The sequence below is a fragment of the Bos indicus x Bos taurus genome, chromosome 26 (assembly GCF_003369695.1).
Source record: "Bos indicus x Bos taurus breed Angus x Brahman F1 hybrid chromosome 26, Bos_hybrid_MaternalHap_v2.0, whole genome shotgun sequence".
NCBI lineage: Eukaryota > Metazoa > Chordata > Mammalia > Artiodactyla > Bovidae > Bos > Bos indicus x Bos taurus.
Window position 1 is genome coordinate 20820701 of NC_040101.1, and position 71295 is coordinate 20891995.

The following is a 71295-nucleotide window of genomic DNA, read 5'->3' on the forward strand; positions in this document are numbered from 1 at the left end:
CCTTCGCAGCCCATTGCACCCTGCACTGCTCTCTCCTCTCCCTAATCTCTGAGACCTGCTCACCCACCACTCCTTCCCTGCCTCCTCACCCTGTCTCTCCTGCACTGGAGAACCCTGCTGTTGTTTCCCTCCATAACCCCAGCTCATACAGCTGCACCTCTGCACATTTCCTTCCCTGCCCAACTCTCCGCCGCACCCCCTGGCTGGCTTCCTGAGGACACTCACAGAGAATTAAATAAATACATGTGGGCTTCTCTTCTCTGATCAACCTGTGGGCTCCTCAAAACAGAGGCTGAGATTTAATCTTAACAAAACTTGATTCACAAAAATAGACTGCAGGCCTATGGGCCATAGTTTAGCATGTGATTTTTTTAAAACATTGCATTAAAATATTATCTTTTTGGCACTCCACCCTTCCCTTAGGTTTTAGGACTCAAAGCTAGTACACAACCCTCCTCGCACTGTTCCCTGTCCTGTTTGTTTGCATCCTCAGAGCCCAGCACAGTACCTGGAGGTGCGTCGGCTCGGTTCTCACAGTTGAATGAATGAATGGATGAATGGATGAACGAAGTAGAAAGGACACTGCAGCAGGGATCGAAAGCTCTGAGGTCTAGGCTCTGCCACTCACTATGTGACCCAGGCATATTCCTTTATGCTGCAGACCTGTTTTCTCATCTGTAAAATGTATAGGCTGTGTTAGGATTCCTTCTGCAAACACTCAACAAACATTCATTGATAAAGCTCAGACCTAAAAAGCGGGATGTGACACAGTTCATTTCCCTGGAGTTACTTACAGGTGAATTAATTTATTAATATTAAATCTCTGAGCCTCAGGTTTTTCCTCTGGAAATGGGATGATGCTTGCCTGGGGCTGTCATGAGGCTCAAATGAGAGAAGGCAGGCACTCTGCATTGTATTACTCCAAGCCCTCTAAAATCTTGAGCCCTATGACTTGTTTCACACTTTTCTATAAACCAGTCAACAAAAACACTAACTTCACACCCTTATCCTGGCTTTGGGAAGCAGCTGAATGTCAAGATTTCAACCCTGCCTGGGTACTTACTAACTGCATGTCCTTGGGCAAGTTACTGAACCTCTTAGGACCTCCATTTCCTCATCTGATGAATGGAAGTGACTGTTAAATGTTCTCCCATCTCACAGCATGGTTGCGAAGGTGACCAGAAATTGCCCCATCTCGAGTGAATTAAAAACTGAAAACACACCACATTTGGCAAGTGATCTGAGGACTTCTGCCACGGTGAGATATTATGCCCTCCTACCCTCCCTCCATCATCTGCTCTCAGAAAGGGAATAGAAAGTACCACTTACTGACATGGGAAGTGATCCCTGCTAGGGGAAGCTTAACTTTTAATTGGCATCAAAGTCTGAAAGTAGAAGAAGTGGTGTGGCATTTCAGGTGCTGGGGAGGGAGTAGGAGGAGAGTTTGGGGGGCCTGAGAGCCTTTCTGAGTCACTGAAATCGCATGCAATAAACAATGTCACAGTGCTTCTGAAATCTCCCGCCACTCTCATTCAGCCATTTCTCATAGAAAATTCAAGTAGAGCAAGCACTTCACTTCTGCTTGGACCTCAGCTCCCAGCCACGGGGCAGGAGGAAGTTGGGAAAGGAGACCTCTGAGCCCCCTGCTACTTCTAGGTTCTAATGGTATTTCAGAAGGGCAGGAGTGTAGCTGGGAGGGGAAAGGACGATTTCATTTCCCTTTGCCCTCCTCAGTCACCCTTTTTGGTCACTTCACTCCCACACCGGTGGCCAGGGCAGAGCCAGGGTAGGTTGGGGCACATCCTCTGCCCGCCACCGCACCCTCGGAGCCCTCCCAGGTGGGGCGAGGGTGCCCATTTGCGCAATCACTGCCCAGGAATGCAGCTGGGGCAGTTCCCACGGGGCTCTCAGCTCTGGGTGGGACCCTCTCCTCAGCCGGACGATCAGAATCACACTCGGCAAAATATTAATTATTGTTGCTTCCAAAGCCCCACTACTGGCAGATGCCAGGCCCTGCCCAGGAAGTTCAAACAATCAGCGTCTCTGGCATTTTAGTCACCCCCCTCCCCCCCGTTGGAGAGCTGGGTCGGTCGTGTGATCCCCGTCCCCTCCTTAGATGAAAGCCACTTCCTGGAACCCAGCCTAGGACCCACAGGTGCCTGGAGGCTGGTGGGGGCTGGGTAGAGTTGGGGTGTGTGTGTAGGTGGGGAATGTAAGGTGAAGACGAGAAGAATAGGAAAGTCTCCAGGAAAAGAGAATAAACACGGTGTAAGTGAACTTATCTAGGATTCTCTTTTTTTCCAAAAGATGTAAGAAAATCGCCCTGAGTCCCAAGCTGCCAAAAGGCAGAGTGGAGGCACTTCCTACTGCACTAATGGCAGGTAATTTCACAGGCAGGATGAACCACCCCAGTCTAATCAGTGGTTGAGCATATTGGGAACGTGAGAAAGCAGTGGGCAGGCCAACCCCTTTCCAGGTGACTGTGGGGCTGTGGCGCTCATACTTTTAGTGGCAGTGAAAATGCCCTGTCAAAATTCAGTGAGGTGGTACAGGTCCTGTAGGGTCTTGTCCCCTGACCTGCATCAGATTTGTGGGAATTTTAGGAAATGGTCTCTTGAAAGTTTCTTGGGACAAATTGCTTAATTGATGTCAATTAAGTATCAGTTGATACTCCAAAGAAGCATTCCAGAATCAGAAACAGTTTCTGAAAAAAAACACTCATAATTTGTAAATGCATGTCCCCCTGACCCCTCTAAAAACTGGAAACAATACTTGGGGAATGAGCCTATCCACTCCACAGGATATTTCACAGCTCCTAAGAATGATGATTGCAAAGAGTCTTTAATAACATAAGGAAATGCAGAGGCTATAAAGTAGGATACACAACTATACCCACAGGGTGATCACAGCTGTTCGAAAGGAAAAAAGGGAAGAAAGAACCCAAACCAATACACAGAAAACAGGGTGGCAGGAAACACCAAATTGTTGACAGTGGTTTTCTGTGGGTGGTAGGTAATTTCATTTTCTTCTTTCAACTTTTCAGTATTTTTTAATCTTTCTATCTATGGCATATATTACTTTATAGTGAAAACTATCCATGTTTTACTTTAAAAGAGAGAAAGTGGATTATAATAGTAATAATAATAAGCAATAGCAACAACAATAATAGTAAACTAACATCTACTGAGCATTTATTGGGTATCTGTATTAAGCAAGCACTTCTCCTGTTTTTTTTTAAATCCTTATAACAATCCTGTGAGGTGGACATTATTAATGTGTCTATTTTACAAAAGCTCTGAGATGTTAGGGCATGTCCACAATGTTGAGTTTTGGGCAGTCCAGTCTCCAAGGCCCCCCTGGCCTGTGTGCAGGACTTGCCTTTATATGCTAATTTGGAGGAAGGAACCTCCTATCACTGAGGTCCAAGGGCAAATCCTCCTGCTTCCAGTTTTCTGGTAACGGGTGTGGGCACGTGACCTGAGGCTTGGGCCCTGGACCTGGAGCGCTAGAGAGTTAGAACTCTGCCGTGACAGCTGGCTGCAATGGCATCAGTGTCCTAACTAAGTACTTCCTGGCCAAGGGGTGATTTTGTACCTTCTGCTGCTCTGGGCCTTGAATGTAACCTTAATTTCTGCTCCTTTCCCAAGTCTGCCCCTTTTGAATCCCTGCCCATTCTATTGCATTGGATTCCTTTTTTCTTTTATTTTGTAAGATCATTGGGTCCATCTCTGCTGCTTTTTTTTTTTTTTTAACTCGAAGAAATTTAATGAATAACAACTTCACTCGGAAACTTAAATGTAGTAACTCACATCCTGAAAGAATGAATGAAAAAATAAACTCCATTATTTCTGAGCTCTTAATTATGGTAAACCAGTTCAGATTATAAAATCAAAATTCCCAGCACTTCATACTTAAGTTTGAAAATGTACTATAGTTTAAATATATAGTGCAGTGAAATTTAAGTGTAAATCCACCCCTCCAGACCTCCAGCCTTAGCTGGAGGGAAAATAGCATATTCTCATGTCCTGATTCATCAAAGGCCAGTTTTCTGGTGTTTTGATGGTTAAATCTGTCCAGTGAGTGTCCATCAATTTTATACAAAGATTTCTCTGTAGGCTGCCTTGCTTCTTCAAATGGGAGTTTGGGAACTTTATTTATTTATTTTTTTGTATTTTATTTTATTTTTAAACTTTACAATATTGTATTGGTTTTGCCATATATCAACATGAATCCGCCACAGGTATACACGTGTTCCCCATCCCTCCTTCCTCCCCGTACCATCCCTCTGGGTCGTCCCAGTGCACCAGCCCCAAGCATCCAGTATCGTGCATCGAACCTGGACTGGTGACTCGTTTCATATATGATATTATACATGTTTCAATGCCATTCTCCCAAATCATCCCATCCTCTCCCTCTCCCACAGAGTCCAAAAGACTGTGGCTTGTTACTAAGAGTTCTGACTGGTGTTGGTGACTTTTCCTGCAGTCTCAGAGCAAATAATGGAAGCAGGACCCTAATCCTGACCTCTCCACCCAGAGCTCAAGCCCTTAACCAAACTTTTTGTCACTAATAATCCGAGCTTCCCTAGAGTATGATAAACATTTCCTGAACTCCTAGAAACAAACCGGAAACACCAGCTTGAAGTTTTTCTCAGAAATTGGCAGCCCCCCCTCCCACTCTATTGCCGTGGGAGCCTGGCAAGCTGATCAACTAAAGGGCAGGAAGCCTGACACAAAAGCCAGGTCAGAGTGGAGCCAACTCCAGCTTCCAGTGACTGGGGTGCGTGGGCCTGGGGAGGAGAGGAAGCAGAGGCGTCTCAGGCCTCACTGGCACTTCCTGGCCAGTGCCGGAGGACTGACTCAGCACCCAGTGTCCTCAGCCTGGAGGCCTCCTTTGACCTGTGGAGGCTGGGAGAGGCGTTTGACTCTCATGGCACCTTACATCCTCCTCTCCCACGCCAGGTTGATAACTTGTTTACACGTCCACCCCCATGCAAGTGTGGCCTTCTAGAGGGCAGGGACAGTCTTTCCCACCCGGAATTCCTCTTGCCCGGTGCATCACTGCTGTTGGAGTGAATTAGAGAATAAGTGCATGAACAGCTTTCCCCATCCCTGTGCTAAGTGGTGGGAAATCTTAAACCCTGGACTTTTCCAAGGCATCTTGGTGAGACAGAACAGCCATGCACTTTGGAGGTGATAAATTTTGTTTCAAAACACGACTCTTGGGATTTCCCTGGCAAGCCAGTAGTTAAGACTCTGTCCTTCCAATGCAGAGGATACAGGTTCGATCCCTGGTCGGGGAACTAGGATCCTACATGCCATTCAGTGTGGCCAAAAAAACAAAACATCAAAACCTGGTTCTCCTACCTATAAAAAGATTCTTTTGTAACTTCTCTGAACCTCAGTTTCCTCATCTGCAGGATGTGTGCTGTCCTTTGTCACTCAGTCATGTTCGACTCTTTGGGACCCCGTGGACTGGGGCCCACCAGGCTCCTCTGTCCATGAGGATTCTCTAGGCAGGAATACCGGAGTGGGTTGCCATGCTGTCCTCCAGGGATCTTCTCAACCCAAGAATTGAACCCAGGTCTCCTGCACTGCAGGCACATTCTTTGCCATTTGAACTACCAGAGGTGTCCAAGAATATTGGAGTGGGTAGCCTATCCCTTCTCCAGGGGATCTTCCCAACCCAGGAATCTAACCGAAGTCTCCTGCACTGCAGGCGAATTCTTTACCGAGCTACCAGGGAAGCCCCTCATCTGCAGGACGGAAACAGTGCTTTAAACTCTCACACTGAGTGATTGGGCAGGTAGGAAAAGTGGGTGACACACAGTAGGCCCTCAGACTCTCCAAATTTGCTTCCGTTTCCCAATATTTCATTCTGGCTCATTTCCTTCTCCCGCTGTCCCTCACCTGAGTACATGCCCAATGATAGGGAAAAGATTAAATAAACTATGGAACACCAGAAAGATAAATGTCAGGCAATCAATAAAAAAGTCATTTAACCAATAATTTTTAACAGAATAGAAAACACTCATATGTTCATGTGAAGTGCAGATAAGGCTAAATTATTCACACTATATCACCTCAGCCATGTAAAATGAGTGTCCAGATGCATGCCGGGACGTGCAATAGCAATTTCTGGAATGATACACAAGAAACTCTTAACAGTGTTTTCCCCTTGGGTAGGAAGAGAAAGTTGGAGAGGACTTTTCACTTTATAACATTCTGTCCTATTTTATATGTATAAAGTAATATATATGCAGCATATAATATTAGATCATGTATTAATTTTTAAATACCCACCCCCGCCAAATGTAGAAAAAACAGAAAGCAAACATACGATTTCAACTGCGGTTATTTGGGAAGCTGTGGAATTATGGGATGACTAAAATAATTCTCCCTGTTATATTTTTCTATGTTTTCCAGGTGTTCTGTGATGAGCATATGGTTCCTCTAGAATCAGAGGGAAGGCAAACACCACTTGGAGTAGCTCCCCTGGGGTAGGGAGAGCAGGAAGGATGAGCAGGTGATGGTTCCAAAGGGCCAAGGGAGCATGAGGCGTATCTGGGCAGAGGTGGTTGTATTTTTGGAGCCATGTGGTTCCTGCTGAGTCAACTAACTAGTTGTTTGGCCCCAGCCTGCCAGTGGAGGCAGGAAATGCTCCCACTCCTGCCCTGGTTTATGCTTAGTCATCCTCTGGGAAAGCAGGGTAGGGGTGGGGGCAGGAGGTGAGTTGGGAGTCTCCTTCTGCCCCTGGAGCCTTCTAGGCAGAGAAATGCCCCGAAGGGGTCTAAGACCTGGGCATCCTATCCACCTGGCACTGTCACCTTGGGGCAGGCAGCAGCTGGGAGCAAGCCGGGAGGGTTGGGGAGGGGTACGAAAATAATGGCCCTCTGGCGTTTAGCAGACAGACCACATCCTCCCCTGGAAGCTGCTGTGACTATTAATTACCATTTATCCAGGGCTTTGAGATTCCCCAGATGAAAGATGTACCAGAAGGAGTGTCATGATGAATCTGTGTTTATGGTATTGACTTTTCATCCCAAACATCCGTCATGACAATCATGTGTCTCTCTCCTAACCTTCCATTGCCCTGACGTCACAGCCTCAAAGCAGAGAAGTTGAGCATCAGTATCAAATGATGCTGAAGGGGAGGTAGGAAGGGCAGGGGCAGTTCATCCCCCATGATCCTACATTTCAGATGGGTAAACTGACTGCTCCATTCCCCACGCCTCCCCCCCGGCTTAAAAGGAGGAAATTATGATGAAGCCAAAGAAACTGAGGAAGGAAGCCTTGGTTGCTGTTGTTCAGTGGATCAGTGGTATCTAACTCTTGGCGACCCCATGGACTGCAGCATGCCAAGCTTCCCTGTCCTTCACCATCTCCCGGGACTTGCTCAAATGCATGTCCATTGAGTTAGTGATGCCATCCAACTGTCTCGTGCTCTGTCACTCCCTTCTCCTCCTGCCTTCAATCCTTCCCAGCATCAGAGGCTTTTCTAATGAGTCGGCTCTTCACATCAGGTGACCAAAGTATTGGAGCTTCAGCTACAGCATCAGTCCTTCCAATGACTATTCAGGATTGGTTTCCTTGGAGAGAGGGGCTATGGATTCCTCTGGACCTGAGTCCAGATTCTGCCCCTTGTGTGGACTGCCTCTCAGGGGACAGGAGAAATCCCAGAGCTCTCTGGCTCAGAGTATGCAACGCCGAGCAGGTCCATCCCTATATACACAATTCCAACTTCTGATTCCTCTAGCAAACTGAATCACTTCTTTGTTGATTGCTTCTGAACCCTTGACCATGGCCAAATTCTGTCATCTCCTGGCTCTATGAATTTGGGTGGGAAACTCTGGTTTTCTGGACTCTTCTAATTCTGTCTTTTCTTATTTTATACAAGAAGATAATTGATCTGTAAAGCTGCTTAATGTGTTTCTGAGCAGATGTACACAGCAAATCCAATGGAGAGAGAGTCATGAAGGGGCCAGCCCCTCTCTTAAGGAGACTGCATTCTTACAGGAGAGTAGGGTCTTCGTTTATGAGATATTTAACAATCTCAGAGAGAAGGATGGCAGAGAAAATCCTAGATCCCCAAGAAGAGGAGAATAGTTGTGGCCTAGAGAACTTGGGAGACTGCCAGGATCCAAGTATGGAGCTACAAAGGGACCCAGCCTAAGTGGAGATAGTGAAGAGCCCATCGAGGCCAAATGCAACGTTTACGAGAGGATGTGGGCAGGCAGGCAGGCAGGCTGGGGGAGATTGTGAAGGCCCTTGAATGTCAAGCTAAAGAATTAGAATTTTATCCAGAGGACAGTCGGAACCTACTGAGTTTCTGAGCCAGAGGATAATACAATGCAAAGTTGAATAAGAGGTAAAACATTTTCACCAGGAGGTGAATCTTGGCTTCTCTGAGTCAGCAGCCCCACCATGGAATTCACCATCTCCCTCCTCAGTCCAGACCCCAAAATCTATTTCGGCTGATGACACACAAGAAAAATGTCACCTCCCCTGGTTGCCCTCTGATACACTACCGAGTGTTATTTTCTTCATAACACTTATCACCTTTGGAAATGATCTTGTTTATGTACTTGTTTTCTTCCTCCTTCTCTGCTGTTCATGGAATATAAGCAGAATGGGGTGGTTGGGGGATTGTTATGTTTTGTTTGCTGTTTCATTTCCAGCAGCTATGACAGTACCAGGCTGCTGTCAGATGCTCAGTGTGTATTTGTGGAATGAATGAGTAGATGGATTGATAAATACATTAATGGCACACTATTTTCTCAGTCACACCATCCCCAAGCCCCATGGTGATTCTTGACTCATGCTTCTTCCTGCTCTGCAGAATCCAGTCATTCATTGCCACGTCTATGGACATGATCTCTGCATCCCTACTTGCCCTCCTTCCCCTTTGCATTTACACCTGGACTCTCTCAGACAACTCTAAGCTCCTTGAGGACAGACACTCCCCTTCATTTCCCCTGTGGGGGTCAGCACAGGGCCTAAGTGATAACAGTTCCCACTGGTCCAGTCTTTACAGTTGTCCAAATGCTTTTCACATGATCCTGGTATACCTTGGGCAGGGTCAGACTCAGACTCCAGCCCTCAATTCTAAACCACATGCTTATTCTTTTTTCTGATTCATGCATGATTTATGATGAGTGAATGAATGAATGAGTGAGTGAGCAAATTAGTGCTGGAAGTGCTCAAGAGCAATTGTAGAGGGAGAAACTAAAATGGAAGACCTGTTGAGGACCATGTCAGTCCCCAACATATTGACACAAAAGGAGAGAGAGTGACTGGGTGCTGGGGATGAGTGGGGAGAGCCAAAATCTGGGGCTGGAAATGGCTAATTCCCCAGATGTTAGATGACTTGCTCTCATGTGTCATGTACCCGCCTCCTCTGTTTTCTTCTAAAACAGAAAGACATATAGCAAACTTGGGAGAAAACATCAGAGACAAAGTTAAAGGAGCAAGGGATTCTGAGTCCAAAAGAGATATAACTTATTGGTTTGTGAACTACTGTGTTTGTAAGCAGTAAGAATTAAAAATATAAGCAATTCCATTGGACAAAAATTGAAAAAGGACAAAAATATATCAAGAAAAAAGAATATGAAAATCACTGGTTATTTCACCATCCAGAAAAAGTCATTCTAACATTTTGATGCACATCTGTTCAGACTACATAAATGTTACTTATAAATATAAGCACATATAATATTTATATAAATCATACTTATATACTTTATTATATACCATAGATATTATATATACAAGTATGAACATACTTTAAAAAGTAAATGATATACATACAGTTGTGTAATCTAATTTTTGTTCACTTAATAATATGTAGTGAACACAAAGGAGATTTTATAAGCCCAAAGGGCAGTATGAAAAGATAACCTTTGGGGTAAACAGGAAGCCACAGAAGAGATATGAGTATAAAGTGAGCGGTTAAGCTCTGGGTTTTGATAAATATTATTAAAGTAAATAAATCTTAGATGTCCTGCCAGTTTAGGTAATTATTAGCTCTCTATCAGCAAGGCCACAAAGTCATAGACTCACAGGATGTTGATACTTGAAGGAGCCTTCGAGCTGATCTAATTCAACCCCCTTCCCTTAGGTATTGAGAAACTCCAAGCCCTGGGACATGAACTAAGTTGTCTAAAGAGACATGACTGGTGAGCCACAGAGCTGGAGTGAGTATGGAGTGCCCTGATTCCCAGTCCAGTGGTCTTGCCACTAAACCACACACATATGCTCTCCAACCACGGGCACTGACACGCAGAATGGAACAGAGAAGATGAGGCCCCAGGCTCAGTGGTTCTCCAGGTGTATAATACCAATGGAGGTGCATGTGTGTGTAAGAGGCCACCAAGTGTCCCCAGGCAGGTGACTAGGGAGACATAGAGCACAGCAGCTGAGAATGGTTGGCTGTGATATCAGACCACTGAGAACCAAACTGTGGTTCCCTTATTGATCTTGTTGTATGACTTTGGGCAATTTACTTAAACCTTCTTGCTTCAATTTCTCCAGCTGTAAAAAGGGTAGCAGGACCTAATTCAACACATTGCAGTGAGAATTAAGAGATCATGAACACAAGGGGCGGACCAAGGTGTTTGACATATAGAAAGAGCTCAATAAATGTAAGCCGTCATGATTATTGATGCTCTGGCATGAAGCTCAATGTTCTTGTAAACTTTAAAAAAGAGCTTAAGGGCACATCACAGCCCATCCTTGGCTGAAGGCATCTGTGGGGACAGAGGACTTAGAAAGAAGCCCAGTTCTGGAGCTCTGTGAGTCCCCCACTGTGAGGGCTGTAGCTAAGAGAGGCCATTATACAAAGGAGGACATGTGGCTTGGAGTGGAGCTGTAGGCAGCTGGGGACTCAGGGACTGACTAGTGTTCTTATTGGAAATCACCCCAAGATGTAGCTGTGAGTCCATCTTCACACTCCCTGAGCTAGTCAATTATTGGGCAAATCAAGGGTCCAAAAAAATTTATTCTGCATTTTTCAATCTATTTAAAAAATAATCAACTGTTTAAAGCTAAAAGAATAGCAAGTTATTATGAGGTTTATAACAAATGTAGAACTAAATTCATTACAACACAAAGTAGCACAAAGGCTGGAAAGAGGGACAAGTCAATATATAATTAGAAGTTCTTCCAGTTACACATAATAGTACTATTTGAAGGTAGTGATAAGTTAAAGATGGATATTTTAAACCTCAGTTAAACCGTTAACTACAACAACATAAGTATAACCAATAAGCCAACAGTGGGCAAAACACTGAACTATAGAAAATACTCAATTTGTCCAAAAAAGGCAGGAAAAGAGAAAAAAAGATTCAAAAGCAAAGGAGACAAATAGAACACGAACAGAAAAATACTGAATTTAACCTTAATCATATTAATGATTGCAACCCACTCCAGTACTCTTGCCTGGGAAATCCCATGGGCGGAGGAGCCTGGTAGGCTACAGTCCATGGGGTTGCTAAAAGTCAGACACAACTGAGCGATTTCACTTTCACTTTTTACTTTCATGCACTGCAGAAGGAAATGGCAATCCACTCCAATATTCTTGCCTGTAGAATCCCAGGGACGGGAGCCTGGTGGGCTGCCATCTATGGGGTCGCACAGAGTTGGACATGACTGACGTGACTTAGCAGCAGCAGCATATTCGTAATTACATTAAAGGTAATGTAAAAGACAGGGATGGTCAGATTGAATAAGGAAAGTAAGACTCTACTATATGCTGTGTATAAAAAAAACAGCTCTCAATATAAATACACAGATAGATTAAAAGTAAAATAAAAGGATATAACATGCAAACAATCAAAAGATAGAAAGAGTAACAAGGAGATCAAACCAGTCAATCTTAAAGGAAATCAACCCTGAATATTCATTGGAAGGACTAATGCCAAAGCTGAAGCTCCAATACTCTGGCCACCTCACTCAAAGAGCTGACTCATTGGAAAAGACCCTGATGCTGGGAGAGATTGAGGGCAGGAGGAGAAGAGGGCGAGAGAAGATGAGACGATTGAATGGTATCCCAGATGCAATGTACATGAACTTGGGCAAACTCTGGGAGATGGTGAGGGACAGGGAGGCCTGGCGTGCTGCAGTCCATGGGGTCACAAAGAGTTGAACACACCTTGGCGACTGAACAACAGGGTAGCAGTATGAGGCAATCTAGACAACAGAACAAGGACCGGAACAACAGACAAAGGGGGACATTTCATAACAATAAAGGCGTCAATTGATCAAGAGGATGTTCTGTGCTGCGATAAGTCGCTTCAGTTGTGTCCGACTCTGTGCGACCCTATGGACCATAGCTTGCCAGGCTCCTCTGTCCACGGGATTCTCCAGGCAAGAATACTGGAGTGGGTTGCCATACCCTTCTCCAGGGGATCTTCCCAAGCCAGGGATCGAACCAGGATCTCTTATGTCTCCTGCATTGGCAGGCAGGTTCTTTACCACTAGCGCCACCTGGTAAGCCCACAATCAAGAGGATACACTGATCTAAACATTACTGCACTGAACAGAATTTCAGAATACATGAAGCAGAAACTGGTGGAACTCAAAGGAGAGAGAGGCAAATAACTGATAGAAGAGTAGACCGGAAGTCACTAAGGATATAGAACAACATTAGCAATCAACGTGACCTATTTAACAGTTCATAACACTCCACCCCAAAACGGAGAAATACATATTTGTTTTTCCAAGTGCCATGAAACATTCACCCAGACAGACTGTATTTGGGGACCACAAAATCAAAGTGTCAATAAACTTAAGGAATTGAAATCACACGAAGTATGTTTCCTGACTACCATAGAATTAAACTAGAAATCAATAACTGCATGATATCTAGAAAATCTCCCAAGTTTTGAAAATAAATAGGTCAAAGTGGAAATTACAAGATAAATTAAAACATATTTTGAACTGAATGAAAATGAAAACACAACATATCAAAATGTATGGGATGCTTAGAGGGAAATTCATATCTTTAAAGGTTTATTTTTAAAAAAAGAAGAAAGTATAAAATCAATGATTGATTTTCACCTTAAGAAACTAGAAAGAGTAACTTGAACACAAAATAAACAGGAAGAGGGAAAAATAAAGATAAGAGTAGAAATCAATGAAGTAGAAAATGGACAAATAGTACAGAAAAATCAATGAAACTGAAAGCCTAGTTCTTTGAAAATATAAATAAAATTGTAAATTTCTAACCAGGCTGATCAGGAAAAAGCAAGAAAAGACAAAAATTACTAATATCAGGAATGAGGGAGGGAAGACTATTATAAATTGTAAGATCTTAACGTGATAATAAGGAAATATTATTAGCAACTTTATGCTACCTAGTTCAGCACTTTTGATGAAAATAAATTATTTGAAAGACACAAACCACCAAAATTCATTCAAGAAGAAACAAATAAATGGAATAGCTTTATGTCTACTAAAGAAATGGAATTTATAGCTGAAAAGCTTGAGAGAAAACCTCAGGCCCCAGTGACTTCACTGATAAGTTCTACCAAACATTTAAGGAATGTCAATTCTATATAATCTCTTTCAGAAATTAGAAGAGCAAAAAACTCTTTCCCATTCTTTTTATGAGGGCAGAATTATTCTGATATCAAAATCAGACAAATACATGACAAGAAGAGACTAGAGACAATATCCCCCATAAACATTAACACAAATACTTAAAATACTAGGAAATTAAACCCAGCAATATATAAGAAAGATAATATATCATGATAAAGTGAGGCTTATCCCAGGAATGCAAGGTTTGATTAACACCCAAATTAATCCATGTAGTGAAATTAAGAAAGCAACTTGATCTACAATGGTTTGAAAAAGTCTTAGGAATACATTTAACAACAGAAGTGCAAGACTTGTACACTGAAAACTACAAAACATTGTTGAAATAAATTAAATAAAACCTAAAGAAATGAAAAGATACCCGTGTTCATGGATCAGAAGACCTACCATTGAGGAACTTACCAAACAAATCTACAGATTTAACACAAGTCCTACCAAAATTTCAGCTGATCCTGTGGCAGAAATTGACAAACTGATACTAAAATCCCAGTGAAAATTCAAGGAACCCAAAATAGACAAAACAGTGTTGTGAATGAAAAATAGGGAATTCCCTGGCAGTCCAGTGGTTAGATCTCTGCACTTCCACTGCCTAGAGCCTAAGTTCAATCCCTGGTCAAAGAACTAAGATTCCTCAAGCCACACGAAGAAGAATGAAGAGTTGAAGGACTTCCTGATTTTCAAACTTACTGTAATGCTGCAATAATCATGATAGTGTGGTACTGGTATAAGCATAGACATGTAGATCAATGAATTACATAAAATACTCTTAAAATGAAATAATAAAACAGCTTATTTGAAGAAAATTTTCAACAGATACTTTATCAAAGAAGATATATGAATGGTCAATAAGCACATGAGACAATTCTCAAAATCATGTGTGAAAATGCAAATTTAAAAAATTCAGTGACTACAGAGAAGGCAATGGCAACCCACTCCAGTACTCTTGCCTGGAAAATCCCATGGACGGAGGAGCCTGGTAGGCTGCAGTCCATGGGGTCGCTAAGAGTCAGGCACGACTGAGCGACTTCACTTTCACTTTCCACTTTCATGGGTTGGAGAAGGAAATGGCAACCCACTCCAGTGCTCTTGCCTGGAGAACCCCAGGGACGGGGGAGCCTGGTGGGCTGCCGTCTATGGGGTCGCACAGAGTCGGACACGACTGACGCAACTTAGCAGCAGCAGCAGCAGCAGGCACCAAAGGACCCATCTGTGAGGCCTCCTTCCCACAAAGACTGGCCTTCGGAAGGATGAGGTGGGCATGTCCACCAAGGTCCTCCATCTTGACAACCCTACTCAAGACTCAAGGAGACACACAGAAAGCAATACACAAGGCCTTGTATGTGAAAAGCTACAGGAAAGAAGAGGTGGTGTTGGCAGGTCCATTAGTACCTTTCTGGCTACAGTGCCTGAGGCGGGCAGCGCCGTCGAGGCAGACACGCCGGTGAAGAGCGTCCCGGCGTGGGAGCCGCGTGCTAACGACACGCGGGAGAAGGCCGGCCCACCAGCAGCTGGGAAAGATGAGACTTCTCGGAATGCGCCTGGCGGTGAGTAGGCCTTGCTGGGCCCTGGGGTCGGGGCTGAGGAGGCGCTGGAGGCGTCGGTGGCGGTGACAGGCACAGCTTGGCTGGAGGCTGAGAGCCCAGGCCTGGGCGGAGTGACCGCAGAGGCGGGCAGCGGCGACACCCAGGCCCTTCCAGCCACGCTCCCGACTCCCGACGGGGCCCTCGGGCCGTCCTCGACGTCCGCAGCCACCTTCGAGGCTATGGAGGCCAGTGAACCACCCTCCCCCACCCCTGGCGACAAGCCGAGCCCAGGCCCTGAACTCCCCAAGGAGAGCCGCACGGAGGTTTGGCTGAACCTAGGAGGCAGCACACCTGAGCCTCACGGGCCAGCACCCACGTACCCCTTTCAGGGCACACTGGAGCCCCACCCAGCATCAGATATAATTGACATTGACTACTTTGAAGGATTGGATGGTGAGAGCCATGGCGCCGACCTGGGGAGCTTCCCTGGGACGCCAGGTACCTCAGAGCACCACCCTGATCCCCGGGGAGAGACCCCTTCCTGGAGCCTGCTTGACTTAAATGATGACTTCACTCCCTTTGATGAGTCTGATTTCTACCCTACCACATCCTTCTATGATGACTTGGATGAAGAGGAGGAAGAAGAGGAGGACAAGGATGCAGTGGGAGGCGGAGACCTGGAAGATGAAAATGACCTTCTAGTGCCCACTGAGAATCCTGGTCTGGGGCCTGGGACAGGCCAGCCCACCAGTCGGTGGCACGCTGTCCCTCCGCAGCATACTCTGGGGATGGTCCCTGGCAGCAGCATCGCCCGCAGGCCCCGCCCAGGAGAGCCAGGCAGGGACCTGGCCCCAAGCGAGAATGGCACCGTGTGCCGCAGTGGCTTTGTGAGACATAACGGCTCCTGCCGGTCAGTGTGCAACCTCTTCCCAAGTTACTGTCACAACGGCGGCCAGTGCTACCTGGTGGAGAACACTGGGGCCTTCTGCAGGTAAGGATGTGGCAGGCAGATGTCCAGGGGGTTTGTCAACTCCTGAAGGGGGCATGGGAGGCTGCCTCAGCAGAGAGGGGGATGTGACAGATTCCCAGAGCTTGTGTGTTTATGGGTCAAGAGATGGTCCCAGTAAATATTCTATAGACTAACAGCGTAAATGTACTTCCTGTGAGCTCATCACTAGGAGAGTTTCCTCAGAAGTAAGATTGTGCATTTCCTCTAAGTGTTGTGCCCTTTACCAAACCAGTAAACTATAAAGGCGAAACGAAAGGACTTGGCCAAGGATTTTGGAAAAGGCCTTTGCTGGCTTGAGGGCAAGTTCTTGTTGGCAAGTTCTAGCTAAACTTGCAGAAGGAGAAGGTCCATAAACACCCTGGGAGAAGAGAGAACTGCTGACCACTCCATCTGAGCCATGTGCAAAGCAGAAGAAGGGCTCCATGACCCTGGGGGGCACGTGCTTCAGGTGGCATGAATGAGGACCTTCTCATTGGATAAAGACCCAGAGAGCAGCCATTCAAACAGGTCAAGTCAAGCAGAGTGTTCTTCCTCACACAGCAGACGTTTGGCGTTTCTTAGTTCTGGATAGTGACTTTGCTCCTTCTACCTTGGTTGTTGTCTTCCTGGAGATACTCAGTCTGATATGTTTTAAAGACCCAGAGAGTTTAGTGTCAGAGTTAGGATATTGTGTGCAGCCACCAGCCCATGCCTCATTAGTAATTAACCCCATATACCTCCCCTAACGGCAAGGTAGTTAACCTGCTGGAGAGCTCACGGGCTGATTCTTATTCTGGATGAAGCACATGTCCAGGGCTGAGTGGTTTGCTTCTCTCCATCCTTTACAGGCCCTAGAAGTGGCAAGTAGACCTCAGATTCTTCTGGGACTTGTTTCCACGGGTCCTAAGAGTGAAACATTTCTGCAATCTGGGTATCTCTATTTTTTTTACAAGAGGAGGAAGAAGAGGAGGACAAGGATGCAGTGGGAGGCAGAGACCTGAAAGACGAAAATGACCTTCTAGTGCCCACTGAGAAGCCTAGTCTGGGGCCTGAGACAGGCCAGCCCACCAGTCGGTGGCACACTGTCCCTCCGCAACATACTCTGGGGATGGTCCCCGGCAGCAGCATCGCTGCTGCCATTCCCTGTGTTTCTTTTTCTGGGTCTTTTTGGAGGTATACAAAGAATTCAGATTCTATAGGTCTTAATGTTCTGATAGAAGAATAATATAATGCATGCATGCTGTGCCTTTGTCATTAAAGCTTGAGTTTCCTTCCTATGGGGGGAAAAAAAATCCAGTGAGGTACCTCTTCATGCACTAGAATGGCTAACCTTAAAAAAAACTGACAAAACCAGTGTGAGCTAGGATATAGAGGAACCGGAACTCTCATTCGGTAGTGCTTGAAATGCAAAATGGTATAACCAATTTGAAAAATAGTTGGCAGTTTCTTATAAACTTAGAAACATACCATTTGACTGCAAGGCTGTCTGTGAATGTTTATAGCAGCTTTATCCATAATAGCCAAAAGCTGGAAGCAACCCAAATGTCCATCAATGGGTGAATTGATAAACGAAGGTCGGCATATCACTACGATACAGTAGTGATTACAGCAATAAAAAGGGATGAATTATTAGTAGTCATGGATCACAGAAAAAGGAAGAGAGTTCCAGAAAAACATCTATTTCTGCTTTATTGACTATGCCAAAGCCTTTGACTGTGTGGATCACAATAAACTGTGGAAAATTCTGAAAGAGATGGGAATACCAGACCACCTGATCTGCCTCTTGAGAAATTTGTATGCAGGTCAGGAAGCAACAATTAGAACTGGACATGGAACAACAGACTGGTTCCAAATAGGAAAAGGAGTTCGTCAAGGCTGTATATTGTCACCCTGTTTATTTAACTTTTATGCAGAGAACATCATGAGAGACGCTGGACTGGAAGAAACACAAGCTGGAATCAAGATTGCCGGGAGAAATATCAATAACCTCAGGTATGCAGATGACACCACCCTTATGGCAGAAAGTGAAGAGGAACTCAAAAGCCTCTTGATGAAAGTGAAAGTGGAGAGTGAAAAAGTTGGCTTAAAGCTCAACATTCAGAAAACGAAGATCATGGCATCCGGTCCCACCACTTCATGGGAAATAGATGGGGAAACAGTGGAAACAGTGTCAGACTTTATTTTTCTGGGCTCCAAAATCACTGCAGATGGTGACTGCAGCCATGAAATTAAAAGACGCTTACTCCTTGGAAGGAAAGTTATGACCAACCTAGATAGCATATTCAAAAGCAGAGACATTACTTTGCCAACAAAGGTTCGTCTAGTCAAGGCTATGGTTTTTCCTGTGGTCATGTATGGATGTGAGAGTTGGACTGTGAAGAAGGCTGAGCGCCAAAGAATTGATGCTTTTGAACTGTGATGTTGGAGAAGACTCTTGAGAGTCCCTTGGACTGCAAGGAGATCCAACCAGTCCATTCTGAAGGAGATCAGCCCTGGGATTTCTTTGGAAGGAATGATGCTAAAGCTGAAACTCCAGTACTTTGGCCACCTCATGCGAAGAGTTGACTCGTTGGAGAAGACTCTGATGCTGGGAGGGATTGGGGGCAGGAGGAGAAGGGGAGGACAGTGGATGAGATGGCTGGATGGCATCACTGACTCGATGGACGTGAGTCTGAGTGAACTCCGGGAGTTGGTGATGGACAGGGAGGCCTGGCATGCTGAGATTCGTGGGGTCGCATAGAGTCGGACACGACTGAGCGACTGATCTGATCTGATGCCACATGGATGAATCTTAAATGCATTATACTTAGTAAAATAATCCAGACTCAAAAACCTACATACTGTATGTTCCCATTTAAATGAAATTCTAGAAAAGGCACAATTAAAATGAAAGAAAACAGATGAATGATTACCAAAGTCTGGGACAGGGAAGGAGGAGTAAACACAAAGGAACACAAGGAAATTAGGGCAGTGAGTAAAATAGTCCCATATCTTGATTATGGAAGTGTTACGTGACTGTACACACACATTTGTCAAAACCCAAATGGGTGAATTTTATACTATGGGTGAATTTTGTACTATGTAAGTTATACCTCTACAAAATTGATTTTTAAAAATTATGAGCATTGTTATTTAATTTCCATGTGATAGTGCTCTGAAGGGAAGGTATAGGTACATACCTATATGTAGGTATAGGCATTTAATATATGTAGAAGGGCATTTAATAAGGAATCCTGAAATCTGAGAAGGTTTCCCTGAGCAAGTGAAGTCACGAATGAGGCATAAGGAGGCCCATAAATGACCAGGTGAAGAAGGAAAGGGATGAAGCAGAGGGAGGCAGGTGTGCAAAGGCCCTGGGACCTAAATCCTTCCCACAGCAGACTTTCCAATAGAAAATCCACTTCTGCTTGCCCAACCCTCACACCAGTGGGTAGGTCACCATTGTAATTATTGTAATTAATCATCATGACCACTATTCATTGAGGACTTACTATGTCTTTGACCTTATACAAGGCAATTACTCCTCATCAGATTTACTCTTCAAAATTGTACCCACAAGGTAGATCCAATTAGTACTCTTTTTATGGATAAGAACTTTGAGGCTTAAGGAGATGGAGTAATTTGTTCCCATTCACATAGCTAGCAAGTGGCAGAGCCGGAATTCAAACTCAAGTTTTTTAAATTCCAGCCCTTGAGTTTCAAGAAACTTCTCTGCTTAACTTCAGTTAGACAATTGATTGGTTCTCCTCTCCAGACACCCAGGGACGGGGGAGCCTGGTGGGCTGCCGTCTGTGGGGTTGCACAGAGTCGGACACGACTGAAGCGACTTAGCAGCAGCAGCAGCCTCCCCAGACCAAACTCTACCACCTTTCCAAACTCGCCTCATATATCATAGTCTCCAACCCCTTCATTGCCCCTCATCTGTAAACATGCTAGTTTGTCCATGTCCCACCTGAAAATTCAGCTCCCAAATCTAAATAATGTTGGAAGAGAAGGCTTTGTAAAGTTAAGGAATTATTACAATGAGATCACTTGAAACCCTGTTCTGAAGAACAAATAGATTTCATAGCCTTATTTAAGGGATATAGACATGGAGACAGATAACTGAGAATCTTTTGAATTTTCTTTTCTGGAAAGTAGTGTTATGTAGGGAGAGAGTATGCCCTTGGGAGTCCAATGCAAGTTGGGTATCCTGGCTTTGACATTCACAGGCTTTAGCTATGTACCCCTTGGACTAAGTTTATAACCTCTCAGTTTGCTTATCTGTAAAAGAGGGCTAACAGTATTATTCTTGCAAGATTTCTGTGGCTCTTAAACGAGAGAACATATGCAAAATGATCAACATACAGCCTGCCAATAGTAAGTGCTTTTTTAAAGGTCCTAAGCTGTTAGATTCCCTAGGGTCTGGCAGCTACGCTTCCTGATTTTAAGTCTACTGTTCTTTTCCTCCTGGGCTGGAGATAAACTATTTTCACCTTCCTACCCTAGAGATATATCTGAGGCTTCACTCTGGGAGGTTTATTTCTCTCAAGCAGCACTTTCATTCCTGGTTGCTGGGGAAGCCCAGAATGTAAGCATAGGGATGCTTCAAGGTTCTATTTTAAACTCCCACCTAGTAACTTCCAGGTTTCTATAAACTTTATAAGCAAATGGGGGTGGATATGTGGGCAGGAAGGGATCAGACCTACCACTATAAATGAATACTACCAAGAGTTTAAATTTAGATACCCTGATGGATAATATGAGGTCATTTACTAGAGGTAGGACAAAAGGGGTAGGGTTGAGTTTTACTGTGCCCAGGCTATCTGGTCATCTCCAAGGCCGCCTCATCCAACACTCAGTCTTTGGGCATTAATTAAATTCTTTAGTGGCAAGCTAGGCAAGTGTGTGGCAGGATATCCACCCTTTCTAACTGAAACTGCTCTGTCTACAAACCCTGCTCAGGGAGTCTGAGGTAGGCAGGTCTCTGAACTTAAGAGGAAACTGACTGGTGCCAGGGTGGACACCTGACCCAAGGGCAGCCCACCCATAGACTGACAAGTGACCAATGAGGTGATGTGGTGACATGGACTCTGACCAATAGGATAGCAGTAATTAAATCTAGGAACCGTGTTTCCTTCAGGAGTGGTAAGGGATTCAAAAGTGGCACCTGGGGTTAACATGCTTATGAGCTTATGTGCAGAGGATAGCTTGGGCTTTGAGAGAGATGGAAAGAGCAACTTCTGGTTCTGACAGCATTTATTTCCCAGCTTGTCATTCATTCACTCCTTCATTCAACCAATACTTATTGAACACCTACTATAAATCAGGCCCTGCACTAGATCCCTCTTGAAATTCAATATAATCTTTGTTCTCCTGGTGCTTCTTATCTGAAGACAAACATTAATAAAATATAATTACAGATAAATGAATATTTCTTAGGCTTCGATAAAATGTGAAGAAAAGCTATAGGTAGGAAGCTATGAGAGACTGAATGGGAATGTCTGACCTAGTTTGGAAGTCTGAGAAGTCTTGCTGGGAGAGGTGACATTTGAGCTGAAACGTGAAGGACAAGTAGGAGTTATTTAATTGAAGGGTGAATTTAGGGGAGAAATGTGTTCCAGGCAGAAGAGCCAGTGTGAACAAAAGAGGCAGGAGGGAGCATGACTTATTGAAAGGACTGTCATAAAACCACTGTGGTTGGAGTAGAGTGCAGCTGGACATTAAATGCCATTTGTATCTATACACAAAATGTCTTTTTTTTTTTTTTAATGTGGCCTGAGGAGACTGTCTTCCTTGGACACAAAAGTTCAATGGCAAAAGCACTTGCTGTATATCCCAGGTGCTGAGAGGGGTGCGAGATCAATAAAATAGCTTCATCCTGGGCTCTGCCATTTACTAGCTATGGGACCTAGGGCAGGTTACCTAGTATCTCTGAGGATCAGTTTATGCATCTGAAAATAGAGACAATAAAAGCATTTGTACAGGGAATTCCCTGGTGGTCCAGTGGTTAAGACTTCACCTTCCAATGCAGGGGCTGCGGGTTTGATCCCTGGTCAGAGAACTAAGATCCCACATGACTCCATAGCCAAAAAACCAAAACATAAAACAGAAGCAATACTGAAACAAATTCAATAAAGACTTTAAAAATGGTCCATGTGAAAATAATCTTTTTTTTTTTTAAAGCAATTGTACAGAGTTTTGATGAGTATTAAAGAGACAAGATCTATATTCATGCCTAACTTGACTTGTGGCATATGATGGTGATTTAGTCGCTAAGTCATGTCCAACTCTTGCAAGTCCATGGACTGTAGGCCACCAGGCTCCCCTGTCCATGGGATTTCCCAGGCAAGAATACTGAAAGTTGCTCAGTTGTGTTCAACTCTTTGTGACCTCAGGGACTATAGAACCCATGGCATTTTCCAGGCCAAAATACTAGAGTAGGTAGCCTTTCTCTTCTCTAGGGGATCTTCCCAACCCAGGGATCTAACTTGCATTCCCTGAATTGCAGATGGTCTCCTGCATTGCAGGTGGATTCTTTATAGACTGTGGCATATAGTTGATAGTGCTTAATACACACTTTTGATATTAGCCAAATGACTGAGAAAGGACCAGGGCTCAATAAGAACTCGCTACTTTTCTGGACTATGGTGGGGGTGGAGGTGGGAGCAAGATTAATACAGTGTTCAGAACAAGGTAGTAAATGATGCAAGAGAACCTAAGGGATGAGCCAAGGCAGGGGTCAGATGGTAAGAACAGGTAAACACAGCCATGTGTCCATAGGCTGGCATATCCAGGAGCTCTGCATGCTGGGGATAGAGGGGAGAGGATGGAGGTGGAGCCAAGATGAGGGGAGCTGGGAGGGGGGCTGTGTGGGGCTGGGGACATGAGCACACCTTGAGAGGCCAGCTCCACTCTGGGACAGGAAGCCCAGTGAACAGTCATCAGTACTTACGAAGCCCTCATTCCCTCATTCCCCACTGAATCCCAGGTTCTAGCAGGTGCTCAGTGTGAAATGGACACAGGGATGATAGTTATCTAGACACAGAGTCACATCCATCACAGGCAGTGTGTGGGGGTCAGAAGCATCTGCACTGTGGCTTTGAGCAACCACAGGGCCAGGGCTCCCCCTGACCCCATAGAAGGTCACCAGCATCAGCATTCAGTGTTGAAAGTAAGGGACAGTGCCTGAGATTCTAAGACAAGACCTGGAGCCAGGCCCTCGTCGTGGGGTTTGGGTTCTGGACAAGATTTATTCCAAAAATACAGAACTTGGCCAGACTTACTGAGAAGGCAAAGATTTATCCAGTCCCATGGATAAATCCTTCAGAGAGAGATGGAGAGTAGCAACACTGGAGGATGTATGGCCTTCTCTCCATGTGTATTTATATATCACCTCATCCCATAAATGAATTGTGGTATGTTTAATATTCATTACTCAAGGGTTATTCTTTTTTTAAAGTCACTGGGGCAATGGAAGCAAAGAAAAATACAGTTGGAAAATTTTAATGGAAACCAGGTGGAGTCAATACCCAAAACATATGCCATAAAGTCCTATAAAATTGCCAGAGGTAGGCTAAACATTTGGGTCTGAACAGGCTGGTGGCCTGAGCAAGGAGGGAAACAGGGGCAGTCACCAGCTATGGGGTTGGGAAGATAAACCACCACCAACTCATGCGGCCTTCCAGGGTGCTGAGACCTGGCGTGCTTTTTCCCTGGGTCCTCACACGAAGGAGCGCAATGGGTACACGGGGCTCCGGTGAGCACACTGGTGTGAGCTGCTCTTACACTTCCTGCCCCTAGGTCAGGTCGGGCTCAGGAGCCAGGGTAGACCTGAGGGGCTCACCCTCAGAATCAGCTGGCAAACAGCTTAGAGAATGAACATTTCTATTCTCCCAGACACATCTCCTCCTGGAGCACTGCGGCAGACCAACAGAGGTGTTGCTTCAAAACCTGGGGATGAAGGAACTGGACCACACCAGCTTTAATTCCGCATCTGGCACCGGAAGCCCGTGTAAAGTTGGCTTTGGCAAAAATGGAAGGGTAATTAATAAGGAGACTGGTAAGGGAGTGAGAGTTACAGAACCATCCCCAGCTGTGGGGCTTCACTTGGCTTACCCGCCAGTGACTCACGGGCTTATGAGCAATCCTCATATGCCTGATTTAGAGGACTTACTCACCCTTCAGAGAAAGACCTTAATGCAATAAAGCAAATGTCAGCAAGTGGGACGCGGCTTAGCGTATCACCCCAGCCTGCACCCAGCTTCCCCCTCCCTGCCTCTCCCTGCCTGAGGCCCCTCCAGCCACTCAGCACCTGGACAGACTCACACAATGGGACACATTCCAGGGCTGAACAGAGGCTCAGAGATACAAAAGCAGGGAGAGACCTCAGGTGGACCAAGCCCTAACGTCTAGTCCAGCAAGATTATAGATTAGCTCTAAAGCACTAGACTTGGGGCAGGGTGAGGGTTGGAAGCCAGGATTTCCCTTCCTGTCCAGTGCTCTTTCCTCCGTTGCTTCCTCTGAAAGCCCTGGTTGGATTATGTAAATGCTGAAGGTAAAGCAGCTTCCCCAGTAGGGGTGACATTCTTACCTGAGGTCTTTCCAAGGAATCTGTGGGGAAGGAAAGTTCTGTGGGGAGCAAGGCCTCAAGCAAAGCTTTTGAGGTGAGACATTTAGGAAGTGCTATTGGCTTGGATGCCAGCTTGCTATTTGCGGACATGGCACCTGCCGGGGGAGCTGGAGGCTTTGGACACCCCATAGTCAAGGAGTATGGATTCGAATCCGTGTCGGGAATGTGTGATGTCAATCCCAGTCAGTTTCCTGTTCCTCATGATTAGGAAACAGTCCCCAAGAGTAGGCTGGAGCAGAGGCATAAGCCATGGGGATAAGCAAACACTGCCCCTTCCCTCCTCCACCACACAGAGGACATTACTCAGAAGGCAAGCTGATTCAGCCTTGGATTTAAACCCACTCATGGAAGGATTTACCTAGGAACTCCTCAGGGAATTATCTGTAAGAATTAATCCCAAGGGTAAAAAAGAACAAGCATTTAAAGCAAACCTTCACTTCATTCGCTTATTTGTCCCTCGGTCATTTTTCCATACTTTTCTGAGAGTCTGCCATACGCAGGTACCGGGGAGAAGGCTGACCACAAGCTTGCCACTCAGGTTTGCTGCCATCAAGGGTCTCAGGTTCTGAGGAACTTTTGGGACCATCTAGCTTAGTTCACTCATTTCATGGATGAAAAAGCTGAGGTTCAAGTTGAACTCTACCTGGGGCTTAAGGGAGTGAAGAGCTCAGGGTGGATAGATGCTCTGACCACCTCCCCATGTGGCCTGGATCTAAGAATTCTCTTGCAAGCGAACTTAGGAAAGCCTCCCAACTGGAAAGCATTGAGTAGACAAACAGCCTCATGCCTGCACACTCACCACCATCACCTTAAGAGTTCATTTGGATAGAGCCCAGAAAAGTAGGCTGGGTCCCCACCTCAATGTACCCCTGCCTGAACTCATTAACGTGAAGAAGCACTTTCGTTCTTTTTACTATTTTTATTTTGTACTATAAAAAAAAAAACGACAACCAGTAACATACTGCTTTTCTTCACATTCATATGGATTTTAGGAAATTATTGCCTTTTCCCCTGGAGAAATAACCTATAGACAAAAAAAAAAGTAGTACCACATTGAGAAATCTGCAAATCCCAGAAGTCAACAGCTTGAAGACAACCCCCAGGGGCAGGGAAGAACACAAGTGTCATCAGAGACGAGACAAGCACATATAAAGACAGCAAGCTGGGCTGACGACCGTTGCAATGCCACTGACCCAGGAAGTGGGTACCCTTTCTCTCTCGTGGCACCCACTGCCACCACCTCAAATGGGTGATTTTTGGTCTATGGTCTAAAACTCTTTTCAAATGACACAAGAGTTGCTTTGAGGAGAGGTGCAACGAGAAAGGTTCAAGTATGAATAAGAATCATGCCCAAGTCCAAAGTCAGGGAAGAACCCACAGTGAGAAGGAAACCGGAAGTGTTCCCGTCTCGCTACTTCACCCAGCTGACTCCACCTGATCCAAGACAGAGTCTCAAAAGCATCCGAGGGTTCAAATCGGCATATACTTCATGTCCCTAAAACCCTGCAGGGTTACTTTCCTGACTAGGTGGTGATCAGCTTATGCCCTGAAGCAACAGAGACAGATATAGAGACTGCCAAAATTAAAAAAAAAAAAAAGGTGGAAATTGTGCTTCCTTCAAAATGAATTGGCTTCATGACTGCCTTTTCTCCTGGTCTAGCAACAGCTTTCTCCCATGTTGCTGCAGGTTATTTATTGCCTTATGCTTGAAATGAAAAGGCGAATTTTGAGGTGCAAAGACTGGGCAGTCCTGAGGGCGGGGGTCTGGAAGTACAGTAGTCAGCACGGACTGTGCTCTCATAATGGCTTGGCCTTCCTTCAGTCCCGAGGTCAGTCTCAAGTTTGTCTGCAAACCTAGTGACCCCTTCGCTGTCCTACCAGGACAGCAGGACAGGGTGAGGTCTTCAGTATTGCACAGGTGTGAAATGTCCACGAGTCAAAATACAAAATCACAGTTGTTCTTGGGGCTGGGCTGGCTCCCCCAGCTCGGGTTTAGCAGGATGTGGCTGTGGCCAGGGGGCTCCGGCTGAGCTCTGAGGCTGTCGAGTGGGTGGGCACCGGGGCCAGCACCGAGGTAGGGAATGTGCAGTATGAAGCCTGCACATCAGGGCTCAGTGTCTGCAAGTGGGCGAGGAATGAAGGGCCGGCTGCCTCTCCTTGGCAGGAGGGAGCCTGAGGGGCGGGCGCAGAAGGCAGGATCTCAGACTCATACTGTAGGAGCTGGCCCATGAAGCCAAAGTTGGGCGAGACCACACTCCTCCTCTGCTTGATGTAATCAAAGGCTTCCTTCAGGTGGAACTGCTTGGTCTTCATGAGGTAAGCCATGCAGATGGTGGGCGAGCGGGAGATCCCAGCCTCACAGTGAACCAGGACCTTGCCTCCCTTTTCCCTGACACAGTCTGGAAGAAAGAAGAGACAGTGGGACTGAGTTGGGATGGGGACTCAAAGGCAATTGGGTTTAAAAAAAGTGACTTTAAAAAAAAGTGACCTAGTTATCAAGTCTCATCATGTCTGCTCAACAGCAGTGGTCCCACAGTAGGCTTCTGCCAGTCTTTAATCCTCACTGGCGAGGAGAGACCTCAGAGTCCCACTGATGTCCATCCCTCTGTAGGACCTACACAAACCTTAGTTTGTCAGGGTACTTGCACAGGTTCTGCCACTAGAGAGGCTCTAGACCTGGAGTAACCCCTTCCTGGGGATGCCATCTTAACTTGGGTTTCACAAATGGGTTTCAAGAAGGCTTTGGGAATATCTTTCAAACTGCATGCAAGTTTTTATTGCACATTCACATTTTTCTGAGAGGCTCAAAGACTGACTTGGAAAAGCAATTCCTGTCTCTCAGGGTCTGATTCTAATGGTGATAACCTAGTCCCCATCCTGGGAGAGGCCTTCCAGCCTCCCCGGGCACCTTGTTTGGCTATGCCAGGGCGCGATGCTTGGCTCAGCCCCCAGGGTTCCCACCAATGAAACATACAATAAATAGTGTGCAGCCGCTAATTATAGCCTTGGCTAAGTGACGCTTACGAGACGGAGGATATAAATGGCTTTGGCAAACTCCATCTTGCACAACAACGGGAGTTGCTACTATAAAGCTACCACCGTCAGTTAGCATGGTTTAGCTCAGTTTCACAAAGGTGGGGGGCGGGGGCGGGGTGCCCTCCTTTTCTGTTCTACTCCTACCCCAAAAAGAGCTCTAACTGTTAAAAATGGGCAGGGGTAAAAGGTTAAGCATATATACACATCAAATTAAAACCACAAAAAAGAGTCTTTCCAATTCCCTCTTTTGCTAGTGAGGAAACAATTACATCACAGGAAGTTAGACATACCTGGCACTATGTCAGGCCACCAAACGCAAAAGCATTTAAGATTTTGAAAGGCCAATAAAAGTCAGCCCCCTTACCCACCTCCTTCCTCATGTTTAAAAAAGGTTTGCAGCTGCATCTCTAAGATCTAAAAGATCATGTTTCTGAGCAGTCAGGAAGGATCCCTTGAGTTTCCAGAATGAAAATCTCAAAGGATGCCCCATGATAGTTCCTTAGAGGTGCCCCCAATATAGTCTCTGATTCAAAAGGAAAAAAAAAATTGTAAATTAGTTCAAAGGGGACTCCAAGTTCCTAGGATTACAGGGTCATGACTCCACAATTTTCTTCTGCTCCTCCACTGGCCTCCTTGTCATCCAGCTTTTAGTTGGCCCAGAGCCAAATCCCAGAAACCAAAGAGCCTACAGAACATTGCTTCTGGATTCCATTCCACCCCTCGGGGCTTGCCTTCCATGTGGCTCTTGGAAAGGGTCAGTGCGAGCATGGTTTGGCCTCAGTCCCTCCCTCCTTCAGCAGGGGGAGGGGTCTGGGGAAAAGTAGCTCGTGTGCCTTCAGAATGCTGTGGGTTTGTGTGCTTGTGTACACAACAGACACAATACACACACCAGATGGGGAGGGAGGCATCTGAGAAGTGATGGGGGCTGTTTCATGACCTCACTGAGAAGCTATCTAGGTAATTAAATAACAGGCTGAAGGGCAAGGCATTCCCAGGGACAGGGAGAACAAGTCAAGGATTTCCCACCCTGAGCCCATCATTTCAGCTGCCCCTCGGAGGCTCCAGAGGAACCGTCTCAGCCCAGAGGCTCAGGGCCAGGGAGGGCAGGCTCAGCCTTTTGCTTGCAGTGAGTTTCTCGGTGGGTTTCCATGGAGTAGAAATTGTGTGTGATGAGCAGAGGGCCCACCACGTGGCAGAAGAGGGGAGCCCTTTAATGGCTCCCTGCACTAAGATATCACTGCTACACTCAATACCAGCCTTTCCCCTCCAACATCCCTCACAGCCAGAAGCAGGAAGACCGCTGCTCAGCTTCAACAGCTGTGCAACGTTAAAGGGGAAAGAGGACTCTGGAAAGGGAAGCAAGTCCACAAGAGTGGGGAGCGGTGCCCAGCCTAGTCCCCAAGGGAGATGGATGGGAGAAAAAGATGTCAAATGAAAGAACAGTCCAGTCTGCCCTGAGGAGTTGAAATCCCAAGGCCCAAAAGCCCTTTCTAGGCAGAGGGACCAGAAGTTCCCAGGCCTACACAATGCAGTAAGTGATAACTACCTTACGGAACATACAAAGGATGCAAAAAGATGCCAACTTCTCTGTGCATAAAGCACGGAGCTTGAGTCGAGTGTTACTGTTAATCCAAAATGAGCTGAAAATGCAAAACAAATTGCCCCCAAAGCAGTTTGCCAAAAACCGTGGAAAGCTGCTGGGGCCCCGGGGGTTCAGTGCGTAAGTAATGCTCTCTCGATCCTTCTGTTTGCTTTTAAAAATATCCCAATCTACGTAGAAGCACAGTCTGCGTGGTTCTTTCCCTCCTCTGCGTCCCTGGCATGCAGCATCACTCATGCACGCACTCTGCTTCCCATCCATCCAGAAACACTAACAGAGCGGTAGTGAGTACTGCCTTAAGATGATATTAACTAATACATTTATCCTGCAAATTAAAGCTCCTATTAAACAGCAGCTCAAATCCTCCCCTCTGTCGTTCTGAGGTGAATCTCTTCTTGGCTCCCACTTGTGGTGGTTGCGCAAACAAGATGCTTTTCTTCTCAGCGATGGGGTGACCTCCATCAGTACATCAAAATCCAAGAACAGCCCCCCCCCAAATAACTGAGGACGGTGGCACGTACCGATGAAGTCTATTGCTTCTTGAAAGTGGGAGCTGATGTCAGCTGCATTGCTGTCTTCCACGGGGATCCATTTGTAGTGTAGGTGCATCGTGCAGGCCTCGGAGGTCCGCCGGGAGACATTGAGCAGGGCTGTGATGTGCAGGTTGGCAAGGAACTCGCACTTGGATGCGTGGTAGGCACTTCCAAGGTAAAGGAAAGGAAGGATTTCAACTGGGCCACCCTGGAAGCAGGGGCAAAGGACAACCAGGAAATATTGATCAGCTTGCTCTTTGGGGAGAAGAAAGAAAACAATCCTGACCTATTTGTTTTCAATTCGGAGGTTCCCTCTCTGGTTCCCAGGTAGAGAGTTGAGAGCAGGGCAGTTTAACCAAGAGTTTGGGTAGAGCCTCCATCCTGGTAAACTCTCTACCCTATGCCACTGCCTTGGGACTCAGGGACAGTAAATCCCACACAGCTGAGATTTTCATTTCCTTACATATATCGAGGTGGAGGGAAATGTTGGCAGCCCTTCTAGATTGACAAGGATGAGAAGCAGGGTGGGGTGGTGGAAGACTTGAGAAGACCATGTTGAAGTTCTAGCTGCCCCATGAGTGCCAGGCCAAGGCCTGAACCTTGGGGGCAACCTCGATTTCCTTCTAGAGCCCCATCCTTTACAGTCTTGACCGTGGATGTAATGTGTTTCATCAAACCTAGGACACTGTTGATCCTAAAAGGCATTTGGATCTAACACCAAAACGTGCCTCCCACTATCCCCAAAAGTATACGTCTCAGAAGTGAAAATAACCACTATCTATCCGAAATCCTCAGATAAGGAAAAGCTGTTAGGCCATGATCAGAGGCTTGGTCTTTTTTTGTTGTTTTTTTCTTAGCTATGCTGCTCAGCATGTGGGATGCAGGATCTTAGTTCCCTGACCAGGGATCAAACCCACGTCCCCTGCAGTGGAGGCACTGAGTCTTAACCAGTGGACCATCAGGGAAGTCCCAGGCCTGATCTTTAGTAGAGCTGAGTTTTGCTGAGAGATGCTTACATCCTTACCCTTTTGGGAGACAACCTATACCTGAGGTTTCTAGTTACGAAGGATCCAAAGAACCAGAGACCATCTACCCTGAGGCAAAGCTAAAAAGAACTGCTGGCTAATCAGACTCTGGCAGTCTCAGCATTTCCAGGGTGGCCAGAAAAGCTATCGTTCCACAGCGGGAACAATGGGAGCCCGGGATCTACAGAGAAAAACACTGAGCTGGGGTGACGGTGGCTGTGTCTTTGGCTGCCTTTCTCGTATCATCCATCCGTTTCCTGTGTTTCCATTTCCTGTCCTGGAATAAAAGTGGAATGGAAACTCTTTGCCAGCCCCATGGTAGGGAAAGGGGCAATGGGATGAGGGCCGGCAGAAGAAGGCAGTTCTCAGAATACTCCGCATGGGTGCCGGCTTTTCCTTTCCGGAGATGTCGGGTGTTTAAGGCAAAGGCCAGTTTGACCACTTGAAAGAAACTTAAAGTGATTTTACAAAATGTAGTAATAGTAACAACCAGTACTTTTGCTAGCTGGCCCCTGGGCTTAACATTTAAGATGTAACTACATAGACGTCTCCCTCTCTTTAGAGATTGGAAAATGCTGCCACACCAGACCTGGGATCCTACTCAGTTTCTCCTGGAGCTTAGCCCAACCAACACCCCTGAAACCATATTTCTTTCCTTTTTTGAATCTTCTTCTTAGACTCAAGAGGAAGAAACCAAAGGGCTTCAGAAACCTCAAAGGTTAACACGACCTCCCCCAGCTTTTCTCAAGGCAGAAGCACTTCTAAGAAGTAACACTAGGGGCTTCCCCAGATGAGTCTTGGAGACACTTCAGGGCCTCCCCCGGTTCTTGCTTGGCCAAAGAGCTGCTGCGCTTTCACAACATCCTGCAAATTCTCATTTCTCTTTCACTTTCTGAGAAAGGGAGGGGGGAAAACACCACCCAAACAAACAAACGCAAATGGAAATCCAGCTAAGCCGGATGCCCACGGCTTGAAAGCCCAGGGTTCATAATACTCTGTAATTTTAACAAAGGAAAACAAACAAAATAATAACCTTGGCACCTCGCCAAGCGAATAGGTTTCCTGACCAAAGATTCCATTCAAGGAAAAGCCACCTGGCTGAACTTGGAAGTCTATCCCCAGGGGGCAGAGCTCTGTTCATGGCAGGCAGCTGGCATCTTAGGTAGTAGCATCTAGAAGTCTTCCTTCTTATGATTTGGGTATGTTCTTATTTTGTGTGAAGAACCTAAAAAGTTCCTCCTACCAAGTCAGGTACCTAATGGAATGACCTTCTTCCAAAAGAAGGCAAGTGGCAAACAGAACAGGGTCCTAAAAAGGACCAGAGCAAGGGATGAAAAGAAGGGAGTTCTGAGCTTAGTGCTGCCATGAACCGAGCAGCAAAAACCAATCACCCACGAGCTGTGACAGTTTTTCCCTCTATAAAATGGGAAAGTAGGTTTTGACCTCTGGTTTCTGCACATCTGGGTCCTTGCTTGCTTCCCTCCCCCTCCCCCCATTCCTCCTGCATCATAGGTAACCCCCTAGCTGAGCTGTCCACTTTTTTTGCCTTTAGTGGGTTGCCAGAAAGTACAACTCTAGGAAGGGAAAAAACCCACGTGTTTGTAGACACATGAAATCCTCTAGTGTCTCTTGATCTCTGGTTTCAGAATTTATGGAATTATAAGCATCAGAAACCCCTAAAGGAAGCTGCATAGCCTTCCAAACAGTAGTTTCTCTACAACCCTCCCCCAATCTTCTTCCTTCAGTTAAAAATGCCAAGACACGCCTTTACAGGTACCGGGTTGGTTTGCAGAAACTGCAGAGTGTGAACAATTACACAGAAGACCAACACAGGAAGCCTGAATGTCATCTCTGAAAACGTCTTCAGGGAAACCTAAACTGCTATTTCGATGCTTCTCTGCACCTCCCAGGCCAGCTAACAATAATATATCTTTCACTTCCCCTTTTCCCCAGAAGCCACCAAGCATCCTGAAGCGTGTTTGCTCTTGACAGCTTATTTGCTGGAAGGAAGCCCATGTACTCTTGGATGGAAACTCAAGTTGGCAAGCAACAGAGGTTCTCCAAAGCTAGAGGCCTCTGCCAGCTCCCTGATCCGCAAAAGAACCAACCTACGTTAGTGATCAGGGAGAGGGAGAGCCAGGGTGCTGTGCAAGGAACAGAGCCAGGGGCCTGGATGGCACTTCCACACTACGTACCTGGTCATAGGCCGGCCTGTAGCTGATGTTGAGCACTGATTTCCCACACTGACTGATGAGGGCTCTCTCAGTTTCAACCTTCTCTTGTGAAATGGGTTTTACATCCACACAACACTCAGGATATTCTGAGTAGAAAGTCTCATATCCCCCTAAAAGACAAAAATAAAAAAGCAAGAGAGATATAAGTACTGACTTTTTTTTTTTTTTCAGTCTGTGAGAAAATGCCTAGAATTGATCAATACCCTGAGAGTGGAATATTAAAAAAAGGTATTAAGTCACTATACATTCTGGTCTTATAAAAAAAACTGAGCCAAAACAAGTAATAGTTTTAGAATAGAAATGGGCTCCACAGACAAACACATACTCACTCTCTCTTTCTCTCCTAAAAAGCTATAGTTCAAAGGCAATGATTAACTTTTAATGTCTATCAGAAGAAGCTTAAGCTGTGAAAGGAAATATATCTGACATCTGGCAAATATTAACCAAACCCCTCCAGACAACAAAAGCCATTTTCTCATATTTATCTAAAATTCAGGTGTGATTATGCAGAATTTCATTAATTCTTGAAAGAAGCTCTTAAATTGGTCTGTTTCATCCATAGCCAATCAGCTCTAAACAGGATTATAGATGAAACCCCCTCTATAAGGGAATGGGGTCTTACATGAGGTTTTAACCTCAGGGCCATAAAATAGCCCTGCCCTTTCTCCTTCCCAAGGTGCTAAGAACACTGCTGACAGTCCTCTCCACAGGTCCAGTGTAATCAATCTAGTTAATTACCTTCTAAACCAAGCTAGAGGAATGAGGCCTTCTGAACTTAATTCTTATCTCCACTCCCAACCCCCGCTGCTTTCCCCTTGATGGCCACCTACTCTCCCCTTTATTATTACCCTCCCCTCCTGAACTTTCTCCCCAGCTACACACGCCCTTGTGTGTGCATACACACCCTCAAACTGATAAGTCAACTACCCACAGGTATGATTCTATAAAAATCCTAACTACATTTAAACTTCTGCAATTGGATCACTTAAGGTTAGAACTACTCTGACCAAATCAGAGAAACTTGAGGATGTAAATTCTTGGGCCCATACAGGAAGTGGGGAGAACCAAACAAAAAAACTGGCCCTGAAGCCTGAGAATGCCAAGTGCTGCTGGGTGACTAGGCCAGCCTCATGTGGGGAAACCCCCTGCTTCCACTCCAAAGGGACCTAAGCCATTTCCTAGAGCCTCCAGAAAACCTGCTTCTTTTTCCAGAGAATTGGGGTCAAAACATCACTTTTTTTTTGGCCACACTCTGTGACTTGCAGGATCTTTAGTTCCTGGACCAGGGATTGAACCTGGGCCCTGGCAGTGAAAGTGCCCAGTCCTAACCATTAGACTGCCAAGGAATTCCTTCAACCATCACTTAAAGAAGCATTCTGAGACCATATATTTTTTTCCCCAATGGCCCCCTTTTTTTCCTTTTGTCTTTTGGTGCTGTGATAGCCCCACAGTGGAGCACATGGTGGCTTTTTTAAACCCCTGCCATAGGCAAATGGTTAATGGATTACTCGGCAGTCTCCAGTTCTCTTTCAGAAGCTGCGGCCAATTCCTAGAATGAATCATCTCGCCATTACTGCTTCCTCTCAGCGTGCTGGAACTGCCCCCGCCCCCACCAAGCACACCCAAATCTCCCGTGTGGTCACTTCAACAAATAGCCACCCGGGCCTCCCCAGATGAGCTTCCGGACCTCCACAATGACCAATTTCCCGGTCATGCTGACAGGTCATGCCGGAGGGCGGCAGAGGTGGAAAGTTTGGAGTTATCTGTGGCTTAGTTTCCCCTCCTTCACCACCACTGCCTCCACCCCCTGCACGGACCCTCAGCTTCCTCCGAAGAGGTGTCCCTAGTAAGCAAAGCACTTCTTGTGCCTCAACATTTTCGTTTCTAGGAGACACGATGAGCGATAGGGGACAGGATTCTGAAGTAAAGCGGCCCAGGCCCTCTCAAACTCCAGCATGAAGCTTGGGAAAGAAAAGCCTTCAGGTCACCCCATCTCTTGGCTTTAAATAGAGCACTTATAAGAGCTGGCTGTTAGGAGGACAGACAGGAGGTGCGGGTGTGGGCTGGGTCCTGCTTGCCTGTTGACAAAATATGGCAGGCAGACAAAGAGTCTCAGTGTGACGAGACAGATAAACAGGGTCCTGCCTCTTCAAGTTGGGGTCAGGAGTCTTCCAGATTAGATGGTCTCTGTCTTTCACCCACTCCCATCAGAAGGGTGAAGAGATGGAGCATTCCTCTCTGGTGCCTCACTTGAGATGCAAGAGCTGTAGCAACTCTTGGCTGCTTCAGTTGTCTTCAGAGTGGTTCTGAAGACACTCACTCATTGATCACCACTGCAATACCAGGGGAGTTGAGCAGAGAAAGAGGACGGACACTATCTATAAAATACACATTGACAATGTCATTTGGTCAATTCATTTTAGTGGGGTGTGTGTGTGTGTGTGTGTGTGTGTGTGTGTGTGTGCAGAAGGCATTGACAGAAATGTACAAGGCATTGCCCTCACGATCTGAGATGCCACTAGATCAAAAACCTGAGCTCCTACCTGGACATTAGTTAGGTGAAGAAATTATTTTCTTTGGCAACAACTTAAAAGTTCAGCATTGTTGTAAGGCTAAGTATCAAACAATTTCTACTGAAATTTAAAACAGACATAAACTGTGACCTGGCGATTCTCATAATTTTACCAGAAGATAGTGCACACACAAAAGCATTTGGACAGAGATATACTCTCCCAGTTCAGTCACTCAGTTGTGTCCGACTCTTTGCGACCCCATGAAGCATGCCAGGCCTCCCTGTCCATCACCAACTCCCGGAGTTCACCCAGACTCACGTCCATCGAGTCAGTGATGCCATACTCTCCCACACTGCTTCAAATTCTAAGGCATGAAGCAATCTACTTACTGGCTATCATCAGGGGATGAGTTTAAAAAGTGAATAGGACATGTATGCTCTGATATGGACAAGTCTCTCAAAATCTAGTTAGGTGAAAGAGGCAGGAACAGGAAATACACAAAATAATTCTATTTTTAAAAGATACTCATGGAAAATTAATTTATCTAAAGATGAACAAGAAATAGTTGACTGTTGCCTCTGGGGAGTGGAACTGGGTTCTAGGGTGTGCAGAAGATCCACTTTTCATTGTACAGCATGTTACTTTCATTAAAAATTAAAAAAAAATCATTTTTACTTGAGATGTGAGTCTACAGAGCTGCCTACTTCCTGTGGCAATAACTTTCAAATGGCTTGCACGGCCCCTTGGAGAGGGCTGAAGACCAGAGGTAGGACCAGAAGGGGTTTCCTGGAAGATATCTTTCATGCTGCTGGAGAGGCAGAAGCTTTCCCTGTACTCACAGCTAAGAAGAGACCAAAAAGGTATCAGGAAGACAAATAAATCAGGGGCTCTGTGTGAAAGCTCTGCAGAGTTTAGAGGGCACTCTCCATCTCCTGGGGGCTGAGGCTGGGTGCAAGAGAAAGATCTTCTGCCTCTGGTGTCTCCCTAACAGGAATCAACTGGGGACAGACAGCCTGCAAGAGGTGCTAATCGAGGTGGGAGCTGCCCCTGAATCTCTGGAATCTCCCGATCTGGAAGATGTAAAACTCCACACGTTGCACGGTTCTAAAACAGCGCCCTCACGCTCTCAGCTCACCGCACCTGAGTTCTGAATGCCAGCTATGTTATATCTCAAGGCGACCTCCCAGAGCTGGCTGGGCTGAGTCCTCGTCGTCTCTTCCCTACAGGATAAGCCTTCCATACACTTGAGGTTAAAACAGACTCAAATAAAAGGCGGCAGCAATCACAGGAAGTGATACAGAAATCAATACTCTGTAATTTGACAGTAAATCACCCACCCACTAGCAAAGTCATCTCCCCCAGCAGGTGTAACGTGCAGACTGGTAAAGCAGCTACTGGAGGGTCTCAAACCAAATGCACCGCAGTCCCCTTCACAAGCACCCTGTGGCCCCTCTCCTAGGTCCTGGCTCGCCGGCCAACCTGCCGCCCGCCCCCGGGAGACCGTGTTAGGTGCCCCAGCTCTGGCCCACGACCAGTCCAGGGGATGATCCCGGCGCGGGAGAGAGGTGAAAAAGAGTGAGAAGACTAAAGACTGTCAGCTCCAAATGGAGCTAGAAAGGCCTGGGAGGGGAGAAAGGGAAGCCGAGAAACAATAAAAAGCAATAAAATGAAATGAAAAGGAAGAGAGGGGAGGGACTCGCCAGGGTCAAAAAGGCAAGAGGGTCGATGAAGACACAGCCTAACATACGTTAATTGTCCAGGCGGGAGGAAAGGGGACACCGCGGCGCCACGCTCCTGGCGGGGGTGGGGGGGTGGTGGCGACCCGCGGATCCCTTCAGATCTGTCCATCAGGAAGGCTCCAGAGCGCCGGCCCCAGCGAAAGACATGAAGCCGACGCCGGGAAACCCGGCTCGTGCTGGGCGCTCCCTAACTGCTAAGAAGCAGCGCCCCCAGCAGCGTGCAGCAACCCCACCCCCCCGGGCACCCAGGCCGTTAAACGCTTTCGAGGAACACAGGTGGGGACGGAGAAGCTGCGAGCGCTGACACCGGCCGTGGCCTTCCCGGCGCACGTCAAGCCCCAGGGTGCAGAACTTCCCCGGCGCCAGGATCGAGGAAGGCGCCGGCGCCAGCAGGGGACCCCAGAGCCCGGGGCCGTCCTGTCGCGGTGGGGTGACCAAGGATCCGCGGCTCCGACGCAGCTCACCTTTAAGGAAGTAGACCCGCGGGCCGGCGGGCAGGCAGGCGAGCAGCGAGGTGAGCACGACGCGGGCGGCGCTCTCTTCGCGCAGCTTCTGCCAGTGCCGGCTGCCCTGGTCCAGCACGACCACGGCCGCCACGCCGCCGCCGCCCTCCTGCAGCAGCCGCGCGCGCGCCGCCTCGTCGGGCAGCACGTAGCGCGCCGACACCGCGCCGCCGCGGGCCCGCCGCAACACCACCGAGTTGAGGTTGACGTTCAGCGAGCCGCGCACGCTCGAGGCGGCGAAGGCCAGGTAGGGCCGGCAGTCGAGCACCACACAGCGCGCCGCCGCCTCCTTGCGAAGCATCTTGCGCAGCTGGCGCCCGTCGAGCGACGTGACCTTCATGCCGCCGCCCAGCGGCCCCGCGCCGTGCGCGCCGCAGGTGCCCACAGCCAGGGTTCCCGCCGGCGAGGCCCAGGAGGACGACCCCACGGGGCTGCGGCCGGCCGACCGAGCCCGGCGCCGGAGCGGACGCTCAACTCTTCTTTCCCGCCCCGCACGCTCGGCGCCCGGCCGGGCCACTCTCTGCCGCAGAAGCCGGGGATTCCGCCGGCAGCGCAGCATTTTATGTGAATGGGTGTGCAGCCTGTGACGTGGCTGCCCATATAAGGCGGAATATGGGTATTTCCCCGCCCCTTCGGGCTGCGGCCACGCCCCCAGGGGGCGGGACGCGCGGGGCGGGCGCCCAGCGTTAGTCAGCCCGAGAAAGAGGAAGTGGAAGGCGCCTCGCTGTGTTCTCTGCGGCGCTGCGCGCAGACACTCACTGGCGCATCACCGGGGACTGCCGGTGGGTTGTCAGGAATGCTAGGAGGCCGAGGTGACCCACGCTGTGCGGGAAGAGGAGGAAGCGGAGGAGGCAGAGCTAGCGTCGCACCATAGGCTTTGAGTTTCATAGACGTAGGTTCTGGACCTTCTGGGGGCCGTGCCTGACAGTGCGGTAGGCAGAGCTAGGGGCGCCCTCGGTCGTGCCCCCAGATGAATCAGAAGCAGATTTCAGGCGTTACGGAAGTCTTTACGCGGGAAATGAGATGATAGCTGGAATTTGCTTCGAAGTCTGAGTTATTGATGACTCAAGTTTGGGCTTGTATTGGTAATCACTGGAGATTGGTACCTGGGTGTTCATTATACTGTTTTCTCTACTTTTCTTTATATTTTGAAATTTTCCACCGTAAAAGTACCCGAAAGTAAAAATAAGAAGAGAAGAGCCAGCAGTTAATCTCCCCAAATGGATTCTGCCCTCAAAGGATTGATGGTCCTTTTCTTTGTCACACTCCCAGATAAAAATTAGAATGGTTGTAATGACCTATTGCACAGCACTTGAAACTCTACTTAATGCTTTGTGACAGCCTGGATGGGATGGGGGTGTTTGGGGAAAAATGGATACATGTATATGCATGGCTGAGTTCCTTTGCTGTTCACCTGAAACTACCACAACATTGTTAATCGGCTCTACTCCCCCCCCCCCCATAAAAAAAATAATAAAGCTAAAATTTCACTGAAAAAAAAAATTAGAATGGTTGTTTTTTGAGGAAGCATTTTCTGTCACCCGGAAAATATCTGTGGTGAACTCAGCTGCAGCGTCAGCATGCACTGTTGATGGAGCTCAGCCCAGCCAACTGTCCAGGTGGCTTCTGGGATTTAGGGGATTATCTGTGGATAAAGTATAATCCCAGGCTGTCTGCCCCCACCAGTCCCCAGCAGCTTTAGGCTTCCCATCCCCAGTCTTGGGGAACTGGACACACTCACCCATTCAGCAAGTATTTATTGAGGAGCAGCTCTATGCCCCGCTAGCTGCAGAGACACTCTTAGGGAAACAGGCTTCTCCCCTCAATCTCAGGACTAACCATTTTATTGTGAGCCTGAGAGGAAAGGGGAATGCCTGATGGAAAATAGGCTGCTTCCACTAGGGAGGGGCTTGTTTGCTACAAAGGGGAATGACGTTTTTAGAAGGAAACAGAAATTGAATTCTGAAATCAAATGCAATCACACCAGACACCAGCTAGCTGGCCATTGCCTCTGGGTCTCAGCTGCCTTCAGTCAGAGGGACTGTCCTCGCCTTACCATAGGAGCCTTAATGAAGGCGTGGAAGGAAGGTTTTCTTTCTCTTTGCGGTTATCTGTACCAGCCTTCCCTACAATCTGCTCCTCCTCTAGTGTCACCAAACCTCCTACCTCTAAACATTTCAACCTATGACCACACATGTATGGAGCACCCACATGGCCAGGCTATGTACTGGTCGCTGGACACTAATGTGATCTGGACTGCTCCAACTGCCCCCAGCTCAAAGAGGCTCGGCCCGGCCACAGACCTATAGTCAGTGTGACAGACACCTCATCCGTGTGTATGAGGTGGGGTAGGCTGGAGCTCTGGAGAAGGCCACCTAGAGCAGAGGAGAGCTGAGGTGAGCTTACAGGAATGAATCGAGGAGAGCCAGGCTGTGGAGGGAGGGAGTAGAAAGCATTCCAGGCACAGGTAACCCCTTGCTTAGTTGCTTAGTTTTTGTCGCTTAGTTGTGTCTTGACTCTTTGCGACCCCGTGGACTGTATCCCACCAGGCTCCTCTGTCCATGGGATTCTCCAGGCAAGAATCCTGGAGTGGGTAACCATTCCCTCTGCCAGGGAATCTTCCCAGCCCAGGAATCAAATCCAGGTCTCTCACATTGAAGGCACACTCTTTACCATCTGAGGGAAGGTAAAGGAATTAAAAAAAAAAAAAAAACAGTAAGAACCCAGAATGGTGTGTGTGCTGGCGGTATGTGGAAGACTAAGGCATTTCTGGTATTTATTAGAAGATTAAGCAGGTCAGGTGGCAGAAGGACTTGTGTGTCATGTAAGGCCTTTAGTCTTAGCCTTTGGCTGGCTCAGCCCCAGATGAAGATGTTACTCAGGGACCTGGTCAGGTGAGCATTTGGGGACCTCATTTAGGTCGTCCTGTGGAGGAAAGATGTTTTATTTGAGGGTGGGGGTGGGGTCCAGACTGGGCTCAGGGAGACAGATAGGAGGCTTTTGTGGGTAATCCAGGCCTGAGCTGATAAGGCCCCAGCCGGAACTTGGCAGTGATAGCAGCAATTGAAGAGGCCACACAGATGGGAGAGACAGTTAGGAAGTAAATTGCCGGAAGGGCTGGGATGAGGGAGAGAGGGGTAGAAGGTGACTGAGTGAATGGTGACACCTTTAGATAGGGACCCTGCAGGAACAAGTCTGGGTGTGTAGCAGGAGGAGGAGTTGGAGGTGAAGTTTAGATTATTAATAAGTAGAAGTTGATCGTGGGCAACCCAAGGGGATAGTGGTAGGGTGGGCTGGCAAGCAGTGCAGGAAGGTCATCTGTCAACGGGATTTGTCTGTCACTTCCTATGCCCAACAGTTCACCAAGTCCCAGGACTCTGCTTTTCAGATCTCCTTCCTCAGCTGTCCTTTCTAGTCCCGTGGCCAGGGCCAGCTTCCTGAGCGTGTGACCTGTGTAGCTGGACAAGGCTGTACTTAGAAGGGCACAATGCTTGCTTTAATGCTTGCTGTCACTCTATTGACAATAATTTTCGGACAAGGAACCCTGACTTTTCCTTTGGTACCGGGCCCCACAAATTATGTAGCCAGTGCCTCCCATTTGTTGTTCTTGTTCAGTCTCTAAGTCTCTAAGTCGTATCTGACTCTGCGACCCCGTGGACTGCAGCATGCCAGGCTTCCTGGTCCTTTACCATCTCCCCGAGTTTGTTCAAACTCATGTCCATTGAGTCGGTGATGCCATCCACAGTATTAATTAAAGGGCCCCTTTAGCCCTGCCACTGGGCCCTACAGTAGCATCCTGTTTCCCAATCTTGAGGTCCTCTCCTTGCTCTCTTGTCTTCTGCAATGTGATCTTTCAAAGCTTAGATCAGAGCACAGAGCCCACCGTCTCTGCTCAGAAACCTTCAGGGACACCTACGCACTGTCTGATAAAAATCTAGATTCCTTAGTGGAACACCAAGATCCTTATTCTAACCAACTGGCCATCACCCACCTCCAGCCTTGTTTCTCTCCTTCCGTCCCCCTTTCCCAACTCCAGCCTCCAGTCACACAGAACTGCCCATTTCCTAAACCTGCACAGCATTTTGCTGCCTCCACTCTTTTCTACAGGACTTGAGTGCCTCCCTCACTCCTTTGTTAGGAATCCTTCTCCACCTTCACACACCAGCTCCAGAGCTACGGTTTCACCTCCAAGAAGTGACCCCTTGATCCGCCAGCCTGTTTATCAGTTGCCCTCCTGGGGTTCTCACGCTCTTGCCGTTTTCCCCTCCCCCAGCCCGTCACAGGAGTGTTATCTGTCCTGCTGTTAGTCTGAAGGCTCCCAGGCCACACTCAGGACTTTTCCCACTATCGGTGACCCCATCATAACACCCAGCACATGGCAGGAGCTCACGCAGTTTTGGCAGAATGAAATCTGGTGCTTGCTGAGACTTGAAAGCAGCAGGCTTCTTAGTAGGCATGCAGGGGAAAAAGTTGGCCACAACATAAATAAGGGCCTTACACCCTGGATCAGGAGACAAGACAGGAAGCTGTAGACTCACAGGCCCTAGGATCAGGAAGTAAAATTTGGAAGAGGAAAATGTCTGACTCCTCCTCACCCCCAGCCCCACCACTGCTTGGGAATGGGAGTAAGGGGTGAGGGGGGGGGGGCGGCGGGTGGGCGGCAGTGTGGTTCAAGAAAAAAAGCAGAATTTAAATTAGCGTGAGTATATGAAGCAAGACCTTGCTTTATTTGTCATTCTCTCTCTGATGCCAGTTCCTCAGAGCTGGGCAAGATTTTTGTGTTTCTTGTCCCCTCCTTTGACCGGTCATCTTAGCCCTCAAGCCCTGACTCATTATTGTGATCTGATGTTCTTACCTGGTGGAGGGTCACAGTGCCCCTTTCTAAAAAGCGCAGGCCTGTTCCTTGGAAAAGTGTACACGCAGTTTTCAGCTTCCAGCGTCGGGAAGCTGCACAGACCTGGGACGCCTGTGTCTGCCCCTGCTGCCTTCATCTGCCTGTGAAGTGGGGCCAGGTGGCCTGTGGATCAGAGGGTACCCCAGAATGCCAGGGCAGGGCCCCAGAGCCACTCTGAAGACAACCCAAGGGTCCACTAGCAGCCCCAGCCCTCCAGGGGATGCATTTTGCCAGCTCACTTCATTGGCTTTTTTGTTTCTCATCATGCAAGTAGCACATGCTCATTATTGAAAATGTGGGAAAAGCAGAGATGTGAAAATGATGGTATTTTTTTCTTTAAGAGCACTACTTTCTCTGGTTTCTTCAAGACTGCTATTGGGTCTGGACCCAAGACTTGCTTCACACCATCTTGGTAAAAAGGAAAGAGCACTGGGCTAGGAGTCAAAGAGCTGGATTTTTGTTCAGCCTCTGCTGTGACCAGCTTTTGTTGCTTCTTTAATATTTGTAGAGTGCCTTCTGTGTGTATAGGTGTTTTTCTCCCCATGGCCCTCCCATCTCCCTCACCCCCAGGACCTTAGAGTGGAGTGAATACAAAGTTCACCTCAGGATGTAGGCACTTGCTGTGTGACTGTTGAGAATCACTCACCCTTTGCTGTCATGGTTTCCTCTTCTATAAAGTAGGGACATTAGCGTCTATCTGTACATGGTGAGTGACAATGACATAATGTACATAAAGCTATAGCATGATGTAAGCATAAGGTATTTGTATGGTTGTTGTTGTTAATAATAATAATACCCATCAGCAAAGCATTTACTCAGTCAAATGCTGATACACTGGTACACTGTTTCCTCCTCTATAAAATGGGAATGAAAATAGGACTTAGCTCATAAGTTACTATCATGATTCAGTAGGTTAAGTTACTTAGAACGGAGGGCTACTTAGAATGCCTGGTGCATATTAAGAACTCAGGAAATGTTAACTAGGTGAACAGACTGTAGTATTTGTTCCAGCCAAGAAACGACTTTTTAATGGCTCAGGAAAAATAAGATGGGAATAGGCATGGCAGGGAGAAAGAGGGGTACTTGCTGTTTAATTCAGCTGGCAGTGAAAGAATTATTGGAAGCCCTTGAACTTGTTCTCAAGGCTTACTGAGTTTGAGGGGATATTTAAAGAGTAAAAATCCCCAGACCAACTTACAGTAAACTAGAAGTGACAAGAAGCCATTCAGATAATAATAAGTGCTAAATTGGATGGTTTTGATATTGAGACCCGAAGAAACTTTGTAGAAGAGAGATCAATAAAGCCAGGAGCATTAGAGCAGGTGAGTCTGGGAGGGGGGTTTAGGTTTGATTAAACAACTCTTCCAGTTCTAAGAGCAAGGACTTTGGAGTGTGACATTTAAGCCCCTGGTCAGCTGCTTACTGATTGTGTGACCTTGGGCAAGTTACTTCACTTCTCTAAGCCACAGTTTTCTCATCTGGAAAAAAAAAAAATGTGGATTGGGGGGAGATAATAATAGTACCTACCTCCGAGGGCTGGTGAGAAGATTAAATGGAGTACCTATGAAAAGCTCTTCTCTGCGTGCCTGGAGCATGGTAGGGGCTCCGTGTGAGCCAGTATTTTTCTTTGAAAAGTCACGGGCAGCACAGAAGCACAGAATCTTGGCAGTAAGGAATTGTAATTCTATTTTGAAATTTTCCAGAGAGGGAGCTTACTGCCTCATGAGGCATTTTTGAATGAGGCCAAAAAAGGAAACAAGCATATCCTGGGGTTTTTATGAGATTCCAGGTATGTCCTGAGCACTTCACTAAATCCTCACAACCGCCCTATGATGAAGTACTATTGCCCCAATTTTACAGTTGGTCAAGGACAAAGAGAGAGGGCCAAGGACTAAGAGAGGGCTTTCCTGGTGGCTCAGACGGTAAAGCATCTGCCTGCAATGCGGGAGACCCAGGTTTGATCCATGGGTTGGGAAGATCCCCTGGAGAAGGAAATGGCAACCCACTCCAGTACTCTTGCCTGGAAAATCCATGGATGGAGGAGCCTGGTAGGCTACAGTCCATGGGGTCGCAAATAACTGGACACGACTGAGTGACTTCATTTTCTAAGGACAAAGAACTGAAGCCGACTTTCCCGTATCACCTACTTTTTGCTTCCAGGTCTGGAGAAATATTGTGTAAATCTAGACTCTCTGAAATATTTGAAGATGGTCATCTTGTCCCTTCCCCACCTTATCTTTTCTAAGATAACAGTCCTTGTTCCTTACATAACTGTTTTCCGGATTCCTGGAAGACTTTTCATTTATTTGCCAGAACTCTTTACTTGTGATCCCTGAATGAAACTGGAGTGCAAGAGAGAATGTCCGTTTACTCAGAATTCAAAGGTCCAACTGAAAGAGTGGCCATTAAGGTCCCTGGACATGGGTAGAGAAAGGAAGAGATGGAAGAGTACCAATACTTGAAAGCAAAGATGCAGGCTGTCCTCTCCACTGGGGAGCCACAGACCATCTCTGAAGAAATCAATTCAGTTCAGTTCAGTCTCTCAGTCGTGTCTGACTCTTTGCAACCCCATGGACTGCAGCACACCAGCCTCCCCTATCTGTCACCAATTCCCGAAGCTTGCTCAAACTCATGTCCATGGAGTCAGTGATGCCATCCAACCATCTCACCCTCTGTTGTCCCATCTGAAGGAATGGGAGGGGCATTTTTTACTCCCCACTCCCAGCCTCCCCCTTGCAGCATTTCAAGTCTGGTCTAAATGAATGGGGAAGGGGGCCATTCTTGAAACTACAGGAAGTGGGCTGGAGGTGGGAAGATGTTAGAAGGAGCAAGTTTGTGGTCTCTCCAGCTTTGCTATGGAGATTATGGCCGGAAAGATAAATAACTGGTAAAACTTACTATTATTTTTTTTTAACAGGGAGTGTATACCCTTAGGTGAGCATCATAAATGCTCTATACTAAGACCCTTGGGGCAAGAAGATGTGAAAGCTGTGGGGAGAAAACCACCTATAAGTGAAAAGTCCACAGCCTCTGGGTAGAGATCTCTGGTTGCTGGTTTCTCCCCCTTCCCTCTCAATGTGGTTCCTGAAGATGATTTCCAGACTCCAGTCTTTTACCACCTTCATGGGTTTCACAATACCTGAGTATTGTGACACCTCCTCTATCATTCCTGAAATTGGCTTTACAGAGACTCATTAAAAACAATAAGCAAAAAAAAACAACCCACATTTTGTCTTAAATTGTAGTCTCTGAAGTTTAATAACCTAATTCTATTTTTTTGTAGTAGAAATTAAAATCTATGACAATTCAGATGGGAGACTCTCATCTGTATACCACCTACAGTCTCCTCTCCTGCCACCAGGATGCCAACTTGTATGTGGAGAAACAGTGATTGGGTTCTGGAATAAAGAAGACCGGTGTCGAGCCCAGATTCTGGAAGTGGCCAGCAGTGTAGCCTTGTACAAATGCCTTAAACTCTTCCAAGCTACAGTTGCTTCTTGAGTAAAGTTGGGATAGTTAAGTTATAAAGCAGAAACAAAATAATTGAAGTGGAAAGCACCTTGTAAAATGCTTGGGCTATTCCTTTCAGTAACTTCCTTGCTCCTGGGGAAGGTGGGGCCTGGAATCCTACCTCCTCTGGGCTAGAACTAGTGGAAAAACATTCCTAAAACCTACAGACTTCAGAGAAAGGCAGTGCCCAAGGTTCCACCAGCACTCCGCACCTGACCTGCCGTGGGACTTTGTGGGAGTCACTCCTAACCCCACCCCCACCCCATCCTGAAACACACACTCCTCCCCTGCCCCAAAGCTCCGTTTCCTGTTTAAAGTGGGAAGAGTTATGGCAGTGCTTCTCAAACTTGATTGTGCCTAAGATCACCTGTTATTCAGTCGCTTGGGAGCCTATTGAAATGCAAATTCTCCTCCTAGGACTGGAGATTCTTCATTTCCAACCAACTCCCAGGTGATACTGATGCTGCTGGCCACAGACCACACTTGGAGTATCAAGGAGTTACTTAACTCCTAGAGGTTGTGAAAGGCTTAAATTAGACAATACACCCTAAACATTTAGGGACTTAACATAAGTCCTTCAGGGACTTATGCAATAGATGTCAATATTATAGTGATTGGTATATATGGCGGGGGGTGTGTTGAGAGGTAACTCCAGATAAAGCAAGAAAAAAAATGAAAGTGAAAGTCACTCAGTCGTGTCTGACGCTTTGCGACCCCATGGACTGTAGCCCTCCAGGCTCCTCTGTCTATGGAATTCTCCGGGCAAGAATACTGGAGTGGGTAGTCATTCCCTTCTCCAGAGGATTTTCTTGACTCAGGGATTGAGCCCGTGTCTCTGTCACCGCAGGCAGATTCTTTACCGTCTGAGCCAAAAGAGAAGCCCATATAGACCAGAGGATGATGAGAGTTCTTTTAACTGTGGGTTTGGAAAAAGCAAGCCCTAGTTTTATGACCCATGCCATAGCTGTGTGAGGTGAGTTTGGCCAGATCTCTTGACGTTTCTGAGCCTCCAAATACCCCTCTGCAGGGTGACTGAATTAGATGGTGTCTAAGAATTCTCTCAGCTTTAAGTCCAAACTTGTGCAGTAATCTCTGCACACCCCCACCACTAAGGACACATAACAGGCTTGACCTTGGCCATAACCTTGAGCCACATCTGTCACAGGGATGGGTCTGCTCTGAGCCTGCTTTGATTGCAGGGAGGATGAATAACTGGAGAGCCCAGCTTGGCATTCCTTGAGCTCTTAGTGACATCACCCCGGAAGCCTCTGTTCCTTGGGCCTCATGCAAGGTGTTGCATGCTTGGCAGGGGGAGCGGGTGTGTGTGTGTGTGTGTGTGTGTGTGTGATGATTTGCAGCCTGAACGGGAGAAGGCTTGCTGCGTGCTCAGAAAATGGATGTAAAAGGAGGCATTTCAACATTCCATCCCACTGCTTCACTGCACTGGAGGTGAAGGTGATTCACGAGAAAGCTCCTTGCTAGCATATATCACATGCAGCAGACTCCAGCCTTTCTTCATGTCCCTCCAGACTCCAGGCTGGAAACCAGGGAGCCAGAACCTGTAAGAAACTTGCCCCGCAGTGGAAGAAATGGGCATCCAGCAACCTAGTTCCTAAACGAGAAGAACAGAGATGCTTGAGTTCCAAGGCTGTAAGCGGCCTGCCAGGGCCCCTTTATTAACCCATGAGTCTGCACTAAGCCCTCACCATAGGCAAACATTTATTGAATACCTGCTAAGCATGTTATTCAACTGAATAACCGATTTAACCTCATTGTATCCCAGTGAAGAGAGCCTGATGCAGATGGGGGAATCCAGGTTCAGAGAGGTTAAGTGACTTGGTCAGGGCCACACAGCAAGACATCCAACAAGTTTCACACCTTGGGCAGGGTCCAGGTTAACCTGACACCCTCCCTTCCTCTGTTATGAACTTGTGTCAAAAGCCCCGGCCTTCATGGTTACTCTTGATTATTGACATTTTCTTTTCTCCCCTTGACCGACGAACCAGCTCTTAAGGACCCTGTAGCCATAGTGCCCAGCCTGGCCCACAGCTGACCCCAGTAAGACATTTTTTCTCAGTGAATACTTGGAATGGGAGCTCAGGTCCTGGCACTGTAAGGCTCATTCTGGGGCTGAGAGGGGAAGGAAGAAGAGCCCAGGACTTCATTCCTGACCTCGGGGGCTTATTGTCTGGTTGTTATGGACCCAAATTCAAATCTTGAAAGGGAAAGAAGGTTCTTGAATCAGGCTGGGTTTGATTACAGATTCAAACCAGAGGGCTAGCCATCAGGGTGGGTCAGGGAGAAGGGAGAAGGGAGAAGTAAGAACTGAAACCAGTTCTTAACCAGGTAAGTAAGTTCTGAAACCAGGGAGGATTTACACAGGCAGAGGTGAAAAGGCTCCGCCACTGCAAGAGGAACAAGAGAGGAGAAGGCAGGAATGGGAGATGGAGGCAGCCAGGTGTCCTCTCCAGGGAGAAGGAGGCCGTCCCGGTGGGAAGCAGGAAGACTTTGGGGATGATAAGGAGGTTGCTGCTGCTGCTCCTGCTGCTGCTAAGTCGCTTCAGTAGTGTCCGACTCTGTGCAACCCATAGACGGCAGCCCACCAGGCTCCCCTGTCCCTGGGATTCTCCAGGCAAGAGCACTGGAGTGGATTGCCATTTCCTTCTTCAATGCATGAAAGTGAAAAGTAAAAGTGAAGTTGCTCAGTCATGTCCGACTCCTAGAGACCCCACGGACTGCAGCCTACCAGGCTCCTCCGTCCATGGGATTTTCCAGGCAAGAGTACTGGAGTGGGGTGCCACTGCCTTCTCCAGATAAGGAGGTTAGGTCTAGGAAATAACGCCTGCCTTGTGCAATCAGGTCCTGTGCCTATAAAGTCTAAAAATGGTGATTACCCTTTGACCTAGTGATTCCACTTCTGGGAAAAGATCTTAACTAAAATCTCCAAAATACAGGGGAGGTAAAGCTACATTCACAACAGTGTTCATCACAGAGCTATTTATACAAAGGTAAAAATGGAAGCAGCCAAAACATTTCTCATAAGAGACTAGTGAAGAAATCAAGAGACTAGTGAAGAAATCGGCATATCCAACAGCCATTACATGGGATGTTTTCAAAGATTCTGAGCAACATTCAAAATCAATTATGTTATAATGTTGAGGGAAATGGCCCGTTACAAATAATAACAGTGGCTGCGTTTATTGAGTGCTGTTTCCTAGGCACTCAAGCTTTCCATATTTGGCCTCATTTAATCAATACAACCACTCCAGGAGGGTGGAATGACTTCCATGGAACAGATTCACGGAGTGAGGCTCTCTCTGGGAGAGGTGGAAGAGCTGGGATTGGAGCTCTGGTCACACTTGACTATGTGCTGACCACCGCCTGATGTAACATGACCGCTTCTAGCCAGGAGACTGAGAGCAATATATCAAATATTAACAATGGTTCTTTTTGGGGGGTGGGAGGCCTGGGGGGGGTGATTCCCCCCTACTTTTCTGTATTTTCCAAATTTTTCCTTATGTAGGTGTGATTCGCTTTTTGTATCTTTTCCATTTTTTCAGTTACTCATTTTGCTTATCAGGGCTTCCCCAGCGGCTCAGCGGTAAAAAATTCACCTGCAATGCCAGAGACTCTGGGTCGGGAAGATACCCTGGAATAGGAAATGGCAACCCACTGCGGTATTCTTGCCTGGGAAATCGCATGGACAGAGGAGTCTGGTGAGCTACAGTCCAGGGGGCTCGAAAAAGAGTCAGACACAACTTGGCTACTAAACAACAATTCTGCTTATCAGAACTTGCAACATGTTTGTTTGTTTGTTTGTTTGTTTTTCCATTTACCAGTAGGTCTCAGTGATCTTAACATCTTTCAGATGCCCTTTATTCTTTTGTGGGGAGAGGAGGGGGCTCAGAACATTCCATGGTACAGATTTGGCATACATTTTTTTATCTATATTTCCTATTGAGGGCCATCCTAATCTAGACTCTTTTGGACAGAGGGTGTTTTGTTTGTTTGTTTTTCACAGAAAAGAATAAACTAGGGGGGGAAGTACTTCTAGGTGGCTCCGGCAGATTGGAGTTGGAGGGATTTAATTAGGGGCTCCAGATTCGACTTCCCTGGTGGCTCAGACGGTAAAGTGTCTGCCTACAATGCGGGAGACCTGGGTTCAATCCCTGGGTTGGGAAGATCTCCTGGAGAAGGAAATGGCAACCCACTCCAGTATTCTTGCCTGGAAAATCCCATGGACAGAGGAACCTGTTAGGCTACAGTCCATGGGGTCGCAAAGCGTCGGACACGACTGAGCGACATTTACTTACTTTACTCCAGATTCGAGGACAATCCCTGTTGGTAAAAATGACTGGCTGGAGTGAGCAGGTCTATCTGAAGGATGAGTTTCTCTTCAGTCTTTAGTTTCCAGTAATAATATCCCCACACGTACCCTCGGGGCAGTTCTATCAGCTGACCCCTCCTTGGCAGAAGCAAGGCTTGTCTCTCTGGAGGAAGTTATAGATTAGGATCCCTCCTGCCCTGGATTCATACTGACATGTAGCTTAATTCTGTTTGGCTGTGGGCAAATCCTCTTCAGGAAGTCAGTTATTCCAATGCCTCTGGGCTATCAGGATGTAGGACTGACTCCACTCCATTCACTTCTACCAACTTCCCTGGAGGTCTTTTATAACAAATAGAGTTCGAAAAACCGGAACCTCAGCCAATTCCTTACACCTGCTGTGTGCTCGGCAGCCAACTGTGTTAGGGCTCTGGGCTGTGTGCTTCATTTACATGCAATCTGGGGCCAGAGTTTCAATCAGTTCCAACCTTCTCTGGCAGTTCTCTGAGGGCTTAGGGAGAAAAACCGGGCTGACTCTGACTAGCTGTGTGATCCTGGGTAAGTTAACAACTTCTCTGAGTATCAGTTTCTCATTTGTCAGATGGGGGCAGTGAGAGCTACGTGATAGTGTTGTGCAGATTAAATGAGCTACTGGCATGACTTTGGCATCTAGCACAGTGACTATGCCTGGAAGCTGAGCAATGAGTTATGGGCATAATCCTTAAGGAGCCTAAGAATGCAAGCCTTTTGTCTCCCTTTAGCCCAGCCTGCCGGAGAAGGCGATGGCACCCCACTCCAGTACTCTTGCCTGGAAAATCCCATGGATGGCAGAGCCTGGTAGGCTATAGTCCATGGGGTCACTAAGAGTTGGACACGACTGAGCAACTTCCTTTTCACTTTTCACTTTCCCGCATTGGAGAAGGAAATGGCAACCCACTCCAGTATTCTTGCTTGGAGAATCCCAGGGACGGGGGAGCCTGGTGGGCTTCCATCTATGGGTCGCACAGAGTCGGACACAAGTGAAGTGACTTAGCAGTAACAGCAGCCCAGCCTGCATTGAGATCACCTAGGACTGTCCAGGAGAGCTTGTCTTTGAGATCCTCTGATTCAGGGGTGGTGGTTTAGTTGCTAAGTTGTGTCTGACTCTTTTGTAACCCCACGGACTGTAGCTCGCCAGGCTCCCCTGTCCATGGGATTTCCCAGGCAAGAATACTGAAAGGGGTTGCTATTTCCCTCTCCAGGGGATCTTTCTGACCCAGGGATTGAACCCCACTCCCCTGCATTGCAATCAGATTCTTTACTGGCTGAGCTACCAAGGAATGGAAGGGAAGCCTATTCATTTCTCAGACAATGGGATGGTACCCTGAACTATCTAAGCTAAAAAGCAAGAACGAAACAAATAAGCTCCCACTTCTAAAGGCAGCTCCTAAACCTGTAAGAGCCCAAACTCATCCAGCTGCTATCTATCCAGCATGCTGTATACCTCCTTACTATATCCATAGATGTGTCTTCATCACATCACTCCATCCTTAGCTCCTGCAGCCAGAACATCAAAGCTTCTAAGAGTGGAGGCATCACTGAGTGAAGACCTGGTCCAAAATGTATTATAATATTAGACAGTGAAAAAATTAGGTGAAACAAAAGGTCTGAGACAACTATTGTAGGAAAAGAGAAAGCCCATGTACATACTGCTGGTATAAGAAGTTCCCTAGTATAAAAGCTTTATCAGCTAACAGCAGCCTCTTTGAGGGGGTTGGGGGAAGCTCTCCTTGTTTACTTTTTTTTTTTTTAATTTATTAAGAAGATTGATTTGGCTGTGCTGTACTGCATGCTGGGTCTTAGTTCCCTGACCAGCAATCGAACCCAGACCCCCTGCCGTGGAAGCCTGCAGTCTTAACCACTTTATTGTTTGACTTCCTGAAAATGAACGCATCTTTTGAGAAAGGCAGTTATTGCAGCAGTTAGGAATGAGGGATATGTTGAAATCAGACCACCTGGTTCACCTTCAAACTCAGATGTGTGTCTGAGGACCAGACAGAAGCTCTGGCAGCACATGTGTAAAGGTGGGACGACAGCAATAATACAACCAATGTCACAGGGTTGTTGAGAGGGTTAAACAAGGAGATGCACGTGCTGAGCACCATGCCTGGCATTCAGTAAACTCTCAATACACATGTAAATGTTTATATATGTAAACATAGGACAGGGGTATTTTGAGGTGGCCCCTGTCTTTCTATGATACACTCAGCCCCATAAAAAGGAATGTGAGAGAGGAAGAAAGAATAGGGAATGACTGCCTGTTAACCGGCCAGCTCTGAAAGCCCCCCCGCACCATGCAATGTTCTCTATTCTCACGAGGGGAGCAGTTAAAGAAAACACTGGCATGGGGCAGGGGGAAACATATAATTAGAGTCCAGCAAAACGTTTACAGGCCATCCCACCCCCAACACTGCCACAGGGACAAGCTGGTGACAGAGCTGGAGAAGTGACACATGTTTGTCCTGTCTCGAACTGGGAGCTTCTGGGGCAGGAAGGAATTAGAGCTGTCCAACTCATTTGCCCATTCGGTGAGTGTTTACTGAGGGCTGGTGGTATGCCAGCTAGTAGTTCTAAGCCCAGGGATACAGCCTGGACAGAGAAGACCAAAGGAAAACAAAACACCAAATAAACAAACAAAAGCTCATAAGCAGAGAGCTTCCATTGTAATGGAGATAGATAGACACTAAACAAAATGAGTAAGACTTGTAGCCTGCGGAGTCGCTGTAAATGCCATGGAGAAAAATTGAACAAGGAATGGTGTTAGGGGTTACTGGGAGAGTTACCCAGGAGGTAAATTATGGGGAGTGAGTGAGCTGGTGTTCTTGGGAGCTGAACTCTGCAGATTTCTGAACCCCATCCTTATTCAGAGTTTCCTTGAGTCCCAGCCATCAGAGATTGCAAACCAGGCGTTTCTCTGATTGTATGTGGAAGGCTCTGGCTTGGGGAAAACTGAAGGCTAGGTGAGACACTCTGCCTCTATGATGCTCCCAGGAGAAAGCCATCCACACGCTGCTTTGAGAGGCAAAAACCAGGGGAGTCTGGCTTGAGCATGGTCACACTGAAGCAGTGGTTCTTGGCCTTGAGTGGCCAGAACGTCACGGGGTGAAGAGGGTGGGCATGGCGAGGGTTATTAAACTGTGGAGTTTGGATCCTACCACAGTCTCTGGGGTGGTCTGCTGGGGACCCCACCTGGAGAAACACAGGTGGGTGAATTATCTATGACCCAGACAGAAGTCTGGAATCTCAAAAATACTGAGATTCCCACCCAGTGAACCCACCTACTTATTTTAATAATAATGGCTTTATTTTATTGAGCACTCACTGTGTGCAGGGCTCTCTGCCGAGCACTTAAGATTTATTATCTTCCTTTAAGTCTCACAACAACCTGGTGAAGGAGGTAAAATTCCCATAAGGACACTGAAGCATAGTGGTTAGTGGCAGAAATGGGGCAAAGATCTAGGCTTGCTGATGCTAAACTGAGGCCGGAAGTTGTTCCCTACACTGCATCGCTCCGAGGCTCCGGTGGTCACTTCCGGAGCTCCTCTCCATAGCTAGATTGCAAACTGCTTGGGGCAAAAGTTGGCTCTTAGGCTGCCTGCACGCCTCAGACAGACTTTTCTTGAATTAACCATGCTTTCCTTCCCAGAAGGAGCTAAAAGAACATCTTCTAGACCTTTCTCCCCAGCTATTGAACCCCTGCTGCTGCTGCTGTGTCGCTTCAGTCGTGTCCGACCCTGTACGACCCCATAGACGGCAGCCCACCAGGCTCCCCCATCCCTGGGATTCTCCAGGCAAGAACACTGGAGTGGGTTGCCGTTTCCTTCTCCAGTGCATGAAAGTGGAAAGAGGAAAGTGAAAGTGAAGCCGCTGTCGTGTCCGACTCTCAACGACCCCATGGACTTCAGCCTACCAGGCTCCTCCGTCCATGGGATTTTCCAGGCAAGAGTACTGGAGTGGGGTGCCATTGCCTTCTCCAATTGAACCCCTAGCCCCTGTAATAGTGTCTCCTCCTTCCCCTAAGCAGAGCCCGTCCTCCCTGAGCTCCTGGGACTCAACTCTCCCTGCTTGGGGCCTTGTATTTGAGTTTTCAGCCTTCTCTTCCCTTCCCTTCGCTGAGTTCCTCCTGGGCTGTGAGCTAGCTCCTGGCTGGCTTCTCCCCATCTGCCTCCCACGAAACAGTACATAGTAGACTTAGTGAATTCAAGGGGAGCTGGTTGATCACATTCAGACTCTAGATTTCTGTGGCCATATACCAAGGACTGTCTTTTTTTTTTTTTTGCTTTCCTAAATCACATTCACTATTCATTTTTATTTATTTTAAAATTAAAGTACAGTTGATTTATAATATTATATTAGTTGCAGGAAATCAACCCTGAATAGTCACTGGAAAAACAGAAGCTGAAGTTCCAGTACTTTGGCCACCTAATGTGAAGAGCTAACTCATTGGAAAAGACCCCGATGCTGGGAAAGATTGAGGGCAGGAGGAGAAGGGGATGACAGAGGATGAAGATGGTTGGATGGCATCACCAACTCGATGGACATGAGTTTGCGCAAGCTCCAGGAGATGGTGAAGGAGAGGGAAGCCTGGGTGCTGCAGTCCATGGCTTGCAGAGAGTTGGACGTGACTGAGTAACTGAGCATGCATACGTGCAGCAAAATAATTCAATCTGCCCACCTCAAAATCCTCAGCTTAATCCTATCTGCAAAGTCCCTTTGCCACATAAGGTTATACTTTTGCAGGTTCTGTCATGAGGGGGGCATTCCTCGGCTACCCCCACCAACATGAGCAACACTTGATTTTGTTCAAGTGTTGAGAGGAGGAGAGGGAGAAACCTGCGCTTCCTCTACTTTCCTCATCTAAGAATGATACCCCATTTACCGACACAAAACCTGAGGTCCTCTTTGATTCCTCTTTCTCTTGTGCCCCACCCCCGCCACATTTACACATCCAAAAAGATGTCTTTTCACAGGAACATTTCCTCTTCTACCATGCAAGAGATCTGGGTTCTGTCCCTGATTTGGGAAGATCCCCTGGAGAAGAGAATGGCTACCCACTTCAGTATTCTTGCCTGGAGAATCCCATGGACAGAGGAACCTGGTGGGCTATAGTCCATAGGGTTGCAAAGAGTTGGACACGACTGAGCGACTAACACTTTCACTTTCACAGAAACGTTTCCTGTTCTACCTCCCTCATCCAAGCCCTCTTTGTCCCTCACTTGGACTTTGGCAGCCTCCTAACTGGTCTCTGTGTCCACTCTATCCAGCCAGTAGTCCTTTCTCTAAGTAGCTGGTGGTCTTTCACCTGCTTAAAAGCCTGCAGTAGCTTCCCATCTCAGAATTAAATCCATTCTCCTCACCTTGGTCTGCAAGGCCCCATATAATCTGGGAGCCTTCCAGACCATCTCTTGTTTTTCCCTCTTGCCCATTCAGGTAGATGAGCTAGGACTACTTGAGAGTGTTTTCTACCCAAAACAGCAACAATGCCATCCATTAATTGACCTCTCCTCCTTTGTCTGAGTTAAGCATTTAATCCTCACAGCAACCCAAGAGAAGCAGTTGGGATTGGATTCAAGAACAAAGATTTCACTCAAAATAACATTACGATTAATAAATGTCCCTCTGCCCCTCCATCCTCATTTCCCCTACTCCCACACCTTCCCTGCAGACCCTGATCAAGGTGCTTTGAACTGTGGGAATTGTGCCTGATACACCACGTCCTTAGCATTGGCCACTGGGAGTGAGGCTCTACAGAGAACATACAAGTCTTCAACAGACTTATCTTAGGTGACTTCAATCATAAGGAAGGTGATGCTAGTGAAACCTCTCACAGGAAGTCCCCCTTGATTGCTTTAGTCCCCAGAGTTCTTACTTTTCTTTCCAACTTGCAGTTTATTTCATTTACTTCCGGGCAGGCCTTGCAGAGGTCATTATCACTTCACTTGTACATAGAATATAAACTCCTTGTGGGGAAGGGGGTTTTGTTTGGTTTTACACTGCTGCATCCTGAGCGCCCACAAAAGGCCTGGCACAGGGTAGGCACAGAAGTATTAGGTGGGTGAATATATCCTATCTGCAACCCACAGAGACTGGAGTTGGTCTGGGCAAGGCCTTGTCCTGGCTTCCAGGGGTACAGAAATGACCTAAATAACTGTTCACCCTATAAACTTATGGGGGAGACAGACAGACCTGCATGCTCACCACAGACTTCATCAAACGAAGGAGGTGGCCATCAGCAGGGGGGCTGGACCTGCTTGTTGGAAGGGTGCAAATTGAGTTTAGAGAGACAGTTGTTGCTGAGTCCCTGGTGCGACAGGCAGACGTGAGCCTGTGGGGAATAGAGACTTACCATCAGATAAAAGTCAGGCACACACAGGCTCTGGAGCCCCACTGCCTGGGTTTGGTCCTCCACTACTCACTAGTTATGTGATCTTGCCTGAGTTTACTCTAACAAAAAGTGCTGACTTCAAAACCTGCTGCAGAGATTCTGATCTAGCAAGTTCAGGCTGGCTAGGAGCCTGTGTAGTTTTTTTGTTGTTTGTTTTCCCAAGCATCTTGTGATTCATTATAGATGGGCCACAGACCATGTCTTGAAAAGCACTGGCTTGCAGGCAGAGATCATGCCAATCAGCAAACTGGAGTGTCAGACTTGTATCTCAGTGACATTTTTCAGTATGAGATCATGAATTGTCATTCGAAGTTAGACATTTAAACATAATACCACCCAGTAGGTGCCATGGAGAAGGCTTCAGGACAGCAGCCAAGGAGGATATCCAACAGGCTCTGTCTCCCCAGGCCAGCCCAGGATACTCCCCAAAGGCAGGTAGCAAGGGACTCTGCAAATGTTTATTGATGGTCTATCAGTAGACCTCAGAGAAGGCAATGGCACCCCACTCCAGTACTCTTGCCTGGAAAATCCCATGGATGGTGGAGCCTGGTAGGCTGCAGTCCATGGGGTCGCAAAGAGTCGGGCACGACTGAGCGACTTCACTTTCACTTTTCACTCTCCTGCATTGGAGAAGGAAATGGCAACCCACTCCAGTGTTCTTGCCTGGAGAATCCCAGGGACAGCGGAGCCTGGTGGGCTGCGGTCTATGGGGTCTCACAGAGTCAGACACGACTGAAGTGACTTAGCAGTATCAATAGTGGTATCCGATCAGTATCCATGATGGTCTATCAATGGTCTATCTAGCTAAACTCCAGTTAGTTAACCCCAGTTCCCCACATAGGTTCTGGGTGAACCACAGACCCCAGGGAAGACCAGGTTGGTATGGGGGTACAAGAGGTGGTACCCAGTTCTGGTGACTCCATGGCTTGACTTGAACCAGGACCTCACGCCCAGGAACTCTGAGAAGCTGGATGTAAATAAGGCCACGGGAGATGTGAGCGAACCTCTCTGAGCCTTAGATGAAACGCATGGCCTGAGGTTTATAAGGGCATACTTCATCTATTCATTCCACCAATATTTAAGCACCTGTCAATGTGCCATGCTGGGGTAGGCATACAGTGGTGAAACAGGTGTCTGTACTCAGTAACCTTATGTTCCAGAGGGGAATCAGATTATTAATATAAGCAAATAAAATATATAAATTAACATAAAAGGGTAATAATGAAGGCAAAAGGAGAAGAGGGTAGCAGAGGAACAGAAGGTTAGATAGCATCACTGACTCAATGGACATGAATTTGAGTAAACTCCGGAAGTTGGTGGACAGAGAAGCCTGGCATGCTGCAGTCCATGGAGTCGCAAAGAGTCAGACACGATTCAGTGACTGAACAACAACAATAATGAAAGGAAGATCAAAAATGAGAGTAATTGGATGGAGAATAGGGAGGTTACATTTTTAGTAGGGTGATAAGAGGTTTTTTGAGGAGATGACATTTATCCTTAACCTGGATAAAGAGGAGTGAGCCATGTTGGATCCAAGGGAAGCATATTCCAAGCAAAGGCTGCGAGGTGGAAACTGCTTCAAATGCAGGGCCCTGTGCCTTCTACAGTGCCCTCAGCATGGGGTCATTGAGCCTCTCTGTGACTGTCTGCACTGTCAGGGGCTCACACCTTTCACCTCAGGGACTCTAGGTGTCATTATCCTCTGGAGGAGGAATTGGCAACCCACTCCAGTATTCTTGCCTGGAGAATCACATGGACAAAGGAGCCTGGAGGGCTACAGTCTATGAGGATCACAAAAAGTCAGAAACGACAAGCCAACTAACACTGACTGTAACTATGACAAACACTGATGCAGAACCTCCTGCCAACCATAACCTTTTCTCACATGGGCCTCACACTCGCCCCTCAGGTAGGTGCCTCTCAGGTAGGTATGACACTGTGTTATGGGCATTTTCCTGACTGGGGCTCTGGGAACTCAGAGAGTGAAACACGTGGCCCAGGTCCCGAATTTGTCAAATGTCAGAATGAGGATTTGTATCCTGGGCAAACGCCAGAGCCCCGGACACATAATGGATATGTGGCCGTTGTTGAGTTGATGTGACTAGACACCCCTGCCCCGGTTCCTACTTCTCTCTGAGGCAGGGACTCTTGGGCCTGCAAGGACCCCTCGTCTTAGGCCACTAACATGGCCGCCGGGCCTGCTAGACCCTGGTCCTCACACTGAGGGTCGCCCCTCTGCCATGTAACTAGCGTGGGATTCCTGAGAGCTAGACTTGGGGATGGTGAGCCAGATCAGCTGGGTGGAAACATCCTTCTAGGCAACTCCTTCTAGAGGGAAGAGCTCCTGGCCCCATGCTGCGCTCTGTTCCCAGCTGCCTCCAGCCTGCCCCCTCCACGGCCCCAGACGTCCGCTTGACTCAGCCTGAGCCCTGTGTGGGGGCGTCCGTTGGGCTTCCGCAACTTCCTGTGTTCTGCCTTCTACATACCTTTTTTTCCATTCCCAGGGAATCCCTCCCATCAGGGTTTGTTTTTACACCCTGGAGCCGACCAGCCCACAGAACAATTAAAATGGCTCCCTCAGAATCCCCCGGAGCCATTCCTGCCTTACACAGTCAGCCTCATGCCTCCAGGGTCTGGCAAGAGCCTCCCTCCCTCCCTAAGGCTTCAAGTTCTGACCCTTGTGCAGTCTCCAGGTTAGGACTTTCTCTGCCAAAGAGCCTCACTGTGTTCCCCACACCCCAACTCTTACTCCCTTTGCTGTCTGAGCCTTGGGAGTGGACACCTGTCATGGTTGTCTGTACCGTCATCCCTTCTGCTTCCTCTTGATATGACTTCCTTTTTTCTGGGTAACCCTCCCATCCCCCCATCCCCTGTGATTTCTTCCAATCACGTTAATACCCTTTCTCCTGGCCACTGTGATTGGCCCAGAGGTGGACATATGACCCAAAACAGGCCAATTGGAATCCTTGCCTGGGACTCTGTGAATAGAATATAGGGAGAAGAAAATCCCCCTCTTTTGCCTTTGGGTTTGCCAAACTGACGTGATGCAAGCCAGGCTGGCACGGTCCACACCCCTTCTTCTCTTCCTCTTACAAAATGGAAGCATCACAAGAAAGAGGCCAACACACAGAAAGAGGCAGGGAGAGTGAGGAAATGAGTTGCTCATTATTTGAGGTTTTAGAGTTTAAACCTCACCTGGATTAATGAGCCAGATTTACTTACGTATTATTTGCTTACTACTTACTTTTGCTTGGAGAAGGCAGTGGCACCCCACTCCAGTACTCTTGCCTGGAAAACCCCATGGATGGAGGAACCTGGTAGGCTGTAGTCCTTGGGGTCGCTAAGAGTCGGATGCGACTGAGCGACTTCACTTTCACTTCACTTTGCTTTTGCTTGAACTAGTTTGCATTTGGTTTTGGTCACTTGCAACAAGTTCAAACAGTCATTCATTCATAAGGTTTTTTCTTGTACTGTGACATACAAAATACCTTTTCAGGGGTCTGTGCTTCTGTTTTTTTCATATGATTGGCAATCTCCTTCAGACCAGGAGTTATTGCCTTAAAATGTTTTCGATATCAAATAATATGCATTGATATGCAGTGAATAAAATATAATAACAAAACAAACACTTGACAACTGCTATGAGGTCCAAGAACTAAAACATGACTGAGATCACTGGCCCTACGGGTGGGCTCCTCCCCTTTTTTGTAAACTGTCTGCCCCCAGTGGTAACAAAGATCTTAAATTTTATGTTCAGTATTCCTGACCCTAAAAAATTTTGAGACCTATTTTTTTGTTTCCTTAAAAAATGTTACTTAGCTTTGCTTATTTTTAAGCTTTAAAAAAAAATGACATAGTATATGTAGTCTTCTGAAACTTGCTTTTTAAAAATTTTATTAAAGTATATCTGATTTATAGTTTTGTTAATTTGAAACTATTTAAAAACTCATCAGCTGTTTCTAAGATTCATCCATCTTATTGCATATAACTATAGTTCATTCACTTTCACACTGCATAATATTACATTGTGGGAATAAACCATAATTCACAAAGTGTTCCTTCTCCTGGTAGTGGATATCTGAGTTTTTCATAGCTTTACTATTATGAACATTGCTTCTTTAAACATCATTATGCACATCTTTCACACAGGTGCAAGAATTTTGGGGGTATATAGCTAGGAGAGGAACTTAGTGTACAAGTTCAACTTTTGCAAATGGTGCCAAATTATTTTCCAAGGTGATCACACTTACTTCTACTCCCCATGACCAGTATAAGACCCCCACTGCCAGTGTCCCAACAGCACCCAGTAGCCCTGCTCTGATTCTCACATGGTACCTTGCGTGGTCTTTGATTTGTCATGGGCTCAAACGGTTTATTTACTGACTGCTTGAGACAGAGGAATGGATGGGCTGGATGGGTACATGGTATGGAAAATGGAGGAAATTTCCAGAAAATTGGAGGAGTAGAGACCATCTTCACCCAGAAAGATGAACTGGAAACTCTAGTATCTCAGAGAGTCAGTTCCAGGTAAAAACCACACTCTGGGCTTATCTGGGTTGATGCCCTAGGACTCCCTTGAGGGCCTTCATGGTTGCCTGAGTCTGACCTCATGGCTCAGCAAACCCTCTCCTTATGCACACAAGCTTCAAGGATGAGCCTGCTTTGAGAGCCTGGCCCTTCCCATCTTGGAACATTCCATGTTTTCAAATGGCTGCACAGTGAGTCTAAGAGGGTGATCTTTGGAAATCCACTCCTTTGGGCAACCTATCTCTGTCTAATACCCACTGTACTTGGATGGGCCCTAATGTCAGTTTCGAAACAGTCACACTTCCCTGCCCTCTTAACTCTAATTTTTTCTTTAAAGTTTTTTGTTTTCTTTATTGTTGTTTGTTTTTGTTTTGTTTTTTAAAAAGCCAATCTTAGTTACATGCTGGGATTTTCTCTCTGGTTTCAGTCACACCTGAAATTCACAATCTTAACACACACACACACACACACACACACACACACCCTCTCAAAGTGCACATTCCTTACTTCAAATCCAAGGCCTATGAGAAGAGTTTTTGTCGAAGGTCAGCAGCTCTGATTGCATTTCTTTATTTAGAACATTGTTTTCTCTGAAACTGATTCCATTACCTTTGAGTTCACGGAAATGGAGCCCATTAGAAAAGTCAAGAGGCTCCCAAACAGGCTTAGAGTGTGATGCTAAACTTAGGTTCGTTTGGCTACTGTGGCTTATTGACAGGGACCTTTCTCAATTTTAATGGAGCCTGCATCTTCCTGCTTTGCAACCACCAACCTTCATGGTGGGAAGAGAGGAAACTTGGGGCTTTAGTCCCAGATGTCAACATCCACTGTTATCTCTCCTCTAAATTCCCTACTCCTTCACAGAGTGGCTGACCTACTTCCCATAGCCTTGATATGGCTCTCTGACACCCACATCCAGGGCTCAGGCTGGCCCAGGCATGCACACAGAACAGGGAGCATTTTGTCCCAGGTCCTGGAAGAATGGGTTTATAGACCTGATCATTGAAGGGTCTCTTGGCTTCTAACCTGCAAGTTCCCTTCCCCATCTTGATTGCCAGAGCCTGAGTGTCTGCGTAGGCGACCACAACCTTGCCTGGCCTTAGCTTCCTCACTCCTGGTCTTGCCTATCCTGTTCCCAGCTGGGCTTTCTGTCATCTCTATGGTTCACAGCAGTGCTGGGACACTGGCTTTGTCCTGGGGTGAGTGAACTACACTCTCTGATCTGCAGAATGAGGGTGATAACACCCACCACACCAATGAAGGTGGACTCACACTTGACACATGCAAGTTGTCAGGTGTCATGACATTGGCAAAAAAGAAACATTTGGATGGTGCCTTGTATTGACTTTGTGAGGGGGTTGCTGTTAGGGTCAGCGGGAGCTAAGGGGAGTGAATTGCTCCATCTGCTCTAAACAGCGATTTGCTAGTACTCATTCAAACTGGAAATATGTAATTATCCCTTGAGCTATAAATTCCATTTCTATGAATTTATCCAATAGAAATACTGAAGACCTATATATATGAAGGTGTTTGATGCTATATTGTTGGTATTAGCCAAAACGTGGAAACCATCTAAATACCCACTTTCCTATATGATACAGCTTTGTGATGGTGTAACATGAAGCCACTAAAAAAGAATGAAATAGTGATTCATGTGTTCTGTGCTCAGTTGTATCCAACTCTTTGTGAGCCCATGGACTGAATCTCCTCTGTCCATGGGATTTCCCAGGCAAGAATATTGGAGTGGGTTGCCATTTCCTTCTGTAGGGGATCTTCCCAACCCAGGGATCGAACCCGGGTCTCCTATGTCTCCTGCATTGTAGGCAGATTCTTTACCTCTGAGCCATATGGCTTGGGGGAAAAAAAAGACACAAAACAATTTACTATGCTATTTCCATGTTTGAGCAAGCTTCGGGAGTTGGTGATGGACAGGGAAGCTTGGCATGCTGTAGTCTGTGGGGTTGCAAAGAGTTGGACACGACTGAGCGACTGAACTGAATTGATTTCCATGTTTAAAAATAGGATGTGTGATGTATATGTATGTATATGCTGAGAATGTTTCTGAAAAATTAAAAATGAATAGATAACAGAGAATATGTTCTAGGGATAGAGATAGAGTAGAAGGAGAGTTATCTCTTGCTATGTGCTCTGTACTCTGAAGGTTTTTATCATGTGTCTGTGCAAGTTAAACACAATTTTGAAATAGAAAAACAAATATAGTAAGCTGTCTTCTGTTCTAATTGCTTCCAGGTTCTTATTTCTGGAACACTGATCTGTCACAAGTAGTGCCTCTGACAATGGCCTTTTAAGAAGAGAAAGACATCATATATGTTAGGGAACTGAAAGGAGGATGTGAGACCCCCAGAATTTGTCCCTGCAGGCTCCCACCCAGGGCTGCTAGTCTCCTGTGGCCTTAAGCCCAGGAAAAGCAGCCCCCAGTCCCCGAACCCTGGCCACATAGCTAGCCACCAGCACCCCTTCTTCTGGGGCCCCCACTCTGTTGAATATCCCTTGATGCATGCCAGGCCAGCGCTCAGTGCTTCACAGGTGTTGGTATCAGGTATTGATCTGCTTTCCTCTTCGCTCCACCCCCACAGCTGGCATGGTTGTCCAGGCCATTGGAGCGTCCTCACAACTCCTTGCCACCCTTCCCTCTATCCTTCACACAGCTTCCTGAGTGGTCTTTGTAAATGACACATCACAACTGTCATTGTGCTTAGAAAGCTTCCTATGGCTTTCTGTTGCCATCAGAATAAAATTCAGACTCATTTCCATGGCTGTGGGGCCTCTTGACTCCCTCTCCTCCTCACCTCCCTGACTGCCCCCTCTCCCACTGCTTCAGCCACTCTGGCCTTTGTGTTCCTGAAACAGCCCAAGCACATTCCTGCCCCAGGGCCTTTGCACCTGCCATTCTTTTTAGCTGAATGCCTCTTCCTCCCGCTCTTCACATACCTGTTTCTCATCTTTTCAAAATGTCAAAAAATGTCACTTTTCAGAGATCTCCTTGACGACTGTAGGTAGAGAGCGACTCCTCCCCTAAATCCACCCACTGCTCCATCTGGCACCCAGATTTATTTTCTTCATAGAATTTATCTGTCTCAGCAATGACCTTTTTGACTTGTGTGGGTCTGATCCCTCTCCATAGAATGTCAATGCCATTCCTGTCCCTGCCTCCTGGAGCCTGGCATGGGAGCCATGGGTGTTTATCAAGTGGATGGATACAGTACCGGCTGTGTTGGATACAGTACCTGCTATGTTGGATAGATACAGTACCTGCCCTGTCGGATACAATACCTGCTATGTTGCAGGTGCTCAGTGTTGGTGGAATCTCTGCTGCTTACTTGCTGTGTGGCCTCAGGAAATATCACAAGTTCTGCAGCTATGAAGTGGGACAGGCTAGGAGAACCCTGAGCAAAACAGGTTGCTGTTTTCTGAGTGAAGTTTTTTGTGTTTTTTTTTTTTTTTTTCCCCTACAAGTCTATTATTCTGAAGAAGTTGTGTGGAAACACAAACTCTGATTTTCCAGCTGGGGCCGTTTTCTGCCCACCTTCCTGCTCTGGGAAGCAGCATATGTGCCCAGGAGACTCCTCCGGAGAGGGTTAGCCTGGAAAATATCCCAGTACCCAGGGGGAGGGAGGGGCCCCCCTGGAGGCATTGAACTGTCTCTTGAAAAAGTGTGGGAAGAAAGACTGGGGTAAAAGAACACAGACTTATGGGACGCACATCCTCAGACGATGTCTGACACTCATTGTGTCAGCACAGAAAGTGCTAAATGAATAATGCATGTGACTGTGATTAATTTTTACTATTAGTAGACTGTGTATACTTTGGAAGAACCAGACTGACAATCTCAGATTTTGTATTTTCACAGTCTTCTGCCTCGTTTAACCTTCACAGCCGCCCTATGGGGCAGACACTCATGTATCCGCCCACTTGGAGATGAAGCCACCAAGGTGCAGACAGGGTGTCTTGTTCAAGTTCACAGGTGGCTGCAGCACCAGGAATTAAATACATTCAGACTCTTCCTGCTACAAGTCTGAGGTTTCTTGGAGTTTTCTAGGATTCTTTACTTTTGCGCGGCCTGATCTGTTTCCTTGCAGTTATCAGCAGTAAAACGGCCACTATGAAATGAAAGGAGGCTGTGGGCTTGCTCGGGAGGGAACAGGGCTGGGAAAAGAAGATGGGGCACCACCCCCCCCAACCCGGTTCTGTAGGAGAAGGATGCCAGAGGGCCGATAAGTCAGGAGGGGAAGGGCCGAATCCCGAGACCTCCTTTCAGCATTGAGGCAAGGCGGCTAAATCTCTAAGAGGCCCTGAAGGAGGCTGGACTCTCTGGAAGGGGGCTCAGCAGGAGTAGGTGGAGACAGATGCCTGAAGCAGGCTCCTGTGCGCTGGTCTCCTGGGGCTGGAGATCCAGGCCTATCTTCGTCTCCGGGGGGTTGGGGCGGGGGCCTCAAATCCCAATCTTCAAGCTGTGGGACAAACCCAGCCTGCAGGTTTTTCCTCCACAGCCAAGTTCCAGGGGCCAGGCCCCTTTGAGGGGAGACAACTCACATGTAAAGAGCTCCTGACTCAGAAGCAGACCCCTCCCAAGATGTGCTGGGCGAGGTCCAGCCCCTCATCCTTACCCCCCAGAATGACGCCTCCAGCCTCACCATTACTGCTGTTCCTTTGGGATACACACTGGGGTCAAGCCCTTTGTTCGAGTCTGCAGGGAGGTGACATGAAGTCTCTAACACCTTCGTGGGAATTTAGCCACACAAGGGCGAGTGTGGGGTGAATATTCTATTCCAGGGGCTGCAAGGGGTTGGGGGTGGCACATGGATGAGGGTGCCATACACTAGAGAAGCAGGTCCCAATTTGGCCCCGGGATCAGGGCCTGAAGAACAGGTGGTGGATCCCCGAGGGAAAAAAATAAACTGAATTAGGTGCATTTTAATGAGACCATTATATTTTAGGAAACACCTCTGCTAGAGAGTTCCTGCTTTAAGAACCGGATGAAGGCAGTGTGGTCAGGGGTTGGTGCTCGGGGAAAGGCCACCTGGGGTCTGCACAAGTCTTCTCCCCCCAGCCCTCACCCCTACTCCCTAGCCCCGGCTCCCTCCCCACCAAGGTTTCCGGAGCCGCCACCCACAGAGCAGCCTCAGGGCTGGGGCTGAGTCACAGGCTGTGGTACACGCCAGGGGGGCGAGGGTGGCAGATGGCTTGACGTGGGTGAGAGTGGGGAGGGAAGGGCCTGTGGGAGGGGGCAGTGACCCTGGGCCCAGTAGGGAGGGATTCGAGGAAGTGACCTAGGAGGTGGGCCGGGTTCTATGTCGAGCCCCCCCAACCCCCTGCTCTTCCTTTCTCGGTTTCCGGGGATGCCATTCCTGTAGGGGCAGCCAGCCGTAGCCAGGTTGGGGTAGAGAGTGACCCTGAGGGGGCCTGAGGCCCAGGGCTTCCGCACAGCCTGCCTGGCCCCGCTGGTCCGGCCGTGGGAGGCAGAGCCTGGCTGTGTTTACCCAGGCCGGGCACTTCCGGAGCAGATGGGCGCCTGTCAGCGCTGCCAGCCAGGAACTGGGCTGACATCCTCTCAATGCCAAGTGGCAGGTGACTCGGGGGCCTGGACGGGAACATGTGTTTGGTTTTGCTGCTTATTAGGAGAAATCTCTCCAGGCTGAGAGCTGCCTGCACACCTGAGTGAGCACAGCCCCAGCGAGGGGGCACACGGGCGCAGACTCTCTGACCTGAAGAGGCCTGGCTCTTTTAGTTACTGAGAGCCGGCGACTCTGGTCTGTTAAGCTTTGCTTTTTGTCCCGTTACCTTGGCGTGTTAGGGTCCTAGGACGGTCATTACAAAGCACTGAAAACTGGGTGGTTTAAACCACAGCAGTGCGCTCTCCTACAGTTCTGGAAGCTAGAATTCCCAATTCACGGTGCCGGGAGGGTTGCTTTCCGAGACTTTCCTGCCTCTCTCTCCGAGCTTCCGGTGGTTGCCAGCAGTCCCATAGACACAGCCCATGGACGCATCACTCCAGTCTCTGCCTCCACCATCACGTGGTGCTGTCCCCTCTGTGACCTCACTGTCTCTTCTCTTCATATAAGGACACCAGTCATATTGGATTAAGGGCCTACCCACTCTGGTATGACGTCATCTTCATTTAATGACTGCAACACTCCAGTAATAAAGAGTAGATTGCTACAAAGCCTTGTCTGATAAGGTCACATTCTGAGGTTCTCGGAAGGACATGGATTTTTGGGGGCGATGCTTGGCCTGCTCACCAGTGTCACGCCTCATCTCATCTCTAATTCTTCCTCCTTCTCACTCCTTTCCTCCCTCTTCCATGCTGCCCCCAGCCCCAAGCTCAAGGGGAGGGGAAGTCTGCCTTACTCCCAGGCAGGACGCTGAAGCCTGCAACTGTAAATTAGAAAGAACTCCAGAAAGAACTGAATTGTTTTTGCTAAGATACTCTTCCCCATTAAGAGGCAATCAATTTACAACTGTGGTTTTAATCCTTTTTAGAGTTTTGGAGGCCTTTGGGACAGAGGGAAGACTTTGGACTCCCACTCAGGATAAAGGTACAAATGCACACACCTGCCTTCCAATACCCATCCTCCTTTTCTTGGGTTCCAGGGAAGGCTTTCTGGGAGCCAAAGAATGCCTGCCCTGGGGTCGAAGGAGGTCGCAGCTGCTTGGCATCCCAGCGCTTGGGAGCTTAGGGGTTGCCACTCAGGTCAACGATCTGGGGAGAGTTTCCTCAGTTCAGACTGTTGTCAGTGTGTGCATGGTCGGTAGGGTAGGCATGACTGGGGTAGGGGTGTGGAGGGCCCAAGAAAAAGATGCTTTCATGTGGTGTGAACATGTTTTTTTATGTGTTTGGTTTTTTGTTTTTTTCACTTGCTTCAATAGCCACCACACCAGAGACATCGTTGAGAGGAGACCCAGAGCCTGAGTTCTCCAAGGACAAACCCTGAGCAGATAACAGTGGCTTCTTCTGGAGAGGGCTCTAGCACTGGGGGCCTCAGGGGAGGATTTTCCTTGTTGCTCCCTGTATTTTGGTATGATTTGACCTTTTCTGATGAGAATGTACCTAAATATTAATTTTGTATGAAATAAAAGTTTTTCAAAGAAAGGCTCTGGTATTCTGGGGTTTCAGATCCATTTGAACAGCTTATGAAAACTATGGACTGGTTCTCCCCAGCTCGGAGGGAGGACCAGACTCCTGACCCTGGAGCTGACCCAGCTTCTTCCCGTGTAGAAGCCCACCTGCTGCCACCAGCCAGGCCCCTGGGATGTCCTCTCCCCTGTCCCCACTCCTTACCTGCGCGTGTGCATGCATGTTAAGTCACTTCAGGCATGTTCGACTCTTCGCAACCCTATGGACTGTAGCCTGCTAGGCTCCTCTGTCCATGGGATTCTCCAGGCAAGAGTACTGGAGTGGGTTGCTATGCCCTCCTCTGGGGGATCTTCCTGACCCAGGGATCGAACCAGCATCTCTTTATGTCTCCTGCATTGGCAAGTGTGTTCTTCACCACTGGAGGCACCTGGGAAGCCCTACTTCTTACCCAGTCCCCCCACAAATTCTAGACTCACTCTTCTTGGGGTCACTGTTTCTCTAACTAGAGGCATCAGAATCACCTCCTGTTATTCTTTGAGCCACTGCTCCAGGTAAAGAGCATTCACTGTGCCTTTCAGACTTCACCCGGATCCAGAGATGGGCTCCATCCTGGAACAATGCTCATCCCCTCTCCAGTACCCCTGGGAATCACTTGGGATGGGGGAGAAGGGGAAACCATCTCCTCTTGAGTCAGAATGATGAGATGGGTGGCATTGAAGACTGTGATGGTCTCAGCTGGAAGAGACCCTGGAGGATCACCCCACCCCAGTCAGGGACTGAGGATCCAGAGGTAAGGGTGGCTTCTCCCCAGTCCTCCACTGTCCTCTGAGCCCTGTCCCTGGGCCTGTGCCTCTCCTCTGCACTGAGATGGGACAGGGCTACAGGGGGGAAGGCAAGAGGGGTGCAAGGTAGGGGCTCTCTTCCAGGCTCTATGGATCTTGCCTCACTCTCACCTCAAGGGACTCGACTGAGTGAACAAGGTATCCCTGTCACCTGACCCAGAAACTGGCATGGAGTCGGGAAGGGAAGAGAGGCAGGAGGAAGCTCAGCCCCACCCCACTGTGAGGAGGCAGCATTGTGAAGGAGGGAAAGGTTTGCTGAGGTCTGTTTCCACTTCTTCTGCATCTTCCTTTCCAGCCGGTTCTGTTCTGCCTGTGTCTCAAGGCCACAGCTGTGGGGCTATTTTTTATTCTCTACAGTAAATGTGTTCCACCCTGGGGTGTGTTTTCATCTTAAAGGAGGACTCACAGCAACCCCAAGGGTGGAATGCAGGGTTGCAAGGCCAGCAAAGTTTTGCAACGTAGGGACTGAGGAGCGGAGGGTTCTCCTAGGAGCAGAGGGTTCTCTTAGGCATCTCTGCCCCAGCCCACATCAGATTAACCCTCCCACATCACTCAAGATCCTCAAGATGCAGGTTTCCTGGGGGCTGGCCTTGGTACCACTATCACTGATACAAGCGTGGCCCTCCTGGGGACCAACCCAGCTGCTGTCTGGAGCATCTTTGCCTGCTGGACTGCCCCGGAAGAGATGAAAGGGGGTCCAAGGTGTCAGATTCCTCCAGCGGCTGAGATTAGAGCCCCCACCACATTGAGGGGCAGCAGTCTTGGCTACCCGCCAGCTGGTGACCAGTCTGGGCTGCCCCTGGGAAACAGTGAGAGGCGCAGGCTCCCCTGTCCCCAGTTCCGTTCACTTGCTGCTGGCGGGCGGTGACTTTTGGAAGGACAGGGACACATGGAATGTCTGCAGATCCCAGGTCAACACTGCAATGCCCAACAGCCACCAGTGAGTTCTTTTCTTTTCTTTTTTTTTAAGCTTTTGTTTGTGTGCTTGCTTTTGTTGTGGTGTGCCACTCTCAGGCTCCGTAGTTGTAGCCTGTGGACTTAGTTGCCCCCAGAATGTGGAATCTTACTTCCCTGACCAGGGATCAAACCCGTGTCCCCCACATTGGAAGGCAGATTCTTAACCACTGGACCGCCGGGGAAATCCCACCAGTGGCTTCTCAGGAGACAAATTGCGTGGCCTCTTCCTGGGCCTCTCCTCCTCCTCCTCTGTAGAGGTCAGTGGGGCAGCTAGTGCTCCTTCTATTCCGCTACCACCCCCTGCCCTCGACATTCCCCCAGTGCCTACCCTGTGGCAGCCCTGTACCAGCTGGCCTCTGGGATACAGAGAGAACAGGTCTTGCTTCTTACCTGAGGAACTCGGGTGGCAACAGGCAATTTCAGAAGAACAGGTGTGAGAGCCGTGTTTGGGGTACACCAGGAAGAAAGCAACCCTGCCTGGACAGGCCTCTCCTTTCACATCCATGCTGTATCCCTCTCTCCTCCCACTTAATTAATACCAGCGCAGGCGGGCTGAGCTCTGACACTCTGAGGTGGGATGGCCCTGCCACCTCCATCCTCACCACAGCATGGCACAGGGAGTCCGTGAACTCATTTAACTGGAAAAGGAGACTGAAGGTGAGAGTAGTCAGAAGCCAGCCCCAGGCCACACACACACCTTCCACTGAACTCTTTCTCTGTTGTGGTAAGGGTCCCACTCCCTGAGGTCTGGACTCCATTCTCCTTTCTGCTTTCTTTCTGACCCCACCCATGGTCACATCCTCCCACACACTCAGCGGCTG

At 47.6% G+C, this 71295-nt stretch overlaps 1 protein-coding gene, 1 long non-coding RNA gene and 1 pseudogene across 2 annotated transcripts; 2 read left to right on the forward strand and 1 right to left on the reverse strand.

Moving 5' to 3' along the window:
- The first annotated feature begins 14853 nt into the window (after positions 1 to 14853).
- LOC113884389 lies at positions 14854 to 16426 on the forward strand (annotated as a pseudogene).
- A 9195-nt stretch (positions 16427 to 25621) lies between these two features.
- Positions 25622 to 38444, reverse strand: DUSP5 (dual specificity phosphatase 5). The gene is made up of 4 exons (XM_027529002.1): positions 37862 to 38444; positions 33107 to 33255; positions 29875 to 30094; positions 25622 to 27116 (listed from the first exon to the last, which is right to left on the reverse strand). Exons 1-4 carry the CDS (start codon positions 38238 to 38240, stop codon positions 26710 to 26712), a joined length of 1155 nt encoding a protein of 384 aa, XP_027384803.1. The 5' UTR covers positions 38241 to 38444; the 3' UTR covers positions 25622 to 26709.
- A 28403-nt stretch (positions 38445 to 66847) lies between these two features.
- Positions 66848 to 68690, forward strand: LOC113884507. The gene is made up of 3 exons (XR_003508893.1): positions 66848 to 67168; positions 68081 to 68136; positions 68468 to 68690. It is a non-coding gene; the product is annotated as an uncharacterized LOC113884507 (long non-coding RNA).
- The last annotated feature ends 2605 nt before the right edge of the window (positions 68691 to 71295 follow it).

Excerpts from the sequence above, each read along its gene's own strand:
- DUSP5 (XM_027529002.1), bottom strand. The coding sequence starts at position 38,240 with ATGAAGGTCACGTCGCTCGACGGGCGCCAGCTGCGCAAGATGCTTCGC. Across the intron at positions 33,256-37,861 it reads GCGGGTCTACTTCCTTAAAG|GGGGATATGAGACTTTCTAC; the intron begins GTGAGCTGCGTC and ends TTTGTCTTTTAG. Across the intron at positions 30,095-33,106 it reads ACAGGCCGGCCTATGACCAG|GGTGGCCCAGTTGAAATCCT; the intron begins GTACGTAGTGTG and ends CCCTGCTTCCAG.